Consider the following 72,089-nt stretch of genomic DNA (forward strand, 5'->3'; position numbering starts at 1 on the left):
ATCCCCGAAACATGCCAAATAGTCCATTTCCGGTATAGCCATCAGCACCTTCTTCGATTCAGCTTTTATCTCCTCAATCGACTCGAAACGCGTTCCCCGGAGTGGTCTCTTGAGTTTTGGGAATAGCCAGCAGTCACACGGAGCCAAATCAGGCGAATACGGTGGTTGCGAAACGATATGCGTGGAATTGTTTGCGAAATGGTCACGAAGAACGAGTGCAGTGTGAGACGGTGCATTATCGTGATGCAAAAACCAAGAGTTGTTGGCCCTTAATTCTGGTCTTTTTAGACGATTTGCTTCACGTAAACGATGCATAAGCTCAAATAATATTCCTTATTAACAGTTTGGCCAGGTGAAAGGAATTTATAGTGCACCACACCACGAAAATCGAAGAAACTGTCATCATGACCTTTATTGGCCTCGCCTTCAGCACGATATTCGCTTGATTGGTCGGTTGTTTCAGGGTCGTAAGCATAAATCCAAATCTCATCTCCCGTAATGATGCATTTGAGCTTGTTCTGATAGTCTAAAAGCATTGTTTCACACACATCAACGCAACGCCTTTTTTCCAAGAAATTGAGAGTTTTCGGTACCAAACGAGATTTGACTTTTCGTAGGCCCAAATGGTCTTTCAAAATGGTTTTCACAAATCCTTCTGATATTTCGATCATATCAGTAAGGTCTTTAACAGTCAACCGACGATTTTTGAGCACTAACTCCTTCACTTTATTGACGTGTTGGTCATCTGTTGACGTCGATGGTCGTCCGGAGCGCTCCATGTCATCAACACGTTCTCGACCCTCTTTGAAGTCTTTGTACCACTTATAAACATTTTTCTGCGACATGGTCGAATCACCAAATGCCTTCTGCAACATGCTAAACGTTTCCGCAGCCGAAATTTCATTCCGCAAACAAAATTTGATGGCACTTCTCTGCTCAATCAAATCAGACATTGTAAAAATCGAAAAATGCACTCTTAGTCGTTTGGTAAACACAAGCGTAAATATATTACTGATAATGACATTCACATGAAAGTTGGAGCAGATGTTACTAACAGTGCTGCTAACTCATGAAAAAAATAACTAGAGCAAGTTTGACAAATAAATTCACCTTACTTTTCGCCCACAGCAGTAGTACTGCTTGGTTGGATATAAATCTGGGTCGCTACGGCAGCGTAGATCCCACTCTTGGGAATGGGAATGGCTTGCTGTGGTAGTCATAGCATTCCTTGTTAGCGCATTTGTTACATTATATTCTAAAATTCGCCGCTTGTTTATCACTGTTATTGATAATATCGATTGGATATTCTTAGTATGCGGAAATATTGTAAAAGGCCGGTATTGAATTTTCATCTGTAAGTGTTTGATTTAATGTTTTTGATAAATTTTATACATACACATTTCATTTTCATACATATTAAAATTGCCAAAGAAAATGTATATATAAACTATTAAATTATTTAATATTAAGCGAAAAAATTTAAAATTGTTTTCTGACTTATTTGAAGAACTTGAAATCGTTGGAGTTGAATAGCTGGCGCAAAATTAATCATCCAATTTGGTTTTGAATAACTTTTTTATTCGTTAAAAAAAATTTTTTTGAGTAGCGGAAGTCTTTATTTTGACACTGTTGGTTTCTAGTTCACAAGTGTCAAATATGAGTGACGTACAAGGCCATTTGCAGAAATTATAAATCTTCCGCTAGGGTTATTAATTTTGCGCCACCTTGTAGAAGCATATATACTGGCTTATACAACTATAGCACAAGGACTTTTTGACAACTTGTTTGCCGCTATTTATCTATCTTTACTTTTTTATAAAAACATAGCTCCTTTTCTAACAAAAACTATATATGTAGACCCAAGTTTCGGCCGTTTGGGCGGCAAGAGGGTAATCATTGGGATCAATAACACGATGCTACAAACTAAAAAAAATCGAAAGAACTCTTCAAATGATATAGTGCACGTTTTGGGTCAAGACCAGTACAACACAAAACTGTGTTTAGAAAATTCAAAAAGCCCTAAATTTTTTTATTTATTGTTAAAAAACCGATTTATGGTGTTTTTGGTGAAGTAAAAATACATAACTAACCCATGTTTCAAACCGACTTTTTATTTCAATATAATCTTGAGAAGGGGAGTGTTTGTCCGTTATGAATGTTTATAATTCCAAGATTGAACGATTGACGTTCAAAAGAAATTTTCAATAACAAGCTTTGATTTGTCCAATTTTCCCACGTTTTTTTCAATGTGATGCAATTTTTTGGCCACTATTCTCCAACGGGCACCACAAATATATACATATTTTTAAACTCCAATTAAATATGCTCGAAATAAGCTATTTTTCATTTTCATACATTGAAAACTGTAAAAGTTACGATTAAAAAAAAAAAAAAGTTTTTTCCACATTAATTTGCCACCACTTCACCTGAAATTGGGCTATATGAAGCAATTTGTGAAACGTTTGGATAAAGACTCGGAGGAAGACTCCTACATATAAAATCAAGCAAAAAAATTATTTTTCTTAAAGTAACTCACATTTGAAAACGATTTCAAAATTTGAAAATTTTCAGGTGTATTTGTAGGGCCACAGATACGAAAACTGGTGGTTGATGAAACTTTTGTGCTGCAATTGAATGAAGTTGAAAAAAGAGCATGGATAAGTTTCATTTCTTTATGTCACAACTTTTTAGGAAAAGAAAGAAGTGCTAACTATGTTAACGTCGTGAATGAGTTTCTGGAAGCGTACGAAGAGATGGGATGCCGAATGTGAATTAAAGTTTATTTTTTGCATGCTCATTTAGATTTCTTCCCAGAAAAACTAGGCCAGTTCAGCGATGAACAGGGGGAAAGATTTCACCAAGAGATATTGGCAATGGAAAAGCATTTCGAAGGAATAAGCCAAATTAGAATGTTGTCAAATTACTGGTGGTCACTTGTAGGTGAAAAAAATAATACGTCTTACAAACGTAGAAGCTCAAGTAAACATTTTGAGATTGTAATTTAAATTTTTGAATTAAAAAAAGTAACTTTTAATAAAAACAATTAATTCAAAAATGCTTTATTTTTTAACAGTATTTTATGTTCAAATTAGCCACTCTTTTATTGCAAGGAAAAAACTCAGCTCAGGTTGCGTTAGATTCGTTCAGGTTAATGAAGTTTGGTTAGGTTGATTTTAGTTAAATTATATAATTTTTAGTGAAATTAATTGCTTTTTACATTCGGAATAGACACAGTTATAAGATTTTCTACTAATAAATAAACATTTCATTTCAATATTGTTGACAGCATCTCGTTAAACTCGCAAAATTGGAAAAATTGACTACAATTTAAGTTTTGTGTTGAAAAATCAGTGGTTATTTTTGCTTAGCGTGAAAAATAGAAGACATGCGTCAGAAGGACTAACATTTACCTCAACAAAACTGTTTCAAGATTGGAAATCGGTTAAAATGCAGACGAGCTATGAATTTTTAAGAGTCGGGAAACATCCAAACTAGCACTGAAGCACCGTTTTGATACCATTATGAGACCTCCAACAGGCAGATATCTACAGCCAGCCAGAGCTGTTGATATAATGGAGAAGATTGATGGGATTTAGTTTGGCGCACTGCCCCAGGCTGTCGAAGAAAGCCAATGATCTTAATCGTCTAGCTGCCAAACCCGGACATTTACAGAGAAAGTGCTCAACCGTCTCCTTCTCTGAAAGGGCCCCACAAAATTATGTTAATGTAAGAATTATTCTGCTCAATGCAACTATTTCCTTAAAACATAGCATTCACTATTCAGAATGAGTTTCCTTTTCTCAAAAACTCACTGATTAGAACATGATTTTCTTAGGTTTGAGTGAGTGTAACGCACATCTTCCAAAAGCATTGAAAATTAAAAAAAATAGTGAATATTGAAGTTAAAATTATCTTTTTTTTATTATTTTTTGCTGAAAATTTTTCTTGTGTAAAATTTGAAAAATACTGGACTTTTTAAATAAAAAGTACGATACATGCATACATCTATAAGTGTTTGATTAAGTTGATTAAGAAACGCATTGAAAACATTTTAACAACACTAATTTTATTAAGCTTGGCATCAATATGGTGCCATATGTCACAAAACATACGTTATTCGTCTACCACAACAAGCAACGCTTTGTTCTTAAAAATTCTTTATTACAAGTAATTATAAAATTATATCAGCTTTATAGTGATAAGTATGTAGTATTGAATTTCGGGGCGATGCAAATACATATATTTTTCTTAAATACGTAGTAATAAAAGTTTATATGTGTGAATAAATATATGTACGTGTATAAAGAAATTCGCGAGCATGAATTCTCAAATAACAGGTCTCAAAAAGCATATAACAGCAAAAACTGTTAAATTATTGAATTAATTTCCAATAAGCTCTAAAAAAGTTCTCTATTCTAAGCTTCACACACTGTTAGATAACAGCTGTATGCCTGTTAGCAGAGAATGTTAATGCATTAACTTTCTCTGGTATGGGACCTTATGCGTTTTCTTTCTCATTCGTTATTTAATAATTATGTATTAGCAGAGAATGTTAATTAGCAGAGAATGTTAATGCAATGCATTAACATTCTCTGGTATTAGTGACAACTGCTTACATATGCACATGTGTGTGCATGTATCAGTGAGTGTACTTGTTTACAAGCTACCGAGTGTTAGCAAATTTAGTGAAGTGTAAATAGTTTATGTACAAATTTAACATTTTAACTATTTGACTAAAGGAAGTAAAAAGTTGATAATACATTTCAGAAATATACATATGTACATAGATTCAAACACGTAAGACCTTTTGCCTAGTATGGAGCTTTTTTATAGTGAGGCTTGAATACTAAATGTGTCATGTATAAAAACAAAAATAGTTTGTATAGGTGAAAGACCTGTGAGTCTGCAAAGCCAATGTTATTTATACAGGTAAGTAGCAAGGGGTATTTTCGTATGAATAAGGCAATGTGTAACATCTGAACGACGGTATTTATAAAGCTATTGTATATATTTCAGGAAAATGTGAATTTAAAAACACTAAACTCGAGTTTTTTACGGCCTACTAAAGTTTTCATATCCCAGCCTAAGGAATTTTGAAAAAAGTGCAAAAAATTATTAAAATATATGGGTGGCCGGAATGAAAGGTTAAGACATATTCAATAGAACTTCGCGCGAAGTATTTTCATAGAACATTTTAACACATGTACCGTTTTGGCCTTACTTACAGAAACCCTTCAACAACTAAATTTGAGAGGTCGTTAGAGGTTTGAAAAGTTCTACAAAAATTATTCTTTGGAAAATATTACTAGTGGTCTTCTCAGCAAAACCTTCATATTACCAACAAAAAACTCCCTAGAGAAGGTAACACAACACTACTTTCAAAACTTGTAAAAGGAAGTGACAAACGTTTTCTTTATATCCCCAAATAAAATGAACTTAATCCTTACTCAGTATTTTTTGTTTTACTTGTTAGCTTGCTTTCTTGCTACACCTCTCAAGTAAAACATTTTAAATTTTTATTTTAATGTGTGCAATTGTGCAATTGTGCAAATTGATTTAGATAATTTCAGCAACTGGTGTATCAATAATCGTGTATCGCTCAACGTAAAGAAGTGCTTCCGAATTACCTTTTCCAAGCGTGCCACTGTTATTGACTCCTCTTATCACATGTCAAGAACACCCCTGTCACGTGTAAGTGAAACTAAAGACTTGGGTGTAATATTTGACTCGAAGCTTACTTTTACTAGTCATATACTATACATTTAATTATTGCCAAATCTTACGCCATGCTTGCTTTTGTTAGGCGCCATCGCTCCGATTTCTCCGACCTATACGCGGAAGCTTTACATATACGGCGTTTTGCGCTCCACACTAGAGTATGCATCCTTTATTTGGTCTCCGTATTATAAGTGCCATGGTGCTAGAATTGTACAAATCCAAAAAGTACTCTTACATTTCGAGTTGCGTAATTTACGCTTTATGGATCCATACGAAGTGCGATACTTGTTGATCAACTTAAAATCATTACAGTGTAGGAGAATGATCCTATCTTTATCTTCAATTTTTGACTTAATCCGGTGCTTCTTGAAAGGATTTTCTTGAATATTCTGGACAGAGCTCTGCGTAGGTCGGAGTTCTTTTATGTTGGTCTTTCAAAATCCTTTTATGCTCAGACTGCTCCTATTGCTGGCACCTTAATTCAGTTTAATAAAATCTCTAAATTTGTTGAGATAGATTTTTCGTTTTCAATAGACAACCTATTAAAATCTTTGAATATTTAGAAATAGTTTTATTTCTTTTTGAAGTGAAACTTCTTTAACGGCGGTCTGATATTTGAGCGAGAATGGAGAGTGAGTTTAAAAAAAATGTAACGTTTAGAGATTTCGTTACTCGAGAGAGAAAAAAGATACAACGTAGAGAGAAGCAGAAAGAGAGCTATACATTTTCTATACCTAAGACATAGGCTTCGTTGTAGGACAGACTATACAGATATATAACATAGAGAGAAAGAGAAGGAGAGCTATACATCATAATTTTACGCGACAGAGAAAAAAGGTGCTGGTCGTGTTGCAGCGCATAATATCAGTAAAACAGCGGTACCAATCGCACGACGCACATCAACAATCCCGCTTAACAACAACAAAACGATTAACATTTTCCATTAGTTTGTGCTTGTGCGACGACCATTCACAAGTCTCAGGGAAGCACGTATTCTGAAGTTGCTTACGAATATGATAAAAAACATTCGCAATCATTAGTTTACGTTGCTTTATCACGAGTCACTTGTATTGAAGGCTTGTGGATTATAACGAACGGAAATGATTTTAGATTCTACCATGGTCGACGAGCATCAGTCAGTATGTCTCATTTACAAGATGAATTCCGGAGACTATCGTTAAATAGGCTGGAAACTGTGGATAAATAAATAATCGATGTCATGACTCAGAGAAGAGGGCTATCTGTATATACTCTTAATTGTCAGAGCCTACGAGCACATTTCGCAGATTTAAGAGACTCTGTCATCCGCCAATCGAGTATAGTACTTTTGTCCGAAACTTGGTTAAACGATAACGAGGATATTAGTATACCAAATTTCAATTGCGTCATCAAATATGTATAAGCGACTAAATGTTAGAGCTGGCGGTGTGGCAATCTACCACAATCAAGATGATAGCGTAAAGGTCGTAAATTCATCAACAGTCACACCAGTTGGCGATGTTTGCATTGCAGAATGTCAAACGCTGAATGGAAACTGTTGTCATAGCCGCCATCTATATCTCACCGAACCAAAATCTTGATGACATAATATATTTCATTCACCGCTCACTACTGGTTTATAGCTACGCTGGTGCAAGTGCACTTGGAAGAGGCGAGAACACAATTCCATTGATTCTCGGGGGAGATTTCAACGTAAATTTCGGATCCAATGATTGTTTGCCGTTGATTCAATTTCTTCGGTTTGCAGATAAACAATAACCCTAAAGAATCAACTACAAAATCCGGAACTCCACTAGATGCAATTACTTATACAAGTGGCACAAAATTAGTCACCTTATCGGAATACCATAAGGTACATATTTCATATTTTATACATCTGGAAACTATATTTAGATCAGGCTGTGCTTCTGTATATGTCCTTAACACTTTCTTTCCCAAAACACATTTGGTGCTCAAGTAAAATCGAGGTCGACAAAGTATTGTGGTTCCTTGAGGAACATACAAATAATAGTCCCCTGCTTAGATGAATTGGATTATTCGTGCGATTTCTGTAAATATCTCGGCCACGGACACAATTAGTGACTCCATGTTTTGACATAAACGTGTCTATAGAAAGATTTCTCGTAACACTCCGATACTATCACCACTTGTAAGTCGACTTTTACATAATTTTTATATTTTTAAGAATTTAAGGGAAGAACTTTTCCGAGCCGTTTGATACCAAATGATGTTTCACACAAAAAGCTCCATGTTATAGCTGAATTTAAATAAGAGACCTAAATGGTGGGGCAACATCTTTTTAAGAGCCTACAATGTCTGGAGTGTGTTAATGATATTGATACTCGTAGAATCATTCAAAATTAATAAAAACATTTTTCTAATAGCGGTCGCCCCTCGGCAGGCAATGGCAAACCTCCGAGTGTATTTGTGCCATGAAAAAGCTCCTCATAAAAATATCTGCCGTTCTGAGTCAGCTTGAAACTGTAGGTCCCTCCATTTGTGGAACAACATCAAGACGCCCACCACAAATAGGAGGAGGAGCTCGGCCAAGCGCCTTACAGAAGTGTACGCGCCAATTATTTATTTTTATTTTATAATCATTCTCTAACCGGGTAAAGAAGCGATATGAAAAGGTCTAGTGGTGAAGCAGATCAAGACGAAGTATTTACTGTCATCAGATAAACGATTGCGCTTGCGTCATACCACTAATATCACTGCTCACAGAAAAACTCGTTTATTCGTGGACCAACATTAATACTTGTGATAATGTGGACCTTTAAATCCAAAGGGCAGATTCCCTGTCCAACAAGTGCAAAAGAGAGAGAAGCAATTACCGCTTTCGACAACAAACATTACACTTTATAAGTCTGACACAAATCTTAGTCGCAGAAATATGACAACTCGCGATCAGGTGACCCGTGGAGTGCTCGAGCGGGGGACTGATTATACTTCGGGAGTTGATGTCGAAAAATGTTGCATTACAAACCCAATAGTATTACTCGTTTGGCCAGGTCGTACAAATATAAAAATGTACGAATACAAATGATCGAGCCTTGATCGTGTACGCTGCAGGTATTTTTTTGTGGTTACAGAAGAAGAAGAAGATTACATCTCAAGCATAGTAGATTGCCAGGTTTGGTAACTTCGATAGTCACGCCACCGGGTACTTGAAAGCAAAATTCTTCACGCTCATTTCTCACGTACCTGTATTCACACACTCAGCCAGTCAGTATTTTTTCAAAGTAGCGAAAGTGGGCTTTGTTGACTTTTTTCGTATATTTCCAACACAGTCTCAGTATTTTCGTAAAAAAGCCGCTATCATGACCCCAGTTACGTCAGAAAATCAGCTCGTTCTTTCAAATTCACTGAGAGTCGGTTACTGGTCTGATCTTGGTCACTCCTCTATAAATCTTTCCACTCTGATTACGCCTAGCTTTGATAGACAAGTAGAGAAGATCCTGGTTTCACTTGCTATTTGATGTTTATAGAGAATTATAGAGAAAGAGAAGAGAGAGAAATATTTCGTGAATTTGTTATATGGAATAGGATTTTCCAGCAACTTCGAACTTACCCTAAGCTACTAAATATTCATTAAGCTTTTAAACTATGTACCCAATTAATTTCTCAATTCATGTTAACATTTTCATGAAAATTTTTCCAGTTTTTCTAATTTTTGTCTAAGTTTAAAATTTGGAATGCGGCAAGTATTGTTGGCTTTAACAGAAAGTTACGAACTAAATTTTGTAAAATGCTCTTGCCTCTGATGGAAATAAAGAGGGAGAGAGCTGGGAGAGTTCTCAATCATAGAGAGATGTCAATAGGAGTTTCGAAAACATATGAGCGCACGTCGAAAAGAATTAAGAGGTGGTGATATCTGGGAACCGCTATCCTGCTCTCACTGAATTTGACAGAATCAGCTGATTCGCTGACGAAATAGTATAACGTTTGTGCTCGTTTTATAATTTTTATATTCCTTTATTCATTTTTAATGCTACACATAAGGAAATTTCCCCTACAACGACGTTCTCCTTTATTGCTTATTTTTTGTTACGTCACAGCCAGAATTACCTGTCTTGTTTCCCTGATGATTCGGTGAGCGCTGCAAAATTAAAATTCACCGAATAATTGCCATTAACAACAAACACTTCACTACTCTTTTTATATTCAACTGCTGTTTTTCATATGAGTAAATAAATAAAACTGCGTTAACAAAGAGAAGAAAAGGTACTACAAAGAATTGAAATGTCAAAGCGATATCACAATTAAATAGTCTTTAGTGCGAACAGCCAATCGACACATTTAATCGATTCGTTTGCGGGTACTCGTAATCTAGGAAAGTGATGTAAAGTAATAAATACAATAGACGCTTTAAAAATTTGGAAAAGTTGCCAAACAGCTTTCATACCGAGAAGTGCTCATATAATAGGCACAGTGATATGGTCCTGGGCATTTAAAAAAAACGAAGAAGAGTTTCACTTGGCGAAGAAGTATTCAGTGAATAGTGAATTAAATTTTTAAATTTGTGGAAGTGTGGCAAAATGAGTGAAGAGATAAGTGCAGCGGAAATGGCAAAGGGTTAGACAATTTTTTGTTTTTATTTTATTTAATTTGTTTTGTGTATGTATCTTACTTCAGATCAAAAAGCTCGAAGTTTATTGAATATTTCAGAATTTATAATTTTGAAATATATATAGTTTTGATCAATGAATAAAAAATGTTAAAAAAATAATCAAAAATGTTAACTCACAAAAAATTGTAAATAGAAAAAAAAAAACCGTTATGCACTCAGTTATGCTCGCCACTGTATACATAATATATATGAATCTAAATATGTGGAAAGTGTATTTGATAATATGTTTTGGTTACTTATAATAAAAACTAAATATTTTATATTAGTTTTTTTTAAGACCAATTTATCGTCTCACAGCCTTTTTTCTAACAGTTTTACTTGGAGTTGCTCTCAATGCAATCTGGGAGACATAGAACTTTTTGAGGCACCAAGCCAAGGCTAGTTGTGCGAATAATTAAAATTATTTCGCAAAAGGTTTCTTAAAGTATAAATAATAAAGCAAAAATAAAATTAAAAATTTTCTACTGGCATATTTCTCAATACAGGTCGTCCTTAAATATATACTTTTTTTATAAAATTATTAAATTTTTTGTAATAAGCTCTAATTAGCTCAATTTCACCCATAGCCTGTGTTATATTGACTATGGTTTCAATCTATGGCTTCAATTTGTGCATATAGAAATGTTTTTTCCTCCATCAGTCCTCTCGGGAGCATAGAGCCTCAAGTCTTGCGTTGGTTTCGTTAATCTGTTTTGATTTCTGACAAGGTAGGTGATTAGCCTGCCGCTACCAGTCCTAAGTAGTGGGAATGCCAACCTGTCATCATTTCAATCATGCGATTTCGTTGGCCCAACCATGTCACCTCCGCGAGCGATAATACAATTCAACGAAATTAAAAAAAAAATTGTAATCCCTGGGGTCTCGTGGTATTTTTCCTAGCTTAGTTTTCAATAAGCCAAGTGATCCATTCTCTTTATATACAACATTTAAAAAAATTTAGATTTTTTTATTTTTCAATTTTTTCACTCGGTATAAGAAGTTGTGGAACAACATCAAGACGCACACCACAAATAGGAGGAGGAGCTCGACCAAATACCCAAAAAGGGTGTACGCGCCAATTATTTATTTGTTTTATATAAGAAGTTGGTTAGCTGTATATTTTTTCGAGTTTACTTTTACGGCCCTCGCCTCATTTGAAATGGTGTTTTGTGGGTGTTTCTTTAAAAGTGCAACGAAAGAAGATTTTTTATTTTTGTTTTCAGAATTTTGTCTTCTGATCTATTGCTAAAATCTAATTTTTTTGTTTTTGGCCATACGAGGTTGGTTCAAAAAGTTATCAGACACGGATTCCGGGACTCACAGGTGTCTGATATCAAAAAGACAAGAAGGTTCTTATTCAGTATGAATGTCATTGTAATTTTTTTTTTCGAATTCTACATCACTTAAATTTGATTTCATCAAAATCGGTTCAGAGGAACAGGCTGTGTCTATGTCCATTGTCCATGTGAAGATCATGTTTTAAACGCTGACAACTTTTTGAACGAACCACGTATGGCGAAAATTTTTTTTATTATTTTTTAACAATGAATCAAGAAATCAAATACTGAAAACAGAAACAAAAAATATTTTTTCGTTTCCGTCTTACACGCTTTTAAAGAAACACCTCTCCAAATGAGGCGAGGGCCTTAAAAGGACAATATTTGGGAATTACCTTATTTTACTTTTACATTACTTTATCCATAGAATTAGGAATATTGTTCCAAGTTTACTTATACGTTGTAATATAACCAAAACTATTTAGCGGATTTTCTAGTTGTATAACTCAAATTAAGCGTAAGGATAGAAACAACATTTCGAATTTATAAATATTTCAAATAATTTCGGATGATTTTGGATACAGTTTTGCCATAATATCTCAAAATTGTACTATATATAAAGTTAGAGCTACAAATTTTGAGGTTCTATAGGATGAAAAAATTACAAATACAAATATTTGGGGTAAAATACTTGCCTTCTCTTTCTCCATAGCCTATCAAAAAATACTAAGGACTTCATTCATTTTGTTGCATTGCGTAACCTTAACCGAAAATTGTTCATTTCAATAAAATTTGATAATTTACAACTGCTGCTAGAACTCGTAATTTGCCATGGTTATTTGGTTATCAGTTAATAATTAAAAAATAACAGGTTTGATATATTTTATTTTTTTCTATATGTATATATTTTAATGCTCCTAACAAAAAATTAAATCAGTAGCCATATTCTGTTCACTTAATAAACGCGTACTATTTACTAATTTTTTGATTATTTATCAAGATTTGACATTCAATAAGTGGAAGCAACCCCTCTTTTGCTGATAAACTATCAAAATTGTTAATGCTAAGTATTGACAAGTTAAAATTATATGTATGAAGAGCACGGCTGCATTTTCAACATTCGATGAAGGCAAAGATAACAGTGATACATTTCCTTTGATCGCATGGCAATACTTGAATAAATACTCAAACTTTGCACAGTCCGTTGGTTAAGGATTCGGTGACGCATTATACACAAAAGATCTGCTTACCTCTGTCGAGAGCGCACTGGCAGCATTAATTTTCCATGAATGGAGATCTCACTAAAACGCTTTGGTAACAATTACATTCTCCACGATTTTAGCCCCTATTCAATGCTAAAGTTCTTGGCTAAAGTTAATTATTTTTATGAAATGATACTTTTTTTCAATTTCAAACGTTTATTAACATCCATTTTCCGACCTTTCAAATCATGCCCATGTCTTTCAAACGTTTGGAAATGGTTTTTTGGGTCACTCACAACTGCTCTGCTATCATTTCTTGCATTTGACCATCATCTTCATCCAACAATGCTTGCAATTCGGCGTCGTCAAAGGCTTTCGGTGGCCGGCCACGGTTCTCGTTCTCCACGCTAAAATCACCGCTTCGGAATTTTTCAAATCACCTGAAGCTCTGTGCTCTACTTAGAGCATGTCCACCATAAGCTTCTATAAGCATTTGATGCGCTTGTGAAGCGTTTTTCTTCAATTGATAAAGAAAATCAACGATGTCCGCAAATCGTAGTTTGAAGGCACGAAATTCGACATTTTTAAGAGGACAAAAATGCATTGTTTTATGAAACGTAACAAACAATTAACTGAATATTGTTGACAGATGACAAACGAAAAAAAAAACAAGACATTTGGGAAGGTTTAAGAATACTCCTAGCGACATCTATGGACTAATACCTGAAAGTCTCATGTCATAAGTATATGGCTGGTACATATTATTAATATTCAACTATGTCTTGAGGGGTAAAAAAAGTGTAATCGACCACGAGCTGCCGCCATTGACAACAGTTTGGCGTATTCTTATATGCTTAAAAAACACATTTTCTTCCTAGCTGATTAGAACCGCCAGCTTGCTGTATCGGAAATCGTATGTCATCCGTTGTATGTGAAAAGAGCAATTCATTTCGCATTTGCACTTTTTGGTATTTCATGTGTCACAATTCGAAAAGAGATGTCACTACTCCCCGAAGAACGCAGCGGATTCGCACTTTTACCGAATTCGTATTAGTTCTAAAACGGTCGTTGGTTGGTTTAACTAGTCCTGGATTTTCCCTAAATGGAGATGATGAAAGGGTAAATGGCATGAATTCTGCGACGTTCAGATTTTCTAAGCATTTATGAATAACTTCTTTATAGAAAGTGAAAGTGGAAGAACTCCAATAATAACGAGAACAAAATTCGCAGTTGTACAACAAGATTTGTATCGACATTTCACTTTTTTTCTATGACAACAAAGCATCACTCAACAGAACCACACTTAATCAAACATAATTCTTATCTTATCCACTAACAATATTATATCAACAAACATTAACGTCACCACTTCGAAAATTTTGTCTTGCATTGTTGAGTATTTGAAAAAACAATTTTGTGCTAAAATAATTGTTGACATCTTGAAGTACTTTAGTAAAAAAATTATTAGGCTTTTCATGACATTATCAACAAGAATTGCATTGAATGATCTTCAAGTACGTATGAGTAAAGAAAACTTGAAGGTTTTGTTAATTATCTTCATATCTATTAGTACTTCTGCCGAAAATAGATTAGTGTACTACTGTGGGCAAAAAGTAAGGTGAATTTATTCTAGTTATTTTTTTCATGAGTTGGCAGCACTGTTAATAACATCTGGGCCAACTTTCATGAGAATGTCATTACCAGTAATATATTTACGTTTGTGTTTACCAAACGACCAAGAGTGCATTTTTCGATTTTTACAATGTCTGATTTGATTGAGCAGAGAAGTGCCATCAAATTTTGTTTTCGGAATGAAGTTTCGGCTGCGGAAACGTTTAGCATGTTGCAGAAGGCATTTGGTGACTCGACCATCTCGCAGAAAAATGTTTATAAGTGGTACAAAGACTTCAAAGAGGGTCGAGAACGTGTTGATGACTTGGAGCGCTCCGGACGACCATCGACGTCAACAGATGACCAACACGTAAACAAAGTGAAGGAGTTAGTGCTCAAAAATCGTCGGTTGACTGTTAAAGACCTTACTGATATGATCAGAATATCAGAAGGATCTGTGAAAACCATTTTAAAAGACCATTTGGGGCTACGAAAAGTCAAATCTCGTTTGTACCGAAAACTCTCAATTTTTTGGAAAAAAGTCGTCGCGTTGATGTGTGTGAAACAATGCTTTCAGACTATCAGAACAAGCTCAAATGCATCATTACGGGAGATGAGACTTGGATTTATGCTTACGACCCTGAAACAACCGGCCAATCAAGCGAATATCGTGCTAAAGGCGAGGTCAGACCGAAAAGAGCACGTCAAAGTCGTTCAAAAATAAAGGTCATGATGACAGTTTTTTCGATTTTCGTGGTGTGGTGCACTATGAATTCCTTCCACCTGGCCAAACTGTTAATAAGGAATATTATGGGTCGTTCACGTGAAGCAATTCGTCTAAAAAGACCAGAATTATGGGCCAACAACTCTTGGTTTTTGCATCACGATAATGCACCGTCTCACACTGCACTCGTTTTTCATGACCATTTCGCCAAAAATTACACGCATACCGTTCCGCAACCACCGTATTCGCCTAATTTGGCTCCGTGTGACCTCTGGCTATTCCCAAAACTCAAGAGACCACTCCGGGGAACGCGTTTCCAGTCGATTGAGGAGATAAAAGCTGAATCGAAGAAGGTGCTGATGGCTATACCGGAAATGGACTATTTGGCATGTTTCGGGGATTGGAAAAATCGTTGGCATAAGTGTATTTCATCGAGAGAGGACTATTTTGAAGGGGATGAAATTGATTTAAAGAATAAATAAAGATTTATAATTTTACAACCAAATTCACCTTACTTTTTGCCCACAGTGGAAATCTTTTTATGCAAAGTGGTATCACGAGTTTCCTGCGTTATCTTTTGGATTTTTTGATTTTTTTTGTTTACGTGGTATAATGGAAGGCTGTTGCGTCACATAAACACTCATGGGGTGTATGCGCCAATTATACAGGGTGGGCCAAATAACACCTACTAATGTTAAACTCAAATAGCCTTTGCAACAACCATATATTTTGGTTAATTGTTTGTATACATTGAATATATTTTATGGAATTATGTATGAAATATTGCATCAGACAAATGTCCACCATTTTTCTCGATACAAAGATTGGCTCTTTTTAAAGCGTTTTCCATTATACCACATATGGTTTCTAGGTGAAGGCTCAGTATTTCGTCTGAAATATTTTGTTTCAGCTGTCTAATAGTCTTTGATTTATTAAGATATACTTGTCTTTTAAATATCCCCATAAAAAGAAGTCGGGCGCAGTCAAATCTGGCGAACGAGGTGGCCAAGGGAAATCTGAATTTTTGGAAATCAGACATTCGCCAAAAATTTCACGCAGCAAGTCCATAGTTTGCCTAGTAGTATGCGCAGTTGCTACATCTTGTTGAAACCACAAATTAGGATACTGCTCCGCCATTGGCCCCAAAAAGTTTTCAATCAATGTTCTGTAAGAAGCTCCTGAAATCGAATCCGGCGTTTCATCCTCATTTTCGAAGAAATATGGACCGATAACTCTAGTGGCCATAACACCGCACCAAACAGTACATTTAGATGGGTGCAACTGATGTTGGTGTGTTGCCTTGTCTTTTCAGAGCCCCACAATTTGCAGTTTTGTTTGTTGACATAACCATTTAAATGGAAATGCGCTTCATCCGACATCAAAACATTATTTAAAAAATCAATTTGTGTGGCTAATTGTGTAAAACGAATAGCGTATTTTAGTCGTTGTTGGTGGTCTTGCGGTAGGGTTCCATAACAAATATCCAACAATTCAATTATAACCTACAAAACGAGAAAAATAAATATGTCAAAAAATAAAAAAAGTTATTTGTGCTTAACATTAGTAGGTCTTATTTGGCCCACCCTGTATATATACGAGTATAGGGCATCTAACTTGTAGGCATCTAATCTCTTCAAGATCCTAGTGTTTCCCCCGTAAATTTTATAGGCCATTACTGCTGTGGTAATTTCAATTAGGCTATCCATACGTAATTAATTCTTTGAAAGATGCTTCATGACAAGTAAAATGTTAAATGAAAGGTGGCAATGCTATTCATTCTAATTTTTTGGACTAGGTTTGATGTTTCATATGCACATTGGAAATTATCGAACACAAACCAAATGAATGAACGTCACACATAAGATAGATTCCATGCCGAGTTACCTAAGTATTTGGCCATTGTGGTAAATTTTTATGATTTTTTTTATTTGAGCATAAAGAAGAAGTTAATTGAAAAACTTTTGAAAAGAATTCAATAATTTTGAGATTTATTCATTGCTGGATAGTTTGGTAGAAAATTTTAGTAAATATGCTCGATTTATTTTAACATTTTCGCAAATCCTTTTTTATAATTTTTAATGATAAAATATACTAAATAATTTTTTTTCCATGTTTTCTGTTCCCTATTTGTGTGATTTCAAGAATGAAAAAAGCAACTCTTAAGCAACTTCAAGAATGAAAAAAATTTCATTTCATTTTTGTGAATTTTTTTTTTAAGAATGAAAAAAATTGCATTTCATTTTTCTGATTTTTTTTCAAGAATGAAAACAAATTTTAAAAACTTTGAAGAAAAAATACATTTTTTTCCCCATACATGTTTAAATTAAGCATATTACTATTTATAGTATTTAAAAAATTTAAACATTATAAAAATAATTTTTTCCAATTTTACTAAAATTTGTTATCAACTTTTTAGACAACCCAATATACATATTATAAAAGTACACGGTGGGCGACACCTCTCTCCGCCGGCAAGTGAACAGAGGCTCTCCGCAAGGCGGTGTTCTCTCGTCACTAATCTGGATTGCCGTACTTAACGGTCTGCTGGAGGAGCTGGAGAGGAGGGGTTGTAAGGTGATTGCCTACGCGGATGACGTGGCACTTATTGTCAGAGACAAGTTTCTAGATACTCTGATGGAACTGATGCAGGGTTATCTGAATCTAGTTATGAATTGGTCCGCAAATTGCGGCCTTTCCATAAATCCTCTGAAAACGGAGCTCGTCTTATTTACGAGGGACTCATTATTGACAGAGGTCTTACGTGGAAGTCAAATATTGAGGAGAGAATTAGGCAAGGCATGGCAAACATGTTCATGGATAGCTCGAAGTTGGACGGCTCAAACTTAAATTCAGGCTTCCGGACCTCTGTAGTGTTTTTCAAGCGGAGGTAAGTTAATATTTATTCCAATAGCCTAGTGGCAATGAGGGCATTGGGCTCGTGGCTTGTGCGTTCGAGAGTTCGAGTCTGGCTTCTTCCTCGATGGCATCCGAATACTTCGGCATCAGGCTCATTTGGGTTCCCGGTCACAGTGGCATCGAGGGAAACTGCTGGGCTGATGAGATGGCTAGACAGAGAACTTTGGAGACGGTTTCGTTGCGAAATGAGAGAATTGGGGTTCCCTCAAGAACCTGTGGTCTGCTACTAGAAAGATGGGCCTCGAGTCAACTCGGCGAGCGCTGGGCTAGTGCGCAAACGTGCAAGGTCGCGAGATCCTTCTGGCCACGGCTAGATCGGGGACGCTCGAGGGACGCTCGAGGGAACTCATAAGGCTAACAAAGCCCCAGCTCTCGAATTTGGTGGGTATCCTTACCGGGCACTGTCCGTTAGGTGTTCATGCGGTGAGACTTGGGATTGCCTCAAGTCCGTTCTGCACAAGCTGTCTTGAGAACGTGGTGGAATCATCTCAACACCTTCTTCTCAGCTGCCCTGCTCTCGTCTGACAAAGATTTAGATATCTGGGCTCTCAATTTTTCGCTACGCCTGCGGATATAGCGGGTCTAAATATCATAAATATGGTGAAGTTCATCAGTAGCTTGTTGCGGCTAACTACGAATGCAAATCAGCCACCGTCGGCGTCGTTGCCAAATGCATGGTCATCATCGTCTGTAATCCGAAGGCTCCTTCTTCCTTCCCTTCTCCTTTCTCCTCTCCCATGTATGGCATCACAACGGACTGATTTTCAATATTTGTCCAAGTGTGCTCTAAGCTAGGGAAGCCATTTAACCTAACCTTAGCTAACATGGTCGTGCGAAATTAATCACCTATCCGAAGATTTATAATTTTTCCAAATAGCGCCGTACGTCACTCATTTTTGACAATCAATAAAGTGCGTAAAGGTTAAAATAAAGACTTGAATCACTCAAAATCATTTTTATTTAGTAAAGGAGTTATTCAAAAAGAAAATCCAGGATTAATTTTGCGCCCCCTTGCACTAACAACAGCGTAACAACGGCTTGTAGAGCTTAATTTTGCGGGTGTGATATCAGATTTGTAGCTGCTATGTTTTAGCTATCAAACCAAGCGAAAACTAAGGAAAGAAGTTGAAGTAAAAATCACAATGAGAGAATAGAAGCTTTGCAAAGCGTGAACAAAAAATTACTGATTCGCTTTTGCAATTGTTTTTGCAAACAATTATATCGCACGTCATTTTAATTGATCCTTACAAGCCATAAAAAATGTTACTTTTTGTAATGCAAACAGAAACTGAAAGGCAGCAGTCAGTGTCAGTTGTTTTGCTTTTTTTTAATTCTGTCAGGTATTTCAACTTCTCAGCCCAAATTTTAAAAATTTTTTTAAGTATGCAGCTCTTTCTTTGTCCTGGGAAGAAAATGCGTTACAACGTCAGCGAGAATAATTTAAAATATTAGCGGAGTTTTGTAAATACTTGCAACTTGTACTTTTTAATGTTAAAATTCAATGGGCTATATATATTGAACACTGAACATTGTCATTTTTGAATGAAAAATAATATCGTTCAAATGACTGCCACGACTGGCTTTACAGTAGACCATTCGATCAACCCAATTTTTAAGCACATTTTCGATTGTTTGGGCTACAATTTCATGAATGGCAACTTCGATTTCGTGTTTAAAGCATCAATCGTCTCTGGATGGTTCGCATAGCATTTGTCCTTAACGGCACCCCACAAAAAATAGTCCAACGGGCTTAAATCACAGCTCCGAGGCGGCCAATTGATATCGGAATTCAAAAACGGTAGCCAAAAGTTCGAGTGTAACTTTGGCAGTGTGACAAGTTGCACCGCCCTGTTGAAACCAAATGCCGTCCATGTCATCCTCTTCAATTTTTTTCGCTGACTTTCGAAAAAAAATGGCCCGATGATTCCGCCAGACCAAAAACCGCACCAAACTGTGACTCGTTGTGGATGCATTTGCTTCTCTACAGTAACGTGTGGATTTTCTGAGCCCCAAACCCGACAATTTTGCTTATAGACGTAGCCACCGATGTGAAAATTAGAAAAGAAGAAGAAGACTCACCACTTTGGAAATAGTTTTTCAATATTTCCCAATTTTGTTCAAGTGTATAGCGTCCCATTTCGTAAATGTCAAACCTTTAAGTAAATTATAAACACATTTGACATGTCATTTGTGTTACCATTCTCAAAAAAATAGGTGGTTCAAAAAGCAAACGCTATACGGCCCACCCTGTAATTTCATGCCAACAATTATTCTAAACAATCTGATTAAAAAGTTTGAAACATGGGAGAAAATTTGCAGAATTTTTATAATTTTTGAAAAAAGTTTGCAAAAACGATTAATGTAATTTTAGTTGTATAATGAGTTCGACTTTTACACAAAATTAATAGAAACTAATGTCCTCGGCAGGCAATGGCAAACCTCCGAGTGTATTTTTGCCATGAAAAAGCTCCTCATAAAAATATCTGCCGTTCGGAGTCGGCTTGAAACTGTAGGTTCCTCCATTTGTGGAACAACACCAAGACGCACACCACAAATAGGAGGAGGAGCTCGACCAAACACCTAACAGAAGTGTACGCGCCAATTATTTATTTTTTTTTATTTTAATAGAAACTAAATAAACAAAAGTAAAAAGTCAAAACTAGTCAAAACGTCGTACACCAAATTTTATTATCCACGAAAGTGTATACCGTATGATCAAAAAGTACCAGGAATGTTAAATTTAAACGAACCGCGCACGTGGAATCGAAAAAAGCCTCATATAGGGAATTCTGCAGCGGTATTGAATCTCTGAGTGACACGGCGAAGTTGGTTAGGATCCTGAAAAGGGACCCAACGGCAAAGCTGGGGTCACTTAGGAAATCTGATGGCTTCTTCACGGAGCGGAAAAGTGAGACACTCAGCTTGCTGATGGAGTCTCACTTTCCTGGTAATCAGATAAGCATCAGCCGGCAACAGCCCTTATTGATAGAGGCAGTTGTCAGAGCTGCTACACCTTCTCGGCATGACTGGTTCGTTGCCAGATCTGTGGTGAATGTGGCCGCCATTCGATTTGCCATCAAATCTTTTGGCGACTACAAGTCGCCCGGACCAGATGGCATATTTCCTGCCATGCTGAAGGAGGGTGCAGAGTTCGTGACAGCAGCCCTGAAGAAAATCTTCTCGGCATGCCTGGCACTGGCTTACATACCACGCTCTTGGAGGATGGTGAGGGTCGCTTTCATCCCAAAGGTTGGAAAAGACGACTACACCAGCCCCAAAAGCTTTAGACCAATCAGCATGACCTCTTTCATGCTGAAAAGTCTCGAACGACTAGTGGAACTGCGCATACGTCAGAAGTCGCTGAAGGCTCACCCTCTGTCTCTATTTCAGCATGCCTATCAGAGTGGAAAATCCTGCGAGTCGGCACTGCAAAACCTTGTTGCTAGGATAGAGCTGGCCATCGACAGGAGGGACTACGCTATGGGTATCTTTTTAGACATAGAGGGGGCGTTTGATAATGCCACTTTTGATAGTATGTGTAACTCTGCTAGTAGACACGGCGTAGACCGGGTGCTAGTAAATTGGATTCGTTCGATGCTGGCCCAAAGAATCGTTTCGGTGCGAGCAGAGGAAGATCTGCTGGTGTCATCTGGGGTTAACAGAGGCTGCCCCCAAGGCGGTGTGCTGTCTCCGTTGCTCTGGTGCATGGTAATCGATCCTCTACTCACCACCTTAAACGATTCGGGAGTCTACGCACAAGCATATGCGGACGACGTTGCTTGTTTGGTAACAGGCTCTTCGCTTATGAACATCTGCAGGAAAGTGCAGAAAACTCTGGATCGGATTGACACTTGGTGCTGTGCGAACGGGCTGTCGGCAAATCCCGCCAAGACTGGTATTGTCCTCTTTACCAGAAGGAGGAAGCTTGACGGAATCGTTCTGCCAAAGCTAAAAGGAGTCACAATCCAGCTATCCAAGGAAATTAAATATCTAGGAGTAATCCTCGATAGTAAGCTCCTATGGAAATCACACGTTGAGACAAAGGCAGTCAAAGCGCTGACAGCTTTCTGGCAGTGCAAAGGTGTCTTTGGGAAAACGTGGGGTCTCTCTCCCAGCAAGGTCCTATGGATCTACACAGCTATGATAAGACCCATTATCACCTATGCATCAGTGGTCTGGATGAGTAGACTATCCCTAGTGGGAGTCAGGAGGACCTTATCGAGACTACAACGCACTGTTGCACCGGAGCTTTTCCGACTACTTCAGGTCCGGCATTAGATGCTCTGATTGGTTTACCACCACTTGATGCTCTCATCCGAGGAGAGGCCCTGAAGGCCATCTGCAGACTGAAACACAGTGGGAACTGGTACGGCCCTTGTCCGGCATTGGAACACAGAGAAGGTATGGACATCGATCCAACGATTCTCGCCATGCCCCTTGACTCAATGCCATCAAGAGTCGTACTTGAAAAGAGATACAGTGTAGTGCTTCCAGAGGCTCAGTTGTGGGGAGACTCAGAAAATGAGCCCGGCAAACACTGTTTTCGCATTTTTACGGATGGCTCCAGGACCGAGCATGGCTCCGGCTCTGGGGTCTACTTGGAATCCAGCGGGACAAAACTGCACTTTGCTCTTGGAATGCATGCATCTGTGTTTCAAGCGGAGGTGTATGCAGTTCAAGAAGCGATGAACTTTGTTGTGGAAAAACGATGGAGAGGCAGATCTATTTGTGTCTGCAGCGACAGCCAAGCTGCGCTTATGGCCTTAGACAGCCCTCAAACCACATCAGGGGTAGTGAAGTCCTGTAAATCCAGGCTGAACTATGTCGGCAGACATAACAGCCTGATACTAACATGGGTCCCGGGACACGTGGGTATCGCGAGACCTCTGACTCCTTAGCTAAGATGGGCTCTGAAGCCAACTTCTTTGGCCCAGAGCCCGCTTTGCCACTCCCCTCTGCGGCCATCACGGCCTCGATTAGCAAATGGGTAACTACCACCCACAAGCGAGCTTGGCAGGCTGAGAGAGGCTGCAGATGGACAAAACTGATGTTACCTGTCATGTCCGATCGACTGTCGCAAACCCTTCTGTCATTAGGCAGAGGGGAGTGCAGACGGCTGGTTGGACTAATGACGGGCCACTTTCTGTGGGCAAAGCACATGGAAAGGTTGGGCATCTCAGACAGTGTACTCTGCCCAGCTTGTGAAGAGGAGGATGAGACGGCGGATCACTTCCTGTGTGTCTGCCCCGCCTTCGGCCGAATCAGGTTTGAGGTCTTTGGCACTGATGTGTTAAGAAGCGACCATCTTGGCTCCTTGGCACCACAAGATCTACTCAGATTTCTTCGGAGATCGGGTAGATTTAAAGAAAATTAAAAGGGAATCCAAGTGTAGTACAATGGACTCAATTAATGTCTGAGTGCTGCACTTGCTAGTTGTCCCGAAAAAAAAAAAAAAAAAAAAAAAAAAAACAATAATATTTTATTTGCTCTTCCTTACTCACTCGACTGTTTTCGATTTACTTATGAACAATAATCTATTTAAAATATATTTGTAAAAAGTTATTAACTGTAGCTTTATTTTATTTTTTATCTTTCCATCATTTAGGCCCCCGCATTGGAATGCGCCATGTCCAAACCTTCCTGCTCTTCTTCGGCATTGTAACAGCTTATATGAGTCGCTTGAATATTTCTGTGGCACTGGTGGCGATGACAAATGCCGCAAGCACGAATCCCAATTTCCAGGTAATCAAACAGATATTATAAAAAAATTACACTTCCTCATTTTACTTATAAATATTTAAACCTTCTCAGGAATTCGACTGGACAGAGAAACAGAAATCGTACATCATGTCCAGCTTCTATTGGGGTTATGTGGTAACTCAATTTCCAGGCGGCTATCTGAGTCGTCGCTTTGGCAGCAAAATCGTGATGTTCATGTGCATATTCGGCTCGGCTATTTGTAGCGTACTTACGCCTTTTCTCGTGACATGGGGCGGCTGGCAGATGTTTTGCGCTATACGTACCGTACAGGGTCTCTTCCAAGCAACTCTCTTCCCGTCACTTCATCAACATATAGCCAAATGGTCACCGCCACATGAGCGCAATATGCTCGGCGCACTCACACACTCGGGCGCGGATTGCGGCACTGTAATGGCTATGCTTCTGAGTGGTTTGATAGCGGGTAGCTCAATTGGTTGGCCAGGCATTTCATATATTTCAGCAGGTATTTCTTTTGTTTGGTGTTTGCTGTGGCTGATATTGGCGGCAGATAATCCACCATCGTCTCGTTTCATAACAAAGATGGAATGCCAGTACATTGAGACGTCGCTGAAGCGTGACGAAGATTTCCATGAGAAGAAAATACCTATACCGTGGCTTGCAATGTTCACATCGGTGCCATTCCTTGCATTGCTCGTGGTACGTTGTGCCGACTCATGGGGGTTCAGCACGATTCAAAACCAAATTCCTTCTTATATGAATGGTGTGTTCAATATGGACATCAAAAGTAATGCTTTGTATTCTGCGATACCCTACATCGCTCGCTGGATTATGTCGTACGTATATCTCGTTTGCGGAAATATGGCTGTGGCGAAGGGTTGGCTGACGCTGACGGCGATGCGTAAAGTTTCCAATACAGGGGCGTTCTGGGTGCCAGCTTTTCTTTTGATCGGCATCGGTTTCCTAGACGATTCAAGTGAAGCATTGGCTATTGCGTTAATGACCATTAATGTGGGCTTCAATGGCGGCGCCACCACTGGTTGCTTGCTCACTATGATAGATATGTCACCAAATCATGCGGGCGTTGTAATGGGTATTATAAATCCGCTGGCGAATGTGATACCCATTATTACGCCACTAGTTGTGGGTGTGATAGTGACAGATACGGTGAGTAACTAGTGAGGGCTTTTATGTGTACTATGGAATTTTTAAAATTTTATAATTAAAAATTTACTATTAAACCACTTTCTATAACTATTTTTAGCACAATCGTTCCGAATGGCAAATTGTATTCATAATTGCAGCGGCCGTTTGCTTTTTCGGCAATTTAATATATATAATCTTCGGTACATCCGAAACGCAGCCATGGGATGCACCTGATTATCTGTTAAGGGGGAGGTAGGGTTTAGCGCTAAAAAAAAAACACTTTTTTTGTGATTTTTTTACAGAAATATGGCTTAAGATACTTTAATAAAATCAGTTACATGTTATTGTACATCTTTTCAATAAGTTTTTAAAAAATATTAATAATAAAATATTGACAAATAAGCCCATGACAGAGTTTTTTTGGAGATATGTTTTTCGAGAGGTGCTCTGCGGTGCCAATCGGCATTCGTCGTAGAATCACCTGAAACTAAAAAAATCGAATTTTTCAGTTAAAGTATGACGTAATGCTCCCCCCTACATTAATAAAATTTTTTTTTTTTCATTTTTGTAGTTTTGGGGGCAAAAAAACGTAAAACGAGCATTTTTGGCGAAAAATTTCGCCATATTTGTAAGTGAAAAACAACCTTAAAAAACAAAAAATAAAAAAAACAGTGTAGGGGGGAGGTATTTTTGATTTAGAAAACGTGTGCCAAATTTGAAAAGAATCGGTTGAATAGTTTCGGAGTTGTGATTGGCACCGACTTTTAAGAAGTCGTTTCGGGCAAAACGCGTTTGAAAAAATGACTCTGAGAAATTATCGATGCTAAGCATTCGAGGTAGAGTGCCTACAAAGGCTATAACTTTGAGAGTTCTGCTCCGATCCACTTAAAATTTTGACACAACATTCTTGAAATGATTTACTATAAGATGAGTGAAGAAAAAAAAATTCGATTTTGTGACCCTACCCCCCCCTTAAAGGACAATATTGAAGAACCAGTAAAGGTGGCGCCGAAGAGTACAATTAAGGAAATTTTTGGCTCCGATGAAAGTGAGCAGAAAGTCGCAGGTTGGGCGGTGGAGAATTTTGCAGCTGTGGAACCATATATTAATGAGAAGGAAAACAAAAGCGAAGCGACGAATGAAGGAGAAATGAATAGTGTACAAAATGAAAAGATTTAAATTAAGTCTAATTTTTACTTTATATTTGTATGTGTTTGTGTGATGTGAAAGAAAGTGCATAGTTACGCTGTGCTGAATATTAGACAACTTTCATTTTCACTTTCATAGCTTATAGGCTTATATAGCGAAACGATTAAGAAATTTCATATAAAAAAATTCGTTAATATTCGTAAGGATAATAAAGGCTTTATTTTAAGAAATCCTATTCAAGTTTTAAAGGAGTAAATATGTGAGTACTTCAGCTTAAGAGTGGTTAATCCAAATCTAAAAAGATTAGACCAAACCTTAAATATATATTAAGGATAAATGGTTTGCTAAATTCAAATTCTGATTGGCGAATATAATATGACGATATTTTTCTTGCGGGAAATGCTTACTTTGGTGTTTTTGGGGTGCTCGATTATGAATCTTATTTGAGATTTTAAAAATCCAAAATGGCGGGAAAAAATGTTCAATATAAGTGCCTTATATTACAAAAAAAAATGTTTTGATTCATTTCCGAATAACAGCAGAGATTGAATGAGAAGGCAACAGCAAATCGATATTTTGGAAGCTGCTACGACTAAAGAACTATTATATGGCTTAGGAATAGATTACACAGTGTAAGTAATTAAATAATTTGTATAACTCTACATAAGTCGATAGAAAGCTTTAAGTGAGTTTTTCTCAAAACTATGGGATTTGAACTGATTATCACTGTAACTTAAAAACCGTTTAGTATTCCGCCATATTATTAATTTAAAAAAAAAGCTTCCATCAGGCACAAGATTTTCTATTAAAAAAACTAATTTCTCTTGTTCGATTGATTTTAGATGAATCTCCAGGGACTTGTGATGATCACCGCAAGTGACTTCTGGAGAAACGGGCTCAGACTTGCGTTTTGAAAACTTATTGTTAGGTTTTATTTATAATCAGATTCAATAAATAAATAATTTATTAATAAAAAAAAAATAGTCAACTAAAAACCTATTCTCTCGGTTCTCATATCAGCTAATCATAAATTCATGAAGCTGTTAATACCATGTAAAAGGATATTTAAAAATATAACACAAAAATGTATAACAGTTATTCCTAATTTTTGGCGCTCGATTATGCCAACAAATTATGAATAACATAAAAATGGAGAGAGTAAAGTAACACTTGGCTGCTGGAGAGACGTTCATTTTATGCTGGAGGAATTTTAACTAGCAAACACCATATGATCTGAGAGCATTATGGAAAGGATAATGAGATGGCGCCCATCGCGGTACCGTTACTTTGCGCTCAGCGAATTTGACAATGAGTTACATCGTTTTAGCACCAGTATGGCCAGATTACCATTTTCGTAACTTGATTTAGCATTTTTTTTTGTTATCTAGTCTCGGAGTTTTAGTTCTTTCTTCATGACATTAAAATGTAATGTTATAATTTTGTAAAATATACATTTTTTAAAAATATTTCAATAACTCAATCAGTTTTATCAGTTTTATTTAGCTTTACTTTTTTTAACATCTGGTAGCATTGCCCGCGATTGCAAATCTCTCTCTCGCTACTGCAGTGTTGCCTAGCTAAGATATAAAACCGTACTAAAATGACCATTTTAAGAAAGTAAAACACCAAATTTTTATTGAATTACTTAAAGAACTTTGTATGCGTGACAAATTGTTTTTAAAATGTGCACTTTTTTAAATAAATGTGTTATGGTTATGTACAATTTAATTAATGAGTTCTTTCGTTAAGCGAAACTCTTTTGTTAAGGGAACTGTTTTGCTCTATTTGAGGTTATGTAACAAGATAAGGTGCTCTTTTTGTAAAAATGGCGTTATAGTTTTTTCAGTAGTATTTTGTTGCTTATTTTTACTATGAATACACCTCTTGATGCCCTATGTCCCACTAAGGATTGATGACCGGAAGAAACGATTTCATCTCTATGGTTTTAATACGCATTCAGTAAGTTCAGACGCTAAAATATTCTCAGAGTCACCTTTTTAACATTCTTTTGTTTAATAATACAGTTTTTTTTTACGTACAGTTTCGGTAGCTTTGATTTAAAAAAAAACGAAACAAATACCAAACTTAAAAAATTTCACATTTTGGGTATAAAAAAGCACTAAATTTATTGCGAAGAGCAAATGATTGGCAACACTGCATAACTCGGCAAACATGACGTCACGCATTCTCTGATGGGCGCAATCTTGTTTCTATCATTCTTGATTGGAGAACATATAACTGCACATTTTGTAACGTACAAATGCATTTTTGGTAGAATTTGGCATTGTTTGTGCACCTCTGTTATTGCCCTTGTTTGAAATTGTAGATTATAAGATGCGATAAAAAGTGAAATTTAACCAAAAAAACAACGAGAAATTTATAAATTATATTTTGGTAATTTGTTTGGACAACACAAAAATTTGTAAACAAACTCCAGCTGATATATTCTCTTCTACCGGTTTTTGCAAGTGATAGCAAATTTCACGTTCGTTAACTTTTTTGCTTTTTCTGCTCTTCAAGAGGGAATTCCCGCTTACGCTAATTTTGTTATTGAACAAAACTATAATTATAGTTCATGTAAAGAGGTATGTATGCACATATTTGTTTTATTTTTCGCTCTGTGCAGGTTATATCGAATTACGCTTTGACAAGCGTAAGCTTTTTGCTCTTTACCTTTGCTCCATCTACGGTAATGTAATGAACAGTGGCAGTTGAATATGTTAACACGACATTATTTGTTTCCAGAAAGCTATAGTCGTTTTCTGAATTATCAGAAACACGAACCTTATCAAACATTTCTTTTAATTCTATTGCGCTTAGAAGTGAGCTAAAAAGAAACATTTAAAAGCTAGAGGCTATTATTCACAATTGATAGGGAGTATATTTTGTTGTCAAGTTCTCTCTTCTTACGCATTTAATTTATAGTATTTGTCACTCGCTAGATATGCGTGAATTTGTAAGACGCCATACGAGCGCATTGCTTTTGTTCGGTATTTTACAGCTTATCATTCGGATCGATCGTATTAATTTGAAAGGGTACAGCAGGTAACACAACGAACTCTTTAAATCTTGCAAATCCGTTGGTATATTATGATTCATGCAACTAATTCACTAGTCGATTGACATTACGTAGCAAAATAATTTTCCTCTCTTATCCATTTATATTTGGCAAAATAATACGGCTGTCATTGTGATGCTTTTCGCCATGGCTTGTCGGCAGGCTTAAAGTTATACCTCAAGTAAAAACAATATTTATTTTTAATAGCAAAGTAGAGCAGACATTTTAAGGTCACAACCAAACTAGTTTCAAACGTTAGTACCCATGTGTGGTACGCAATGCCCAAGATAACTTTGCTCCATCTCATAACTGCACTTTTATTAAATAATGGGGTTTTTACTTTTTCATATTACTCAAGAACTCATTTAATTTATTTATAATATTATTTATCGATTTCAAATATCAGTTAACGAAGATGTTCGTGCAGTTTTACTACAGAGAAGCTGAAATCGCAATTGTCCTTCAATCGTAATTGTGCTTGGCCGTTCACTAACAGTATCCTCTCTACGCCTTTCACATATTTTTATTCGCAGCCTCGGAACCATTTATAACCACTTTGAGACATACCTGTAATACTTTTATCAGGCACATGGCTTCAAACTCTTTAACTCTCTATGGAATCTGTTTTCTACATTAGCCGACGATTTTAAAAATGCCCCAAATTTCTTGGTTGCTTTTTAATTCGAAGTTCCAAAGATCAAAGACCTGTGGAAATTTAGCGAGTGGTTTGACCAGCATTTTTATGTTTTCACGATAGTCGGTTCTACGTAACCGGAATGCCCTGGATTAATATCCAGCCAAGTACTGCCACTTCAGCAGCATTCTCCGTACATGTTAGGGGGATGTTTATGCTGCTACAACAACAACAAAACTAGCATTTTAAAGTTTTCGATAAAGTATTCTCGCATGATTTTCTATGCTGCCACCTCCTATAAACAACCTGCAAGTACATTTCGAAGCCCTAAATTTATTGGCCCAACTCTTGAGTTCCCGATAGCGCTGCTTGCTCGAGCTAGTATTTCCGACGCGTCTTCCTACTTGTTTTCTGCTACTTGGACAAAGCATGTATAAGGTTGTCAAAAAAGTCTTGCGGTATTTTTATTGAATTTTCAATTGTTCATAAAATTGGTTATAATATTGCGATTTAAGTCAAATATGCGCCGTTTTGTTCGATGACGAGTTCCCAACGAGATGCCAACTTCATAATGCCCCTCTTATAGAAGCTCGCTTCCCTATTGTCAAAAAACTCGGAGAGCCAATTTTCACAGGACTCTCTTGAGGACAACTTCCGACTACCAAGCTCGTTCGCCATGGACAGAAATAGGTGGTAATCACTTGGTGCGAGATCCGGACTATACGGTGGATGCAAAAGAACCTCCCATCCGAGCTCCCGGAGCTTCTGGCGCGTCACCAAATGTGTGTGTGGCTTAGCGTTGTCCTGATGGAAGACAATTCGGCCTCTGGTGATCAAAGATGGCCTCTTCTGCATGACTGCTGCATTCAAGCGGTCCAGTTGTTGGCAGTACAGGTCCGAATTGAGCGTTTGGCCATAGTGGAGCAGCTTATAGTGGATGATTCCCTGCCAATCCCACCAAACACACAGAAGAACCTTCCTGGCCGTCAATCCAGGCTTGGCCACCGTCTGGGCAGCCCCACCGCTTTTCGACCACGACCGCTTGCGCTTCACGTTGTCGTAAGTGACCCACTTTTCATCGCCAGTCACCATCCGCTGCAAAAACGGGTCGATTTTGTTGCGATTCAGAAGCGATGCGCATGCATCCATAAGGGCAAAAATGCTTGTCGTGTGGCACCCATACATCGAGCTTCTTTTTGAATCCAAGCTTCTTCAAATGGTTTATAACAGTTTGATGACTCATGCCCAGCTCTTGGCCGATGCTACTGCTGCTACTATGCCGGTCTCTTTCGATCAATTCAGCGATTTTATCGCAATTTTCAACGACAGGCCTTCCGGACCGTGACGCATCTTCGATCACCTCTGCACCAGAACGAAAACGTTGAAACCATCGTTGTGCGCTGGAAATGGAAACTGTATCGGGTCCATAAACTGCACAAATTTTATTGGCAGCATGAGATGCATTTTTGCCTTTATCGTAGTAGTACTGTAAAATATGCCGTATTTTCTCTTTAAAACTAAAAGCAAACAACAATTAATCAAATACGTGTTAGCACGTGAAAAGAGCTTTCCAAAAAGCTCTAGCGTGAACCGATGCGACGAATACAACTAGAACTACGCGCTTGCAAAGACAAGCTTGCGGAAATACCGCAAGACTTTTTTGCCAACCTTATATTTATCCCAACACATCGCAGGCCGAAAGATACTCGAACAATGGACTTCTTTTTATGAGTAAGAGTTGAGTATTGCTCTGGTAGGTCGGCCAGTTAACAAAATCATGGCAACCGCTTTTTGAAATCTGAGTACCTTAGAAATTTGAATTGTGATGTATCATCATAGATACTGGGTTCTGCATTTGGCCCTTGCTGAGTAAATTTTTTGTAGAGTATAGTTTTAAAATGCTATAGTAGAAATATGTGTATACACACATACATATATGCAAATGTTTTGTAGAAGTAGGAGCGATAATGGCATTTGTAAAGCCAACTGTGGGGGTTTTCTGATTTGCCCCTCCTTTTGCAGGGGAATAATTTATTTTTAGTCTACTGATACAAAAGTAAAACAACGCACTGCGACAGAACGAAAGAAAAAATTTGCTAAGCAACGAACAGCGAATGTCATATAACACTATGCAATAAAATTATTATTTTTTAATATCACTTGGAAATTATTAGAAGCTTTTGGTGGCTTGCGGGTAATTGAATTCGAATTCAAGTTGAATGAACTACACTATGCAACAATATTTTACTTTTTGAACATCATTGGGAATTAATCAGCCACGTTTCATAGCTTGTGAGTAATTAATTTGAATTCCAGTATGCGTGTTGTTGATAAAAACTACACTATGCAGCAAAATTTTATTTATTTTTATATCACTGGGAAGTGATTATCCGTTTTTGATTACTTGTGGGTAAAATAATTCGATTTAAAGATTAACGCACTGCTAAAGAAATTACACTACGTAACAAAATTTTTTTTTGGAAGTGGGAAGTGATAATCCGTTTTTGATAGCTTGTGCTTAATTTAATTTGAATTAAGATAAACGTGCGTTTGCACGAACTACAATATGGAACAAAATTTAATTTTTTGGAAATCACTGTGAAGTGATTATCCGTTTTTGATAACTTGTGGGTAAAATAGTTCGATTTTCAAGGCGCAGCTAAAAGAATTACACTACGCAAGAAAAATATATTTTTTGAAAATCACTGGGAAGTGATAATCCGTTTTTGATAGCTTGCGGGTAATTGAATTTGAATTCAAGCAAACGTGCTTATGCAAGAACTACACTATACAACAAAATTTTATTTTTTAGATATCACTGGGAAGAGATTAGCCACATTTAATAGCTGTGGGGAGCTAAATCCAAATTCAGTCCCGAAAATTCTCCTTTACGTCAAAGCTTTGGGAAAATTTAGTGCAAGCTATGGAAATAATGGATTTAAGAAATTATTACAAATGTAGTTAAGCTGTTACTATTTTATGAGACGATATTAATATTTTTAGTCTGAGCATTGGAGGCTCATTTTGTTCAAACGCAATATATTGTGTATAAAGTATGTAGCTTCTGCTCAAATATGAACGAGACGGTATCAATAAAACGGTCCGCGGATGACATATGGCAAAAATAATTTTTTTGTTTTTTGGTAGGACTGTTGTAAGCTTACATGGAAAATTTCAGCGTGATATGTCACATAGTTTGTTTTCTGTGCTACTGTAAACAAGTCAAGCTCGAGTGTGTTCTTCGAATTTAACGATGGAAATTCAAGTTGAACAAAGAATTTGTTTGAAATTTTGTTATTCCAGCAAAATTTCGGCTTCAGACGCCTTAAAAATGTTGCAGACAACCTATGGGGACTCTGCTCTATCGCGTGCACGTGTTTTCCAGTGGTACAAATCGTTCAAAGAGGGCCGTACATCAACCCAAAAAACCACGCCAAAGTCGCTCAAAAATTAAGGTTATGCTGACTGTTTTTTTTCGATTACGAAGGTGTGGTGCACTCGGAGTTCCTTCCGCAAGGCCGATCGGTTAACGCTGAATATTATTTAGACGTTTTAAAGCGTTTGGGCGAGAACATTCGTCTTAAAAGGAAGCAATTGTGGGACAACAAGTCATGGTTCTTGCATCACGATAATGCACCAGCTCACACATCACGTCTTGTTCGCGATTATTTGAACAAAAATAATGTTAATATCGTTCCGCAAGCACCGTATTCGCCTGATATGGCTCCATGTGACTTTTTCCTGTTTCCCAAGCTCAAGTTGCCGCTCCGTGGAAAACATTTTGAGACAATTGAAGTCATAAAAGAGTCGAAGAACACACACTAGCTTGACTTGTTCACACTAGCACAGAAAACAAACTATGTGACATATCACGCTGAAATTCGCCATGTAAGCTTATAACAGTCCTACCAAAAAAACAAAAAAATTATTTTTGCCATATGTCATCCGCGGACCGTTTTATTGATACCGTCTCGTTCATATTTGAGTAGAAGTTATATATATTAAATATTTTAATACCCAAATAAAATCTTCTGTTATTACTCAAGCGAAAACTACTTTTGTATGGAAATCAATGTGTGATATAATTTCTGTATAGAATTTTTAATAGAGTGAATATTTCGATTCGGCGTAGGAATGTTGTTTTCTATTCTTATCGCGTAGTCATTATGTATTTTATTATATCGATGTACATCTATTATTAAAGCAGCATCTTTCATCTAATTATTTCGTATTTCTTAATATAAAGTAAACAGTGATTCTTAATCTGGTTGTTTTTAGTAATTTTTGATGCCTGCTTTTTTTTTAAGACAGCATGCATCCTATCAGACATCTAGTCGGCCAAATTATGCAAAAGATGCGGTATAATTTCATTATACAACAAATCTTTGAACATCTTGTTCAACCCAGCAAGAGTTTTACGTTTCTACCTTCTCTACAGCTTTACGGTAAAAAAAAATAAATAATTGGCGCGTACACTTCTGTTAGGTGTTTGGCCGAGCTCCTCCTCCTATTTGTGGTGTGCGTCTTGATGTTGTTCCACAAATGGAGGGACCTACAGTTTCAAGCCGACTCCGAACGGCAGATATTTTTATGAAGAGCTTTTTCATGGCAGAAATACACTCGGAGGTTTGCCATTGCCTGCCGAGGGGCGACCGCTATTAGAAATGTGTTTTTATTAATTTTGCTTTCACCGAAATTCGAACCAACGACCTCTCTGTGAATTCCGAATGGTAATCACGCACCAACCTATTCGGCTACGGCGGCCGCCGTACAGCTTTATGGTGGGTCCATGATTATCCATAGGATTCAAATCGGTGCTATTTTCATTTCAGTCTGTCTTATAAAAGCCGATTTCTACTCAATAAAAACCTACCTGCAAAGGACAAAAATGAATATAAAATTTTATTTCTATTATTTGTGATTAAATTGAAGAACAGAAAAAATAAAAAAATAAAAAGTGAAAATTCAATTGTTTCTTCAATATTAAAAATTGTCACCACCGATGGAAAACCATTTCTGTTCCTGGACAGTGAAGGGTTTAGGAAAATAATGGATCCAATTTATGAATCACTTGGCATGAACCCAATAACGCTTAAGGCTTTATTAGTTATTAAGCTCCACTCGTAATTAATAATAAATATATATGTATATATGTACATAAAATATAGCAAAATAATTGGAAATAAATTTAAATTATTCTTAAAAAAAATTCATTTCTTTTTATCTACAAGGCAAATGAAGACCTTTTGCATTGACTTTTTCAGTAATTTGCTCAGTTACTGAGTCTGATTTCGCGAACGTTAATCGTATCTCTCCTTACACGATGTTTTTAACAGAACGTCACACGAATGGCTGAACTCAATGCGTTCAAGAGAAAACAAAAACAAAAGAAACGAAGTCACTTGCTCAGAGAGTGTGTATGCTTTTTTCGGTTGTATTCGCGAACAGAGCGTAAAGAATAAAACGGTTAAAAGTTATTTGCATGCTATGCTTGTAACATAACGAAAACAAAGGGAACATTTTGACGTGATAACGTCTTATAATTCGATTTAGCCGGCTGCACGCACGAAAAAATATGTATGGCGTTATCTTGTTCAATAGTCGTTATCTTGTTCAATAGTCGTTATCTTTCTTATTCGTCGCTATTTTGCTCAATGGTCGTTACCTTGCTTGAACTGCAAGCGAGAGCGCGGAGCGAACGACAAAGAGCACAATCGGCCCCCGCGTTCGGCAACGTTCGACATCTGGCGCTGTCCTACTTGGGGGAGCACACATATGTATGTATATGTGCATTTGTATATAAATTCACATACTTGTATTTGCATATGCCTTATTCCTGTGTGCATTGTAATGAACCATTTCTCTGTTGAGAATAGGACGATGAGAGGAAAAGTAGGAAATATGAAAGGGAGAGTTTGGGAGATGATGGTGCCTATTCGTGTTGTTGACTTATTAACGTCTGATGCGCAATCGGAATTGAACATACATATCTTTCATGAATTTGATAAATGTTTCGTCATTTTTCACGTTTATGTAAATGTGTTGACCTATTCCATTGCGATTCCATTTACCTCCTTCTCTATATCCCTACAAAATATCTATCAAAGAAATAAAATTAAAATTTTGTTTTGAAAATTGCAACCATTACATCAGTATTTTCTTACGACGTTGTCACGTTAAACTATCGACAGTAAACCGACTTTACAGACAACCTCTTTTTTTTCAAAAAATCGCTGTTTGCGTATTTGGTATTATCTCTATGTGTCAAACGGCACTAAGCGGAATAAGCAGGTAAAGGAAGGATGAAAAATGTATAGTCTATGGTCCTACCTCGTATTTATCGCAAACAAAGAACGTAGAACGTTCATTCAATTCCCGCAGCTTCTCATACGGGGAATATTGTACGTTATAATACGTCTTTTCTGACATTTGAGTTTTATGTGTATTTGTAAAGATAAAATAACTTAGCGCCCATTTTATATATTTTTTTTAAACTTGGTCCATTGAAGTTGTGGCTATTACAATTTTTGTTTTTTTTTGTTTATTTAGGAGGTACACAACGTTAGAATATTCAAAATAATTGTTTCGGCGATAAAACAAAGCGTATCAGGTTTTTTCTAGTATTTGTACAGTATGGCGTCATTCGCAAAAATTATAAATCTTCCGACTGGCTGATGCCACGTTCATTTCACATCGGGCCTAGTTCTGCATAAAGGAATATTTCAAATTTTAAATATTCATAATTAATTTCTTATACTTTCCAATTCATTAGTCAGTAGATATGATTGTCTGGAAAAGCCAAAACGCATACCAGAACTGTACTTTATGTGTACATAAATGAGAAAAATCAATAAGGAATCTTGAATATTTTTCAGCTACGCTGCGCACTGTTAACTTCATACTCTCCATTTTTACCCCTGTCGCGATAGCTTTGGTGAATTTACTCGATCATACGTTTTGTGAGAAATGTTCTCTATTTGACTGTTGTATCTATGCATGGTGAAACAATTTTAAAGGTGAGCTCTTTAGCAGACCGTTATTTGGTTCTCAGCGAATTCAACAGAATCAGGCTTCACTTGGTGTGTATTCAAGGCGAATTGAGTACTGAAGGTGGGGCCATTGAAAACAGTTACTTTACTCTGACGCCAGCTCCCTTCCCAATACAAAACAAACAAACAAAGTAGGAGAAATTACATGTTTGTGAAAATTCAGTGAATGACTTGGTAATATTGCGATTTGTGAGATTAAATTTAAACAAACTAATGCAAGCGAAGTGCCACGCGTGCATTTTTTTGCGTTCTCGTAGGGGAGACGCCGTGGATAGAAAGTATGTGTCTGCGTATAATTTCTTGTTTTTGGTTGTTTCCATCGCTTTCGCCTACTCTTCTTCTTCACAGACAAGTAATTCCCCTTCCATTTGTTTGTTTATTAATGGACTCTCACGATACGTCGAATTCGGAAGACGCAATCTCTTTCTCTATCATTCTTGGGGTGTGTTTACGAAAGCTGAGACTGTGTTGGTCATATGCGGAAACAATAAGCCAATGACACTTCGTTGTCGTCTAAACAACGACCGATTGGACGAGGTGCGTGCATGCATGTAAAATGATCGTGCAGAACTCGGCTGGCATATCCCCAAGTGACGTGGTAGCCAAAGTTCCCCTCACAATTTTCTTTTTAACCATAGCTAAATAGCCAAGGGTGATAGATTACTAGGCTTTGTCAATAAATATGGCGAAAAACTAAATTGTGAGAGGAACTCCGGCTGCCATGTCACGGTAGTGATTCGCCAGTCGAATTCTGCACTATCATTTCATATGCGTACATGCCGTTGTTCAGAAGGCAACGAAGTGACGTTATGTTAATTTTTTTCTTATGTCACTAACACCTTCTTAGTTTTTTCGTAAACAAACGGATTCAACTTAAGGGAGGGGTCTAGGGTTTGACTTTCAAAATATCGATTTTTTGGAAACAGCTTTTTCTTATAGTAAATCATTTCAAAAATATTGTCCCAAAATTTCAGCTCAATCGGAGCAAAACTTTTGGAGTTATAGACGTTTTTGTCCCCACTCCTCTGCGACAGCTGCGAGCGTTTGGAGCGGAGCGTTACGCGTTTTTCTCGAAACCACTTTTTCAAAGTCCGTGACTATTAGAACTTCAACAATATTTAACCGATCCTTTTCAAATTTGGTATACAACTTCTATATATAAAATACCTCCCCCCCACTGAGAGATTTTTCACTTTTTTGTTTTACATTAAGGGCGGTTTCCACTTATACAGCGAAAAAATCAGTGAAAATCGCACTTTTTGCTTCAAAAACGCGCTGGCAACGTAAAAATGAAAAAAAAAAAATCGGAGCCAGTGGGGGGGAGGTTTTGGTGATAATTTAACCAAATAATTCTGTTTTTTTTATTTCAGGTGATTCTACAACTAGATACGATAGTCACCGCAAATCACCTTTTGGAAAAGGCGTTTTCGGAAAAGTTACCTCACCGGCTTATTTCCCGATATTTTCTTACAAAAATTTAGTACAATATTGTTGAAATGATGCTTTATAATGTAAAAAAGTTTAAATACATTTTCACTATTCATATCTCTAAAGCAAAGTCTCAAAAATTCATTAAAAAAAATGCTCAAACCCTAGACCCCTCCCTTAACTCCTACTACGTCAACCCATCAGCGGGCTCTGCAAAATTCGCTGAGAGTCGGCTAAGGGTCTGATATTAGCCACACCATATACTCTTTTCACCATAGCTAAATAGCAAAATTTTAAAAATTACGTTATCCCCTTCATATTAAAAGCATATGCAATGCAAGAACCAAAAAATATTTTAAACGCGCTGTCTGTCGAAACATTAAAGCGTACTAAAGCGCCTCTCAAATTCAATAAAATGTAAAAATCAAGAAAACGCGCCACCCTAAAGTTAATGCAGAAGATCTTGAAAGCAGCCGAAATCAGTTTGCATGAAATTTTACGAGATGGAAAAATAGCAACTAACAACGATACTCCATCAACAATAGAAAATCTGATATAATATTTATGTATGTTGTATGCAATTCTTAAGAGCACTAGAGAATGCCATTTAATCCTCGTATTGCTACCAAAAACTTACCTTACATTTCTAAAAAAATATAAATAAATAATTTTTTTACTACCGTATTATTCCTTTTATACTCTACAGGTCTCCGGTTTGGCATTCGTCATATCCAAACTTTATTGCTCTTCCTCAACATAGTGGCTGTTTCTGTAAGTCGTCTGAACATCTCCGTCGCTGTGGTGGCGATGACAAATGCCGCCAGTACAAATCCCAATTTTTCGGTATGTATGATAGAATATTGGAGCTGTAGTTTTAATCACAACACATTTCACATCTAAACTTTTTTACAGGAATTCGATTGGTCAGAACAACAAAAATCATACATCATTTCCAGCTTCTATTGGGGTTATGTGGTAACGCAGTTTCCAGGTGGCTATCTGAGTCGTCGCTTTGGAGTAAAAATTGTGATGTTCGTGGGCGTTCTGGGTTCGGCGCTGCTTAGCTTACTCACACCTTTTCTTGTGATTCGCGGAGGCTGGCTTGTATTCTGCGCTATACGCATCATGCAGGGTCTTTGCCAAGCCGCGCTCTTTCCCGCTATTCATGAGCATATAGCCAAGTGGTCACCGCCACAAGAACGCAATATGCTCGGTGAATCACACATTTCTGTCCGCAAAGCCGCATATATGTACCCTATGATCAAAAAGTACCGGGAATGTTTCAATTAAACATAACAGAGTTAAATTTCAGGCAAATTTGTATTATCTCCTTCAAAATATGACCCGTCTGAAGCAACACACATGTGCTAACGTTTAACCCAGTCCTCCAAACACCCCCGGCAGGCCGACATGGCCTTCAGTTCCTTCGTCGTATTCTCTTTGATCTTTTTGATCGGTGCGATGGCGCGTTACTATCATGCAAAATCCAAAAATTGTTTGCTCACATTTCCGGCCGTTTGCAACATACAGCATCTCTCAAAGGCTTCAAAACGGATAAATAATATTCTTTATTGACTGTCTGGCCCGATGGAAGGTGCTCATGGTGGACTTTGCCTTGGCAATCGAAGAAAACAGTCAACATCACCTTCCCGGTTCTTTTTGCTCATACGCTATACATATCCCATCTTTTCACTGACGGACAAGAAGACGGTCGCAGTTGTTGTTTTTTATATGCATACATTTTGCGTTCGTTGAAGGTTTGTATATATTTATATATATAATATTTATATACATATGCGTGTATGCGCGTTTGGCTTTCTGGACGCATCCATGGATATTAGAACATTTTCTCATCAATATGTTTTCATATGATTGCCTTTATGGCTGTTTTACATATAAATCAATTCAAAAGAAGTATGAATAATGTTATATAGAAAATAAATTTCTAAATAACAGGTATTAGAAAAACCTGAATACACTATTTTAAATCAATTCTAATTAAACCAAATACAAAAAAATTAAATAAAAATATCGAATAAAGAAAAGTGTGTAGAGGACTTGAACCTGAGTCAAATATGGGACGATGTACTGCGTACACAACACGTCTTTCTCGATTGCGCTAAACTATAATTCCTAATGAACTTTTCTAAAACACTCATTTATTCGATTCGCAGTTTTATATGCACATATTCTGCGTTAGTTGAAAGTTTGTATGCGTAATTATATGCATATGTATGTGTGTATGCGCGTTTGGCTTTCTGGACGGATATTAGATTGATATTTTCTCATCAATATAATTTGGATTTGATGAAAGAGATTAAAGACATATGTACATATTTTCTGTTTTGATTGATTTATATAAAAATCAGGTCATATCCAGTATGAACAATTTATACCGAAAAGAAATTTCCATTTATGAAAAAAACAGTATTTTTAAGAAATTTTAATTAAAATAAACTCAAAAATTTTACAAACTTTCCTGGTTTGAATTGTAAAAAAAAAGTGCAAGGAAAAAATATGACTTCAGGTCTTAAACCTGAATTAAATAAGTGCCAAAAAACATAACGAATAATCCCGCCGAAGATATTCTGCACCACAAATTAACTGCCGCGCGGCCTTCTTAATCGCAAATTTATTCGCTTCGCTGTGGGCATGAAATAAGTCGATTCCCTTAGTAGTGTGGCGAAAAATCTTATGAAATTCCTTAGTAGTGTGGTAAACGCAAAAAAAATCTGAATTCCTGTCCTAGCGTGGTAAGTAAATATAGAAACCCTCCACTCGCGTCACTCGCGTGGTAAATATCTGCAATTCTCCACTAGTGAGAAAAATTGAATTTGAAATTACCTTAGTATGAATCTACAAATTAGTACTCGAAAAAAGCTCATTTAACATTTTTTCCTTCTCATTGCATTAACATTCTCTGCTAACAGGCATACAGCTGTTATCTAACAGTGTGTGAAGCTTAGAATAGAGAACTTTTTTAGAGCTTATAGGAAATTAATTCAATAATTTAACAGTTTTTGCTGTTATATGCTTTTTGAGATCTATTATTTGAGAATTCATGCTCGCGAATTTCCTTATACACAAACATATATTTATTCACACATATAAACTTTTATTACTACGTATTTAAGAAAAATGTATGTATTTGCATCGCCCCGAAATTCAATACTACATACTTATCACTATAAAGCTGATATAATTTTATAATTACTTGTAATAAAGAATTTTTAAGAACAAACCGTTGCTTGTTGTGGTAGATGTGTGCTCGAGGAAAAACGTATGTTTTGTGACATATGGCACCATATTGATGCCAAGCTTAATAAAATTAGTGGTGTTAAACAGTTCTCAATGCGTTTCTTAATCAACTTAATCAAACACTTACAGATATATGTACATATGTACCGTACTTTTTATTTAAAAAATCCAGGATTTTTAAAATTTTACACAAGAAAATTTGTCATAAAAAATAATAAAAAAAGATAGTTTTAACTTCAATATCCACTATTTTTTTAATTTTCAATGCTTTTGGAAGATGTGGGTTACACTTACTCAAACCTAAGAAAATCATGTTTTAATCAGTGAGTTTTTGAAAAAAGGAAATTCACTCTGAATAGTGAATGCTATTTTTTAAGGAAATAGTTGCATTGAGCAGAATAATTCTTACATTAACATAATTTTGTGGGGCCCTATCAGAGAAGGAGACGGTTGAGCACCTTCTCTGTAAATGTTCGGGTTTGGCAGGTAGACGATTAAGATCATTGGCTTTTTTCGACAGCCTGGGGCAGTGCGCCAAACTAAATCCCATCAATCTTCTCCATTATATCAACAGCTCTGGCTGGCTGTAGATATCTGTCTGTTGGAGGTCTCATAATGGTATCAAAACGGTGCTTCAGTGCTAGTTGAGGAGTGTCAGACTGGCACATCAGTCATTTCCCCCACCTACCTACGTAGTTATACAATTACACGGTGAATCAGAACTTTTGAAGTGACATGATGAGTACTGTAGATCTAGTCCAGAACGGCGCGGAACTGTATTCAAAAAATTTTTAATTTCAGTTCTTTTATTTATCGTTAAAAAACCGATTTTGGATGTTTCCCGACTCTTAAAAATTCATAGCTCGTCTGCATTTTAACCGATTTCCAATCTTGAAACAGTTTTGTTGAGGTAAATGTTAGTCTTCTGACGCATGTCTTCAATTTTTCACGCTAAGCAAAAATAACCACTGATTTTTCAACACAAAACTTAAATTGTAGTCAATTTTTCCAATTTTGCGAGTTTAACGAGATGTTGTCAACAATATTGAAATGAAATGTTTATTTATTAGTAGAAAATCTTATAACTGTGTCTATTCCGAATGTAAAAAGCAATTAATTTCACTAAAAATTATATAATTTAACTAAAATCAACCTAACCAAACTTCATTAACCTGAACGAATCTAACGCAACCTGAGCTGAGTTTTTTCCATGTAATAAAACAGTGGCTAATTTGAACATAAAATACTGTAAAAAATGAAGCATGAATTAAATGTTTTTATTAAAAGTTACGTTTTTAATTCAAAAATTTAAATTACAATCTCAAAACTGTTTACTTGATCTTCCACGTTTGTAAGACGTATCATTTGTTTCACGTACAAGTGACCACCAGTAATTTGACAACATTCTAATTTGGCTTATTCCTTCGAAATGCTTTTCCATTGCCAATATCTCTTGGTGAAATCTTTTCCCCTGTTCATCGCTGAACTGGCCTAGTTTTTCTGGGAAGAAATCTAAATGAGCATGCAAAAAATGAACTTTAATTGACATTCGGCATCCCATCTCTTCGTACGCTTCCAGAAACTCATTCACGACGTTAACATAGTTAGCACTTTTTTCTTTTTCTAAAAAGTTGCGACATAAAGAAATGAAACTTATCCATGCTCTTTTTTCAACTTCATTCAATTTCAGCACAAAAGTTTCAATAACTTAAAAAAAAATCGTAACTTTTACAGTTTTCAAATACGTCGAACCAACGATTGCTTGAGACTGTCCAAATTTCTGTGAGGTCTTCAACATGCCATGTTCTCCAATTTTGATCAACAATTGGAGTTCAATGGATTCAGATCTGGAATTCCATACGGTCGATCTTCTGCGGCTTTAAGCCAAGGAATATTAAATTTTAGCCACTGTTGAATGATTTTTGCCTTATGGATTTTCCAAAGCTCTCCATTGGAGAGAATATTGCTCAACTGTTGCACCACATCTTCTAAGATATCCTCCTGGTACACTTTTGCCCCGGTCTTAATCACCTTTTCGCAGAAATGAAGAGATGTAGTGCCTTTACAAGACACTCCAAACCAAACCATTACGGAGGCTGAATGGTGACTACGCTGAACCTTGTGAACAACATCTTTTGCGTCTTGAGAAGTTTTAGCATAGATTTTGTCGGTTACTAAAAACTTCTTCAAAAGTGACAACTTGCATCTGTGGAAATAATAATTTCATGGGCGTGGGCCGCGTGCCACCGAATAAGCTGCTGCGGCAATGCATAAGAAAAAAAGCAAAAGTAAAGGACCTTTTCTTGTGAATTTGTTCTCGTAGGCATTGTAAAATTTGTCGCAGAATTTATGGCAAGACTAAGTACGATATGATCAGAAAGTACCGGGAACGTTTAAATAAAACAAAACAGAGTTAAATTTCAGGCAAATTTATTTTATCTCCTTCAAAATATAACCCGTCAGAAGCAACACACATGCGATCTCCTCTATCACTGAAATCTCCTTCCACGAAGTGGTAACTTCAACTTGGGAAACAACAAGAAGTCGCACGGGGCCATATCAGGTGGATACGGTGCTTGCACGATTGTATTTGCTTGGTGTTTGGTCAAATAATCCAGCACAATTTGAGTCCGGTGCGATGGCGCGTTATCATCATGGAAAATTCAAGAATTGTTTGCCACATTTCCGGCCGTTTGCGACGTACAGCTTCTCTCAAACGCTTCAAAACGCATAAATAATATTCTTTCTTGACTGTTTGGCCCGAAGGGATGATGCCTCATGGGTTCCACGTGCGCGGTTCGTTTAAATTTAACATTCCTGGTACTTTTATCATAAGGTGTATACTTTCGTGGATAATAAAATTTGGTGTACGCCGTTTTGACTAGTTTTGACTTTTTTACTTTTGTTTATTTAGTTTCTATTAATTTTGTGTAAAAGTCGAACTCATAATACAACTAAAATTATATTAACCGTTTTTGCAAACTTTTTTCAAAAATTATAAAAATTCGGCAAATTTTCTCCCATGTTTCAAACTTTTTAATCAGATTGTTTAGAATAATTGTTGGTATGAAATTATATAGCCCATTGAATTTTAGCATTAAACAGTGCAAGTTGCAAGTAGCTACAAAACCCCGCTAATTTTTTAAATTATTCCCGCTGACGTTGTAATGCATTTTCTTCCTAGGACAAAAAAGAGCTGCACACTTAAAAACATTTTTAAAATTTGGGCTGAGAAGTTGAAATATAATACCTGACAGAATTTAAAAAAAGCATTGACAAATTTTATATGTATGTAGTTCAAAACGTTACGTTATATGGTTTTTGTTGTAGTATCGGGGTTCTTTTTAGCTACATGAGAACTATCGATATCGATAACTATGTTTTTACAGCAGAGAATGTCAAACTGTATTCACATTTCTGTTCAGAAAGTTTTAACAAGTCATCATGACTGACACTGACTGCTGCCTTGCAATTTCTGTTTGCATTACAAAAAGTAACATTTTTTATCGCTTGTAAAGATCGCGCAACATGAAGCAGAGTGACGTCAGATTTGAAACTTCAGTGATAATTTGTTTACGCTTCGCCACTGCTTTTCAGCGACTTCAATATCAAATATATCAATTAAAATGACGTGCGATATAATTGTTTGCAAAAACAATTGCAAAAGCGAATCAGTAATTTTTTGTTCACGCTTTGCAAAGCTTCTATTCTCTCATTGTGCTTTTTACTTCAACTTCTTTCCTTAGTTTTCGCTTGGTTTGATAGCTAAAACATAGCAGCTACAAATCTGATATCACACCCGCAAAATTAAGCTCTACAAGCCGTTGTTACGCTGTTGTTAGTACAAGGGGGCGCAAAATTAATCCTGGATTTTCTTTTTGAATAACTCCTTTACTAAATAAAAAGATGATTTTGAGTGATTCAAATCTTTATTTTAACCTTTACGCACTCCATTGATTGTCAAAAATGAGTGACGTACGGCGCTATTTGGAAAAATTATAAATCTTCGGATAGGTGATTAATTTTGCACGACCGTGTTAGCTTAGGTTAGGTTAAATGGCTTTCCTAGCTTAGAGCACACTTGGACAAATATTGAAAATCCGTCCGTTGTGATGCCATACATGGGAGAGGAGAAAGGAGAAGGGAAGGAAGAAGGAGCCTTCGGATTACAGACGATGATGACCATGCATTTTACGACGACGCTGACGGTGGCTGATTTGCATTCGTAGTTAGCCGCAACAAGCTACTGATGAACTTCACCATATTTATGATATTTAGACCCGCTATATCCGCAGGCGTAGCGAAAAAATGAGAGCCCAGATGTCTAAATCTTTGCCAGACGAGAGCAGGGCATCTGAGAAGAAGATGTTGAGATGATTCCACCACGTCCTCAAGACAGCTTCTGCAGAACGGACTTGAGGCAATCCCAAGTCTCACCGCATGAACACCTAACGGACAATGCTCGGTAAGGATACCCACCAAATTCGAGAGCTGGGGCTTTGTTAGCCTTATGAGTTCCCTCAAGCGTCCCCGATCTACCCGTGGCCAGAAGGATCTCGCGACCTTGCACGTTTGCGCATTAGCCCAGCGCTCACTGAGTTGACTCGTGGCCCATCTTTCCAGGAGCAGACTACAGGTTCTTAAGGGAACCCCAATTCTCTCATTTCGCGACGAAACCGTCTCCAAAGTTCTCTGTCTAGCCAGCTCATCAGCCCAGCAGTTTCCCTCGATGCCACTGTGACCGGGAACCCAAATGAACCTGATGCCGAAGTATTCGGATGCAATCGAGGGAAAAGCCAGACATTCCCCGACCTGCAAGTTAGATGCCCTTTATACATATAGAGTGGGCCAAATAACGCCTACTAATGTTAAGCACAAATAACTTCTTTTATTTTTTGACATATTTATTTTTCTCGTTTTGTAGGTTATAATTGAATTGTTGGATATTTATTATGGAACTCTACCGCAATACCACCAACAACGACTAAAATACGCTATTCGTTTTACACAATTAGCCACACAAATTGATTTTTTAAATAATGTTTTGATGTCGGATGAAGCGCATTTCCATTTAAATGGTTATGTCAACAAACAAAACTACAAACTGTGGGGCTCTGAAAATCCAAGGGCAACACACCAACATCAGTTGCATGTAGTAAATGTAGTGTTTGGTGTGGTGTTATGGCCACTAGAGTTATCGGTCCATATTTCTTCGAAAATGAGGATGAAACGCCGGTTCGATTTCAGGAGCTTCTTACAGAACTTTGATGGAAAACTTTTTGGGGCCAATGGAGGAGCAGTATCCTAATTTGTGGTTTCAACAAGATGGAGCAACTGCGCATACTGCTAGGCAAACTAAGGACTTGCTGCGTGAAATTTTTGGCGAACGCCTGATTTCCCTTGGCCACCTCGTTCGCCAGATTTGACTGCGCCCGACTTCTTTTTATGGGGATATTTAAAAGACAAAGTATATCTTAATAAACCAAAGACTATTAGACAGCTGAAACAAAATATTTCAGACGAAATACTGAGCCTTCACCCAGAAACATTATGTGGTGTAATGGAAAACGCGTTAAAAAGAGCCAATCTTTGTATCGAGAAAAATGGTGGACATTTGTCTGATGTAATACTTCATACATAATTCCATAAAATATATTCAATGTATACAAACAATTAACCAAAATAAATGATTGTTGCAAAAGCTATTTGTGTTTAACATTAGTAGGTCTTATTTGGCCCACCCTGTATAATTGGCGCATATACCCTTTCTAGGTGTTCGGCCGAGCTCCTCCTCCTATTTGTGGTGTGCGTTTTGCTGTTGTTCAGTTTCACGGCGACTCCGAACGGCAGATATTTTTATGAGGAGCTTTTTCATGGCAGAAATACACTCGGAGGTTTGCCATTGCCTGCCGAGGGGCGACCGCTATTAGAAACATGGTTTTATTAATTTTGGTATTTCACTGAGATTGGAACCTACATTCTCTCTGTGAATTCCGAATGGTAGTCACGCACCAATCATTCGCCTACGGCGGCTGCCGTAAAAACATGGATTAATGATACCATATAATTTTTGAATAAATATTTGGGCATAGAACGCTGGCCGTAAAACAAGTGCCGCATTGTGCTCGCAATGAACAACAAATGGAATCGTGAGAGGACTTTAGAAAGAAGAGGAGAGTTGAGTAGTAATTTGATCAAATTATTCTCTCTGCACTGTTTGATAGCATTTCCTTAGAAATTAAAATGTCATTCCGCAACCATCAAATTCTCCTTAATTAAAAAAAATGCCTTTTGTTGTATGCAGAAAATGCGCCACACCATCAGGGAAAAAATTATAAAAAATCAACGCGAATTTTAAGCCACTTCAAGCTAGCACTGCAATCCATTTTTTTAATGCTGATTGAAAAGTTTGAAATTTTGATGAACATTTTTCGATTTTTTATAAATCTTTTACAAAGTTTGAAACTTTTATTTATGTGATATTTATTTCAGATTGAAGTTTTATAAAAATTAATGAAAATTAAAAAACGGCACAAAAAATACGTCCAGACTGGTTAAAATTTAATGTACTTATTATTTTGAACATGAGTGTTTATGTGACGCGACAGCCTTCCATTATACCACGTAAACAAAAAAAAAATCAAAAAATCCAAAAGATAACGCAGGAAACTCCTGATACCACTTTGCATATAAAGATTTCCACTCATACACTAATCTAATTTCGGCATAAGTACTAATAGATAGGAAGATAATTAACAAAACCTTCAAGTTTTGTTTACTCAGACGTACTTGAAGTTCATTCAATATAATTCTTGTTGATAATGTCATGAAAAGCCTAATATTTTTTTTTCTAAAGTACTTCAAGATGTCAAAAATTTTTTTAGCACAAAATTGGTTTTTCAAATACTCGACAATGCAAGACAAAATTTTCGAAGTGGTGACGTTTATACTTGTTGATATAATAATAAAGTAAAACACGTCTTCTTCTGGCAAAGAACTTCATTTCACTCTCCTTTTACAAATACTCTTCTTAGCTTAAAGCGTAACTAATATTTTACATTTAATGAGAATGGGAGAAAGTAAAACTAGCAATGAATGTAGGAATGCATGTTGTGTGTATGTTGAGTGCGTTACTAAGCGTGTTGGTGTAGAGTGTGAGAAAGTATGTAAAGCAGTTGTTGGTTTACATAAGAGTTAGCATAAGTAATTAAATATAAGAGTAGCATTAAGTTAGAATTAAGAATAGGTATAATATAGGAATAGGTATATACGTATATAGGGTGATCATGTAACTAAGTATAGTAGGATGTAACATTATAATATAACTCCTCCACCCTTAAGTTATTTGCTTCCACGCAAATAAGTACCTAATAAATTTGCAAAAATAGAGTTATTTTGAAGTGCATATTTGTTTTTGTTTACGCACATAATTTCTGTCTTATTTTTCTTATTATTTTTTTTTTTTCTTATTTTGGTTTTTTTTTTGTTAGGTGAATAAATGCAAGATCAATTTGAACTATCATTGGTAAACCTGTATTTTCTTTTCCATTGACTTTTATAATATTTAGTTTTTCGGTTATTGGAAGGATCGACAACATAATTGCCTTGACGATCGTGACTTTCAAGTTTCTTATATTTCGGCTGAGCTTTCTTTATTTGCCTATTGACTACTATGTTTTCCAACTGCTCCCCTTCACAGTTTCTATCCACATTTAATTTATTAATTTTTTGTATTTTACGCTTTTCATATTCGTTACTCAAATTTTCTATTTCTTCTTTACTAAAATTTTTAATTATAAAATCAATTGGTCTTTTTTTCGTACTTGAGTGTGTAGTTCTATTACAGGTTTCAAAAACTTTTAATAATTTTTCTTCTGAGGTTAATGTTGTATTACTTTTATCTGCTTTTAATATTCGTAGATGCTCATTGAGTGTGCTATATAACCTCTCAATGTCTGAGTTTCCGGTTTTAAGATATGGTGTCGTTGTGTGCTTATCAATCTTCTGTTCTTTTAAAAACAATTTAACTGCGCTATGAAGTATGCATTCATGTATGTATTCATTTTGCCTAAAAATAAAATTCGCTCTTTTAAAGCTGCTAAAATTGATATCCAATTTCGATCATTCAATTTGTGAAATGTCGCATACTTAGAAAATTTATCTATTGTGGTTAAATAAAATGTATTTCTGCAGGGAAACCATATGTCAATATTAACTATATCGTTAAAGTGTAAATACACAGAGCAATTATTTATAAAAATCGTTATTAGTTTATATAGTTTAGGGTAAAAGTATTTATTTTTTAGTTCTGAATATACTTCCTGTATTCCCCTATGGTTATTTCGAATACGTTCTTTTTCTATTATTGTTAATATGCCATTTTTAACCGTAACTTCTATTAGTTTAACATTAGAACGATAAATAATAAAGTTTCTACTATGAAAAAAATTAGTATAAACGTTCTGAAATTTCAAAAAGGGTTCGTCATCATCACAAAAAATACACGTTATTCCTTTTTCAATTAAAAGATTTTGCGTAATGTTGCTTAAGCAAGTTTTGTCAGTAGCTTCAACAAAAGTTTGATGTTTGTTATTTCTTTTCTTTCTGTCCGTAACTTAAATAAATTTGATTTTTGTAATAGTTGATAGGGCTTACCGTAATTTTTATGTAATTTAAACTGTCTTCAAGTGCGCTGTGTATTGTAGTTCCAGTCGAACTAATTTCCATTTGTTCTTCATTCCATTCATTATTATAAGTATTTAGATGGTTATTAAAAACATTTGCATTTTCAAAATTATTACTATCTTCACTAACATATCTACTCAAAAAATCAGCAACAGTATTATATTTTCCCTTGATGTGAACTATATCAAAATCGTATTCATTTAACATTATTTTCCACCTTTGCAATTTCATATTTGGTTCTTTTATATTATGCAACCAAACTAAGGTTTTGTGATCAGTTTGAATCTGAAATTTACGACCATATAAATAAGTACGAAAATGCTTTATAGACCATACAACTGCTAAAGCCTCCTTTTCGATAGTTGAATATCGAATTTCGTGATCTGACAGTGTACGTGATGCAAAAGAACCGTTTTGACTTAATACCGAGCCTATTGCATATTGCGATGCATCAGTCGTAAGTACAAATTTTTTACTAAAATCAGGTGGTTGTAAAACTGGTTGACTTGTAATAAGTTTTTTCAACATTTCAAATGAACTTAAAAACTCTTTACTTTTAAAATCTAGTTTTGTTTTAAAAGTTTAACCATCGGATATGCTACTTTCGCATAATCTCGCATGAACTTCCGGTAATATCCCGCGATACCTAAAAATTGTTTAATTTCTTTAATGCTCTTTGGCGCTTGCATTGTACTTATTGCTTCAATTTTTGACGGGTCAGGCTTAATGCCATCACCTGTCACAATGTGTCCTAAAAATTTTGTAGTTAGATCTGCAAAACGACATTTGTCAAATTGGATTTTTAAATTTGCATCTCGCAAAGTGCTTAAAGTTTTTCTTATAGATTCAATATGCTCTTGAAAACTACCAGAAAATATTAGTATGTCGTCTAAGTAGACGACGCAGATTTTATTAATATATTCTCTTAAAATGTGATTAATTAATCTTTGAAACGTAGCTAGTGCCGTCTTAAGGCCAAACGGCAAACGATTAAACTCGTAATGGCCGCTTGCGGTCGAAAATGCTGTCTTAGCCCTATCGTCTGGATGCACCTCAATTTGGTGAAATCCCTTGGCAAGATCTAAGGTACTAAAATAACTACATTTTCCCAACTTGTCAAATATGTCTTCCATATTTGGAAGTGGGAACTTATCGTCAACTGTCTGCTCGTTTAGTTTACGATAGTCAATTACTATTCTCCATTTTTGTTCACCACTGTTATCACTTTTCTTGGGTACTACCCATAATGGAGAATTGTAAGGACTGTGACTTCTAACAACAAAACCTTATAATCTTGTGTAAATGAGTTTAAAATGGGTGTCATAGAGTCAATACGTTCTAGAAAATTAATTAAGGCATCTCTATTCCCATCATAAGGTGCTATACTATTAATATTAGTTGAAATACGCTTAAATTTACTATTTATATTAAGTTCTTCCATATTTGTAAGCTGAAATGTTAACTTATTTAATATACGTATATGTGTACTTAGCTAAGCTTAAGTCTCTTGCTTTTGGCTGATGCTGCTATGATGTGTATTTCTTCTTCTAACAGAGAGTTGATTGTTGTTATTTTCTGCTGCCTCAATAGTTGGCAAATTGCTGGTTAATATCCCAAAAAACCTGTGCGCTGCTTGATGTAATTGTTGTTGTTAACAACGGCCAATCGTTGATGATAGTTTTGTTGTGGCTTTTATTTTATGTTGGTAATATTATTTTCCAGTGATCTCTCCCTGCTTAGTTTTTTTTTTCTTATGTTTTTGCTTATTACAATTTTATTATAAGTCCGTTAGCACATTTCTATACATTTGCCGGCTCTTTTCAAGAAACTCAGCACAAGTTGATAAAAGGAATTCTCTTTCTTTCTTGTTTTTTTTTCTTTTTCTGCTTTCATTAAGCTCTTTGAAAAAAAAAAACGTTTCTCCTTCTTTTGTATGCTCTGTTCAAGTACCGCAAATTTAAAAACAGTTTTGCAATTTTTTTCTTCTCAAGGCGACCTTTTGAATTAATTACGTTTTAAAACGCCTTTCTTGATCGGTTTCAAGTAAGTCACAATCAAATTTGTGTTTGTAACAAATGTTCTTTTCGAACAATTTTTAGAGTTTTGCGTAAAATGTTCTTTACGAACCACTTTCACTTATTTAAAGGTTTGCTTAAAAAATGCTCATTTCGAAAAAAATTTTCACTTTTTTTTTCTTTTGTTTGGTTAACTTAACCTTAAATTTCAATTTAATTTTGCCGTGCATTAGGTTCTAAACGTGACTGCGCCAATAATGGAGTAAAACACGTCTTCTTCTGCCAAAGAACTTTATTTCACTCCCTTTTTACAAAGACTCTTCTTAGCTTAAAGCTTAACTAATATTTTACATTTAATGAAAATGGGAGAAAGTAAAACTAGCAATGAATGCATGTTGAGTGCGTGAGTAAGCGTGTGGGTGTAGAGTGTGAGAAAGTATGTAAAGCAGTTGTTGGTTTACATAAGAGTTAGCATAAGTAATTAAATATAAGAGTAAGATTAAGTTAGAATTAAGAGTAGGTATAATATAGGAATAGGTATATACGTAAATAGGGTGATCATGTAACTAAGTGTAGTAGGATGTAACATTATAATATAACTATATACTATTGTTAGTGGATAAGATTTATGTTGATTAAGTGTGGTTCTGTTGAGTGATGCTTTGTTGTCATAGAAAAAAAGTGAAATGTCGATACAAATCTTGTTGTACAACTGCGAGTTTTGTTCTCGTTATTATTGGAGTTCTTCCACTTTCACTTTCTATAAAGAAGTTATTCATAAATGCTTAGAAAATCTGAACGTCGCAGAATTCATGCCATTTACCCTTTCATCATCTCCATTTAGGGAAAATCCAGGACTAGTTAAACCAACCAACGACCGTTTTAGAACTAATACGAATTCGGTAAAAGTGCGAATCCGCTGCGTTCTTCGGGGAGTAGTGACATCTCTTTTCGAATTGTGACAAATGAAATACCAAAAAGTGCAAATGCGAAAAGAATTACTCTTCTCACATACAACGGATGACATACGATTTCCGATACAGCAAGCTGGCGGTTCTAATCAGCTAGGAAGAAAATGTGTTTTTTAAGCATATAAGAATACGCCAAACTGTTGTCAATGGCAGCAGCTCGTGGTCGATTACACTTTTTTACCCCTCAAGACATAGTTGAATATTAATAATATATAACAGGCATATACTTATGAAATGAGACTTTCAGGTATTAGTCCATAGATGTCGCTAGGAGTATTTTTAAACCTTCCCAAATGTCTTGTTTTTTTTCGTTTGTCATCTGTCAACAATATTCAGATCATTGTTTGTTACGTTTCATAAAACAATGCATTTTTGTCCCTCTTAAAAATGGGCATGATTTGAAAGGTCGGAAGATGGGTGCCGCATGAACTGACAATATGGCAATGCACGGCCACATAGAACAAGAGCGACCCGGGAATTGGTGGAGACGCACGATTGGGAACCGCTGGTGCATGCGGCTTACTCACCAGACTTGACGCCTTCCGATTATCATTTGTTTGCATCGATGGGCCACGCACTTTCCGAACAGCGCTCCAATTCTCACGAAGAAGCCAAAAATGGCTCGATAATTGATTTGCGGCCAAATACGGCCAATTTTTTTCGCGCGGTATCCACAAATTGCCGAGAGATGGAAAAAATGTGTCGCTAGCGATGGCTATTATTTTGAAGATTAAATTTGTAACCATTAGTTGTTAATAAACGTTTGAAATTGAAAAAAAGTATCATTTCATAAAAATAATTAGCTTTAGCCAAGAACTTTAGCATTGAATAGGGGCTAAAATCGTGGAGAATGTAAGAGAATGTAATTGTTACCAAAGCGTTTTAGTGAGATCTCCATTCATGGAAAATTAATGCTGCCAGTGCGCTCTCGACAAAGGTAAGCAGGTTTTTTGTGTATAATGCGTTACTGAATCCTTAACCAACGGACTGTGCAAAGTTTGAGTAGTTTTTCAAGTATTACCATGCGATCAAAGGAAATGTATCACTGTTATCTTTGCCTTCATCGAATGTTGAAAATGCAGCCGTGCTCTTCATACATATAATTTTAACTTGTCAATACTTAGCATTAGCAATTATGATAGTTTATCAGCAAAAGAGGGATGCTTCCACTTATTGAATGTCAAATCTTGATAAATAACCAAAAAATTAGTAAATAGTACACGTTTATTAAGTCTACAGAATATGTCTACTGATTTAATTTTTTGTTAGGAGCATTAAAATATATACATATAGAAAAAAATAAAATATATCAAACCTGTTATTTTTTAATTATTAACTGATAACCAAATAACCATGGCAAATTACGCGTTCTAGCAGCAGTTGTAAATTATCAAATTTTATTGAAATGAACAATTTTCGGTTAAGGTTACGCAATGCAACAAAATGAATGAAGTCCTTAGTATTTTTTGATAGGCTATGGAGAAAGAGAAGGCAAGTATTTTACCCCAAATATTTGTATTCGTAATTTTTTCATCCTATAGAACTTCAAAATTTGCAGCTCTAACTTTATATATAGTACAATTTTGAGATATTATGGCAAAAACTGTAGAATCATCCGAAATTTTTTGAAATATTTATAAATTCGAAATGTTGTTTCTATCCTTACGCTTAATTTGAGTTATACAACTAGAAAATCAGCTAAATAGTTTTGGTTATATTACAATGTATAAGTAAACTTGGAACAATATTCCTAATTCTATGGATAAAATAATGGTAAGACATAATTCCCAAATATTGACCTTTTACGACCCTCGCCTTATTTGGAGAGGTTTTTCTTTAAAAGCGTGCAAGACGGAAACGAAAAAATATTTTCTATTTTTTATTTCTGCCTTCAGTATTTTATTTCTTGATTCATTGTTAAAACATAATAAAAAAAATTTTCGCCATACATGGTTCGTTCAAAAAGTTGTCAGCCTTTAAAACATGGTCTTCACATGGACAATGGACATAGACACAGCCTGTTCCTCTGAACCGATTTTGATGAAATCAAATTTAAGTGATGTAGAATTCGAAAAAAAAATTATTTTATTATTTTTTTCAGATCTTTAAAGTCAAAAAGAGCACCAATTTGTTTTTAAAGATTGTAGTTCACTCGACAATGACATTCATACTGAATAAGAACCTTCTTGTCTTTTTGATATCAGACACCTGTGAGTCCCGGAACCCGTGTCTGATAACTTTCTGAAAACAAAAATAAAAAATCTTCTTTTGTTGCACTTTTAAAGAAACACCCACAAAACACCATTTCAAATGAGGCGAGGGCCTTAAAAGTAAACTCGAAAAAATATAGTTAACCAACTTCTTATATAAAAAAATAAATAATTGGCGCGTACACCCTTTTTGGGTATTTGGCCGAGCTCCTCCTCCTATTTGTGGTGTGCGTTTTGATGTTGTTCCACAACTTCTTATACCGAGGGAAAAAATTGAAAAATAAAAAATCTAAATTTTTTTAAATGCTGTATATAAAGAGAATGGATCATTTGGTTTATTGAAAACTAAGCTAGGAAAAATACCACGAGACCCCAGGAATTACAATTTTTTTTAATTTCGTTGAATTGTATTATCGCTCGTGGAGGTAACATGGTTGGGCCAACAAAATCGCATGATTGAAATGACGACAGGTGGGCATTCCCACTAGTTAGGACTGGTAGCGGCAGGCTAATCACCTACCTTGTCAGAAATCAAAACAGATTAACGAAACCAACGCAAGACTGAGTCTTCTTGAGGCCCTATGCTCCCAAGAGGACTGATGGAGGAAAAAACATTTCTATATGCACAAATTGAAGCCATAGATTGAAACCATAGTCAATATAACACAGGCTATGGGTGAAATTCAGCTAATGAAGCAATGTTATTAAGAAAAGTTGGACCCTTCTGACAAATCTCAACATGCAAATGCCCTACACACAACTACTTTTATTTCATTTCAACGCAGACTTGGGCTTATGAATGGCATGCATTTGCACTTACTCTTTGGAATTCTTTGGAATTAAATGCATTTAAAGTGAAATCTACTAAAATGATATTTTCCAAATGTACTGAGAATGATGAGTAAACCATTTTTTTATTTAAAAAATTTAATAATTTTATAAAAAAAATATATATTTAAGGACGACCTGTATTAAGAAATATGCCAGTAGAAAATTTTTAATTTTTATGTAATTTTATTTTTGCTTTATTATTTATACTTTAGGAAACACTTTGCGAAATATTTTTAATTATTCGCACAACTAGCCTTGGCTTGGTGCCTCAAAAAGTTCTATGTCTCCCAGATTACATTGAGAGCAACTCCTAGTAAAAGTGTTAGAAAAAAGGCTGTGAGACGATAAATTGGTCTTAAAAGAAACTAATATAAAATATTTAGTTTTTATTATAGGTAACCAAAACATATTATGGACCACACTTCACACATATTTAATCGCAAATATATTATGTTTTGAGTGGCGAGCATAACTGAGTGCAACACGGTTTTTTTTTACTATTTACAATTTTTTGTGAGTTAACATTTTTTATTATTTTTTTAACATTTTTTATTCATTGATCAAAACTATATATATTTCAAAATTATAAATTCCGAAATATTCAATAAATTTTAAGCTTTTTGATCTGAAGTAAGAAACAAAATTTCGAGTATGCAGTTTTATAGGCCTTTGAATTTTGATGAAGTGTATAATGAAGTGTTAGTCTTTACCGGCACAAGAATTTCACCTTTAATGGAATAAAATGCAACAAACCGGCAAACAAGAAAATAAATAAAAGTCGTACCGAATTTTTAGCCGCATAAAACTTGCAGTTGGTTTCCTAAAATTTCATGATACATAAATTTTCATTTGTATAAATTTTAAAAGTTTGATTTGCATGGTTTTGGTTCAAGAACGGAGAATGTGTTGAAAAAAAAAAACAACAAAAAAATGATCGCTTGAAAAACACCGTAAGTATTAAACACAGCTCATCATGCATTCAGTTACGGGCGCCAATATACGAGTACATTATTAGCATAGATACACAAAACAAATTAAATAAAATAAAAACAAAAAATCGTCTAACCCTTTGTCATTTCCGCTGCAATTTTCTCGTCACTCATTTTGCCACACTTCCACAAATTTAAAAATTTGATTCACTATTCACTGAATACTTCTTCGCCAAGTGAAACTCTTCTTCGTTTTTTTTAAATGCCCAGGACCATATCACTGTGCCTATTATATGAGCACTTCTCGGTATGAAAGCTGTTCGGCAACTTTTCCAAATTTTTAAAGCGTCTATTGTGTTTATTACTTTACATCTCTTTCCTAGATTACGAGTACCCGCGAACGAATCGATTAAATGTGTCGATTGGCTGTTCGCACTAAAGACTATTTAATTGTGATATCGCTTTGACATTTCAATTTTTTGTAGTACCTTTTCTTCTTTTTGTTAACGTAGTTTTATTTATTTACTCATATGAAAAACAGCAGTTGAATATAAAAAGAGTAGTGAAGTGTTTGTTGTTAATGGCAATTATTCGGTGAATTTTAATTTTGCAGCGCTCACCAAATCATCAGGGAAACAAGGCAGATAATTCTGGCTGCGACGTAACAAAATATAAGCAATAAAGGAGAACGTCGTTGTAGGGGAAATTTCCTTATGTGTAGCATTAAAAATTAAAAAAGCAATATAACAATAAAACTAATACAAACGTTATACTATTTCATCAGCGAATCAGCTGATTCTGTCAAATTCAGTGAGAGCAGGATAGCGGTTCGCAGATATCACCACCTCTTTATTCTGTTCACCATGCTTGTATGCGTTAACATGTTTTCGAAACTCCAGTTGACATCTCTCTATGATTGAGACCTCTCCCGGCTTCTCCCTCTTTATTTCCATCAGAGGCAAGAGCATTTTACAAAATTTAGTTCGTAACTTTCTGTTAAAGCCAACAATACTTGCCGCATTCCAAATTTCAAACTTAGACAAAAATTAGAAAAATTGGAAACAATTTAATGAAAATGTCAACATTTTGACGTGATAACGTCTTATAATTCTATGTAACCGGCTGCACGCACCAAAAAATGTGTCGTTATCTTGCTCATGCGTCGTTACCTTGCTCGAACAGCATGTTATGTTATGTTATGTTATGTTATGTTATGTTATGTTATGTTATGTTATGTTATGTTATGTTATGTTATGTTATGTTATGTTATGTTATGTTATGTTACGTTATGTTATGTTATGTTATGTTATGTTATGTTATGTTATGCTATGTTATGTTATGTTATGTTATGTTATGTTATGTTATGTTATGTTATGTTATGTTGTTATGTTATGTTATGTTATGTTATGTTATGTTATGTTATGTTATGTTATGTTATGTTATGTTATGTTATGTCATGTTATGTTATGTTATGTTATGTTATGTTACGTTATGTTATGTTATGTTATGTTATGTTATGTTATGTTATGTTATGTTATGTTATGTTATGTTATGGTATTTTATGTTATGTTATTGTATGTTATGTTATGTTATGTTAAAGTATATTATGTTATGTTAATGTTACCTCATTCTCTATATCCATACAAAATATCTATCAAACAAATAAAATTAAAATTTTCTTTTGAAAAATGCAACCATTCAATCAGTATTTTCTTATGACGTTATCACGTTAAACTATCGTCAGTAAACCGACTTTACAGACAACCTCTTCTTTAATAAAAAAATAGAAAGAGAAATTAATTGGGCACATAGTTTAAAAGCTTAATGAATATTTAGTAGCTTAGGGTAAGTTCGAAGTTGCTGGAAAATCCTATTTCATATAACAAATCCACGAAATATTTCTCTCTCTTCTCTTTCTCTATAATTTTTCTCCTTCTTCCTACAGACTTGACATATAGTCAACCTCCTAAGCAATTTTTTTTTTTTTCATTTTATAAAACCTGCATATCCGTTTCCTCTTTCTTGTGTCAATTGACTCCTACTATCAAATAGCAACTGAAACCAGGATCTTCTCTACTTTGTCTATCAAAGTTAGACGTAATCTTAGCGGAAAGATTTATAGAGGAGTGACCAAGATCAGATCGGTAACCGACTCTCAGTGAATTTGAAAAAACGAGCTGATTTTCTGACGTAACCGGGGTCATGATAGCGGTTTGTTTACGAAAATACTGAAATTGTGTTGGTATTACCATTACGAAAAATCAACAAAGCCCCTTTTTGCTACTTTGAAAAAATACTGATTGGCCGAGTGTGTGAATACGTGAGAAATAAGCGTGAAGAATTCTGCTGTCGAGTACCCGGTGGCGTGGCTGTCGAAGTTACCAAAACTTGTTATCTGCTATGCTTGAGATGTAATCTTCTTCTTCTTCTACAACCACCAAAAAATACCTGCAGCGTACACGATCAAGGCTCGATCATTTGCATTCGTACATTTTTATATTTGTACGACCTGGCCAAACGAGTAATACTATTGGGTTTGTAATGCAACATTTTTCGACATCAACTCCCGAAGTATAATCAGTCCCCCGCTCGAGCACTCCACGGGTCACCTCATCGCGAATTGTCATATTTCTGCGACTAAGATTTGTGTCAGACTTATAAAGTGTGATGTTTGTTGTCGAAAGCGGTAATTGCTTCTCTCTCTGTTGCACTTGTTGGACAGGGAATCTGTCCTTTGGATTTAAAGGTCCACATTATCACAAGTATTAATGTTGGTCCACGAATAAACGAGTTTTTCTGTGAGCAGTGATATTAGTGGTATGACGCAAGCGCAATCGTTTATCTGATGACAGTAAATACTTCGTCTTGATCTGCTTCACTACTAGACCTTTTCATATCGCTTCTTTACCCGGTTAGAGAATGATTATAAAATAAAAATAAATAATTGGCGCGTACACTTCTGTAAGGCGCTTGGCCGAGCTCCTCCTCCTATTTGTGGTGGGCGTCTTGATGTTGTTCCACAAATGGAGGGACCTACAGTTTCAAGCTGACTCCGAACGGCAGATATTTTTATGAGGAGCTTTTTCATGGCACAAATACACTCGGAGGTTTGCCATTGCCTGCCGAGGGGCGACCGCTATTAGAAAAATGTTTTTATTAATTTTGAATGATTCTACGAGTATCAATATCATTAACACACTTCAGCCATTGTAGGCTCTTAAAAAGATGTTGCCTCACCATTTAGGTCTCCTTATTGAAATTCAGCTATAACATGGAGCTCTTTTGTCTGAAACATCATTTGGTATCAAACGGCTCGGAAAAGTTCTTCCCTTAAATTCTTAAAAATATAAAAATTATGTAAAAGTCGACTTACAAGTGGTGATAGTATCGGAGTGTTACGAGAAATTTTCTATAGACAGGTTTATGTCAAAACATGGAGTCACTAATTGTGTCCGTGGCCGAGATATTTACAGAAATCAGAAAGTGAAATCCACTTCACATGGGTGTAGCATTAAAAATATTGTGGAAGTTTTATACCATATAAAATTTCTAAACAAGAACAATCCAAAAAACTGAACTTAGTTATAAAGGAATTGCATTTTAGTTATTGTGTGGTATTTATTTATTTATGGGCTAATCGGACATATTTTAAGGTTGGTTGGTTTAAGGGTGACCCCGCATCGGAGTGCCACATAGACCGCAAGTTGGGTCCGTTGTGTTGCCCTAGAGCTCATTATTTTAAATTATTTCCCCACCTAACCGAGATTTTTATTGTGGATTTTGGTCAAAGATATTAATTCGTTTCGAGAATTTGATGAGAGATTTGATTTTCAGGTTCGAGAGTACTGAAAGATTGTCAATTGTTGGAGAGCCAAGAAGAGCGAGGCGACTTCTGGCTAGACCGGGACAACTGCACAGCAAATGTCTGCTCGATACTTCCTCATTTTCATCCTCGCAGTATCTGCACAGGTCATTTTGAGGAACCCCGAGCCGACGTGCGTGAGTGCCCAACAGGCAGTGGCCGGTGATAAGAGATATTATATGCCTTAGTTCGTGTTTCGACAGACTTATAAGGGTTTTTGTCTGTTTCAGATTGTAGGATGGCCAGATTTGTCTGGTCGTAACGCAAGTAGTTTCCACTCGCCACCTCCGATCAGCAATGCTGTGAAATTCTCGATCGATGAGCATTTTACATGTTGAGAGCGGAATGTGGATTGTGGGTAAGTTACTAACATATGATTGCGCAGCTCCAGCTCTTGCGAGCTCATCAGCTTTGCAGTTACCTTCGAATCCACTGTGACCCGGTATCCAGATAACTTGGACAGAATTCTGAACACTTATCTCGTTAAGAGATAAGAGACAGGATCGAACCACATCTGAGTGGGTATAAGAGGAGCTGAGTGCTCGAACGGCCGCTTGACTGTCGGTGAAAAAGCGGATATCCTCTAGTGATATTCTATTTTCTAAGAGAGTTTTCGCAGCATACCAGATAGCGCATACTTCCGCTTGGAATACGCTACAGTAGTCGGGTAATCTAAATGATAGATTGATGTGAGGGGAATTGGAAAAGATTCCAAATCCCACTTTGCCGTCTTGTTTTGAACCATCTGTATATATAGTCAGAAGGCCATTGATTTCGGTTAGATTTGTCTTCCATTCTTCCCTAGTTGGGAGTGAACAGGAGAATAGCAAGGGTGGTGATGGAAGACTTACATGATAGTCTATGTCGGAAGAGATAACAGTGTTCCTGTTCAGTATGGCCGAATGGCCAAGATACTTATTCCATTTCGATATAGCATTCATGCGTGTCGCTGCTTTCGCTGCAATCACTTTGCCAGCCAGATCGATAGGGAACAAGTGAAGCAACGTATTTAGAGCCTTAGTAGGTGTTGTACTTAAGCATCCTGTTATCAGGAGGCAGGCTGTTCTTTGAACTCGATCAATTGTGGCTACTCTACACCGTTTTTCGAGTGCTGTCCACCATACAACCACACCGTAGAAGAGTATCGGTTTGATGATCGAGGTATATATCCAATAAATGATCCGAGGTGAAAAACCCCAGGTTTTGCCTATAGCCTTCTTACAAGTATAAAGAGCTATGAAAGCTTTTTCACATCTGTTTTCGATGTTCAATTTCCAACTCAACTTCCTATCTAGAATAACTCCTAGATATTTAGCTGAATCAGATAGGAGTAATGATTCCCCTTTTAAGGTTATTGTTTGCAGTGGAGGAGATTGTTGTTTCCTATTGAAGAGAACAAGATCTGTTTTTGCTGGATTCGCATTTAGTCCGCATTCGGTGCACCATTTTGACAGAATATTGATTGAGCGTTGCATGAGCTCAGTGAGGGCAATCAGGTGTTTGCCTGACACGCAGAGAGCAATATCATCTGCATAGGCTACAACCTTGCAGCCTGCTTTTTCGAGATTTCGAAGCAAACTGTTTACAACGAGATTCCAGAGAAGGGGTGAAAGTACTCCGCCTTGAGGAGTGCCTTTGACGGCGTACATTCTCATGCGGCTTAACCCAAGCTCTGAAGTGATTATTCTATTTTGGAGCATTTGTTCGATCATCTTTCGGATGGAGTAATTAATACCCAATTTGACAATTTCAGACAAAATAGCGTTGGGTTCAATATTGTTAAAAGCACCTTCTATATCTATGTCTTCCAGTTTGATGGAGAGATGAAACTGTCAGGGTGGCTCTTATCCACCACCGCCATGACCAGACTATCTCTGGCAACTTTGCAGAACTTGCGTAGTTTGACCTCGGAGGAAGCTTTATGCTTCTTGGGGTCGTTGGAGCTAGAAGGATCCTCTGAAGACCGCTGCCGCTTAGCTGCACTCGGTTTCTCTTTGGACGCCTCATACTTCCGAAGGAATTCCCGGGCCCAACCGAGAGTTGACTTTTGTTGGTCGGACAGCTCCTCCTCAGGGGTTTTGCCGAACTTTTCCATAAGGAAAGTGGCGCGTCTTCGATCTCTGTATCGACGGAGATGAGGAGGGATGGGTTTTTTGGAGACTTCTGTCCGACTTGTTTTCCCAGTTTCTGGCAAAACAGATTTGGTGATCAGTGGGTTCTCCGCAGCCGAGTCGGTTTTGGAGGAAGTAGAAGCCACCTGGGAGTGCGGTGGTGTCTCCTTGACGGTCTTGCTCTTAGTGAGCATTTTAGCCACCGAAGGGGTGGTTTTTGACCCCGCCATAAGTTTGGTGGAGCCAACAGGTCTTCCGCGTCGGGAAGGAATTTTTTGTTGTGTTGTTTGTTTTGTATTAGTTTTGTTCATTTTTTGCGGAGCGGTCACTCAGCTGACGAGTCAGCAGTCGTAACCAGAGATATTAGTAGGGAAATAATGGGGTTCACCACGCCAGAGCCCTATGCCGTGGTAAGTCGAATTTAAACTGGGGTGTGACAGGTGCCCCAGAGTCCGCATACTAGCGACTTAGCTCACCCTAAGCCATGCATCCCTCGGCGTGTGCTGTTCCACCTTGGATTGGTAGCCTTTGATATAAGGAAGTGGTTTAAGGTTAATAAGCAAGAAATAATAAATAAGAGCATACAATTATTGGCGTATGCCGATGATATCGACATCATCGGCCTTAACAACCGCGCTGTTAGTTCTGCCTTCTCCAAATTGGATAAAGAGGCAAAGCGTATATGTCTGGTAGTGAACGAGAACAAAACGAAGAACCTCCTGTCTTCAAACAAACTGTCGGCGCACTCGCGTATCGGCACCCACGTCACTGTTGACAGTTATGATTTCGAGGTTGTAAAAGACTTCGTTTATTTAGGAACCAACATTAACACCGATAATAATATCAGCCTTGAAATCCAACGTAGAATCTCTCTTGCCAACAAGTGCTACTTTGTACTAAGTAGGCAATTGAGTAGTAAAGTCCTCTCTCGACGAACAAAACTAACACCCTACAAGGCTATCATCATGCCCGTCCTAACGTATGGTGCAGAAGCTTGGACAATGACAGCATGCGGTGAACCGACGCTTGGAGTGTTTGAGAGAAAGATTTTTGGACCTTTGCACGTTGGCAATGGCGAATATCGCAAGGTATGGAACGATGAGCTGTATGAGCTTTACGACGACATAGACATAGCGCAGCGAATAAAGATCCAGCGGCTACGCTGGCTGGGTCATGTGGTCCGAATGGGTAGAAACTCTCCGGCTCTGAAAGTATTTGATACGGTACCAGCTGGTGGTAGCAGAGGAAGAGGAAGGCGGAGAAGGAAAGGAGGAAGGAAATATCAGGTGGGGAAGGACTTGGCTTTACCTGGTGTGCCCAATTGGCACCGTTTAGCACGAGAAAGAAACGACTGGCGCGCTTTGTTAAACTCGGCCAAAATCGCATAAGCGGTTATAGCGCCAATTAAGAAGAAGAAGAGGCAATAAAAAATCATGTGTATGAGTGTGAATAAGAGGGAGAGAGAGAGAGAAAGAGCGAGAGAGGAAGAGAAGGAGACAGGGATAATTCCAAAAGAAATACAACAGTATAAAATTTGTGTAACCAAAATTCGATTTTATTAACTATATATGCATTATGCTATCATCTGTTGGTGGTTCAATTGGTAATACTGATATAATTGGTTTGTGATAGCTGAAATATGAAATATTATATATGTACGTGATCCAATATTTTCTAGATAACGTGTGAAAATTGCATCTAGTGGAGTTCCGGATTTTGTAGTTGATTCTTTAGGGTTATTGTTTATCTGCAAACCGAATGTTTCTCGAAGAAATTGAATCAACGGCAAAGAATCATTGGATCCGAAATTTACGTTGAAATCTCCCCCGAAAATCAATGGAATTTTGTTCTCGCCTCTTCCAAGTGCATTTGCACCTGCGTGGCTATAGTGTGTAGTGAGCGGTGAATGAAATATATTATGTCATCAAGATTTTGGTTCGGTGAGATATAGATGGCGGCTATGACAACAGTTCTTCCATTCAGCGTTTGACATTCTGCAATGCAAACATCGCCAACTGGTGTGACTGTTGATGAATTCACGATATTTACGCTATCATCTTGATTGTGGTAGATTGCCACACCGCCAGCTCTAACATTTAGTCGCTTATATTTGATGACACAATTGAAATTTGGTATACTAATATCCTCGTCATCGTTTAACCAAGTTTCGGACAAAAGTACTATACTCGATTTGCGGATGAGAGAGTCTCTTAAATCTGCGAAATGTGCTCGTAGGCTCTGACAATTAAGAGTATATACAGATAGCCCTCTTCTGTGAGTCATGACATCGATTATTTGTTTATCCACAGTTTCCAGTCTATTTAACGATAGTCTCCGGAATTCATCTTGTAAATGAGACATACTGACTGATGCTCGTCGACCATGGTAGAATCTAAAATCATTTCCGTTCGTTATAATCCACAAGCCTTCAATACAAGTGACTCGTGATAAAGCAACGTAAACTAATGATTGCGAATGTTTTTTTATCATATTCGTAAACAACTTCAGAATACGTGCTTCCCTGAGACTTGTGAATGGTCGTCGCACAAGCACAAACTAATGGAAAATGTGATCGTTCAGCGTTAATCATTTTGTTGTTGTTAAGCAGGATTGTTGATGTGCGTCGTGCGATTGGTACCGCTGTTTTACTGATATTATACGCTGCAACACGACCAGCAACTTTTTCTCTGTCGCGTAAAATTATGATGTATAGCTCTCCTTCTCTTTCTCTCTATGTTATATATCTGTATAGTCTGTCCTACAACGAAGCCTATGTCTTAGGTATAGAAAATGTATAGCTCTCTTTCTGCTTCTCTCTACGTTGTATCTTTTTTTCTCTCTCGAGTAACGAAATCTCTAAACGTTACATTTTTTTCAATTCACTCTCCATTCTCGGTCAAATATCAGACCGCCATTAAAAAAGTTTCACTTCAAAAGGAAATTAAACTATTTCTAAATATTCAAATATTTTAATAGGTTGTCTATTGAAAATGAAAAATCTATCTCAACAAATTTAGAGATTTTATTAAACTGAATTAAGGTTCTAGTAATAGGAGCATTCTGAGCATAAAGGGATTTTGAAAGACCAACATAAAAGAACTCCGACCTACGCAGAGCTCTCTCCGGAATATTAAAGAAAATCCTTTCAAGAAGCACCGGACAATCAACAGCACCACGGATTAAGTGAAAAATTTAAGATAAATATAGGATCATTCTCCTACACTGTAATAATTTTAAGTTGATCAACAAGTATCGCACTTCATATGGATCCATAAAGCGTAAATTACGCAACTCGAAATGTAAGAATACTTTTTGGATTCGTACAATTTTAGCACCATGGCACTTATAATACGGAGACCAAATAAAGGATGCATACTCTAGTGTGGAGCGCAAAACGCCGTATATGTAAAGCTTCAGATGACACCTAACAAAAGCAAGCATGGCGTAAGATTTGGCAATAATTAAATTTATATGACTAGTAAAAGTAAGCTTCGAGTCAAATATTACACCCAAGTCTTTAGTTTCACTTACACGTGACAGGGGTGTTCTTGACATGTGATAAGAGGAGTCAATAACAGTGGCACGCTTGGAAAAGGTAATTCGGAAGCACTTCTTTATGTTGAGCGATACACGATTATTGATACACCAGTTGCTGAAATTATCTAAATCAATTTGCACAATTGCACAATTGCACACATTAAAATAAAAATTTAAAATGTTTTACTTGAGAGGTGTAGCAAGAAAGCAGGTTAACAAGTAGAACAAAAAATACTGAGTAAGGATTAAGTTCATTTTATTTGGGGATATAAAGAAAACGTTTGTCACTTCCTTTTACAAGTTTTGAAAGTAGTGTTGTGTTACCTTCTCTTGGGAGTTTTTTGTTGGTTATATGAAGGTTTTGCTGAGAAGACCACTAGTAATATTTTCCAAAGAATAATTTTTGTAGAACTTTTCAAACCTCTAACGACCTCTCAAATTTAGTTGTTGAAGGGTTTCTGTAAGTAAGACCAAAACGGTACATGTGTTAAAATGTTCTATGAAAATACTTCGCGCGAAATTCTATTAAATATGTCTTAACCTTTCATTTCGGCCAGACATATATTTTAACCATTTTTCGCACTTTTTTCAAAATTCCATGGGCTGGGATATGAAAACTTTAGTAGGCCGTAAAAAATTCGCGTTTAGTGTTTTTAAATTCAAACTTTCCTGAAATATATACAATAGCTTAATAAATACCGTCGTTCAGATGTTACACATTGCCTCATTCATACGAAAATACCCCTTGCTATTTACGTGTATAAAAAACATTTGGCTTTGCAGACTCACAGGTCTTTCACCTATACAAACTATTTTTGTTTTTATACATGACACATTTAGTATTCAAGCCTCACTATAAAAAAAGCTCCATACTAGGCAAAAGGTTTTACGTGTTTGAATCTATGTATGTACATATGTATATTTCTGAAATTTATAATCAACTTTTTACTTCCTTTAGTCAAATAGTTAAAATGTTAAATTTATACATAAACATGTCAGTAAATTTGCTAACAGTCGGTAGCTTTTAGACAAGTACACTCACCGATACATACGCACACATGTGCATATGTAAGCAGTTCATAACTGTCACTAGTACATACATATGTAATTATTTAATAACGAATGAGAAAAAGAGCGCATAAGATCCCATACGCTGAATAAGCTGTTACCGATTAGCTAACAGCAGAGAATGTTAATGCAATGAGAAGGTGCAAATGTTACTGTGAGCTTTTTTTAGTACAATTGAGATTTGAAAGATTTGTAGTAAGGAAATTTAGCACACCGAGTTTATAGACACCTCACAGACTTTTGCCCACACAAAAATTAGAAACACCACACATCTTTCACCTCAACACATTTCACACCTCGACATTAAACCAATTAAATTTTTACTATTTTCGTATTTTTGAAATAATAAGCGAATACGTAAAATTTATTACATAATTTTTTTTTTCAATTACATTAAAAAAAAACGAATTAAAAAAAAAGAAAAAAATTAATAAAAAAGAGTTTGCGCCGGGAATTGAAATCGAGTCTAACATGTGGCGAGGGAAAATAGGCGGTGCGTTTATTTCTTCGACTGCTTACTTTTTTACCATTGTGTTACTTTTGAAATGATAAGCGGATACATAAAATTTATTACAAATTTTTTTACGATTACAATAAAAAAAAATTTAAAAACGAAAAAAAAAATGTGCGCCGAGAATTGATGGCGAGTCACGTGGGGAGGATAAATACGCAGAGCGTTTATTTCTGCGCCTGCGTTGTGAACAAAAGGTTTGTGATGTCTACGTAGATATGTATGCGCGCGACGCGAATACGTTTCAATAATATTTGACTTCCACGTAAGACCTCTGTCAATAATGAGTCTCAGGTACTTCACCTTGTCAGAGAGCACCAATGGAACGCCCGCTATTGAGGGGAAAAACACTCTAAGTATTTTGTATTTCCTCGTAAATAAGACGAGCTCCATTTTCAGAGGATTTATGGAAAGGCCGCAATTAGATTCAGATAACCCTGCATCAGTTCCATCAGAGTATCTAGAAACTTGTCTCTGACAATAAGTGCCACGTCATCCGCGTAGGCAATCACCTTACAACCCCTCCTCTCCAGCTCCTCCAGCAGACCGTTAAGTACGGCAATCCAGATTAGTGACGAGAGAACACCGCCTTGCGGAGAGCCTCTGTTCACTTGCCGGCGGAGAGAGGTGTCGCCCACCGTGTACTTTTATAATATGTATATTGGGTTGTCTAAAAAGTCGATAACAAATTTGAGTAAAATTGGAAAAAATTATTTTTATAATGTTTAAATTTTTTAAATACTATAAAGAGTAATATGCTTAATTTAAACATGTATGGGGGAAAAAATGTATTTTTTCTTCAAAGTTTTTGAAATTTGTTTTCATTCTTAAAAAAAAATCAGAAAAATGAAATGCAATTTTTTTCATTCTTAAAAAAAAAATTCACAAAAAAGAAATGAAATTTTTTTCATTCTTGAAGTTGCTTAAGAGTAGCTTTTTTCATTCTTGAAATCACACAAATAGGGAACAGAAAACATGGAAAAAAAATTATTTAGTATATTTTATCATTAAAAATTATAAAAAAGGATTTGCGAAAATGTTAAAATAAATCGAGCATATTTACTAAAATTTTCTACCAAACTATCCAGCAATGAATAAATCTCAAAATTATTGAATTCTTTTCAAAAGTTTTTCAATTCACTTTTTCTTTATGCTCAAATAAAAAAAATCATAAAAATTAACCACAATGGCCAAATACTTAGGTAACTCGGCATGGAATCTATCTTATGTGTGACGTTCATTCATTTGGTCTGTGTTCGATAATTTCCAATGTGCATATGAAACATCAAACGTAGTCCAAAAAATTAGAATGAATAGCATTGCCACCTTTCATTTAACATTTTACTTGTCATGAAGCATCTTTCAAAGAATTAAGTACGTATGGATAGCCTAATTAAAATTACCACAGCAGTAATGGCCTATAAAATTTCCGGGGAAACACTAGGATCTTGAAGTGATTAGATGCCTGCAAGTTAGATGCCCTATATATACACAGGGTGGGCCAAATAAGACCTACTAATGTTAAGCACAAATAACTTTTTTTTATTTTTTGATGTATTGATTTTTCTCGTTTTGTAGGTTATAATTGAATTGTTGGATATTTATTATGGAACTCTACCGCAAGACCACCAACAACAACTAAACTACGCTATTCGTTTTACACAATTAGCCACACAAATTGATTTTTTAAATAATGTTTTGATGTCGGATGAAGCGCATTTCCATTTAAATGGTTATGTCAACAAACAAAACTGCAAATTGTGGGGCTCTGAAAATCCAAGGGCAACACACCAACATCAGTTGCACCCATCTAAATGTAGTGTTTGGTGCGGTGTTATGGCCACTAGGGTTATCGGTCCATATTTCTTCGAAAATAAGGATGCAACGCCGGTTCGATTTCAGGAGCTTCTTACAGAACGTTGATTGAAAACTTTTTGGGGTCAATGGCGGAGCAGTATCCTAATTTGTGGTTTCAACAAGATGTAGCAACTGCGCATACTGATAGGCAAACTATGGACTTGCTGCGTGAAATTTTTGGCGAACATCTGATTTCCAAAAATTCAGATTTCCCTTGGCCACCTCGTTCGCCAGATTTGACTGCGCCCGACTTCTTTTTATGGGGATATTTAAAAGACAAAGTATATCTTAATAAACCAAAGACTATTAGACAGCTGAAACAAAATATTTCAGACGAAATACTGACCCTTCACCTAGAAACATTATGTGGTGTAATGGAAAACGCGTTAAAAAGAGCCAATCTTTGTATCGAGAAAAATGGTGGACATTTGTCTGATGTAATACTTCATACATAATTCCATAAAATATATTCAATGTATACAAACAATTAACCAAAATAAATGATTGTTGCAAAAGCTATTTGTGTTTAACATTAGTAGGTCTTATTTGGCCCACCCTGTATAATTGGCGCATATACCCTTTCTAGGTGTTCGGCCGAGCTCCTCCTCCTATTTGTGGTGTGCGTTTTGCTGTTGTTCAGTTTCACGGCGACTCCGAACGGCAGATATTTTTATGAGGAGCTTTTTCATGGCAGAAATACACTCGGAGGTTTGCCATTGCCTGCCGAGGGGCGACCGCTATTAGAAACATGGTTTTCTTAATTTTGGTGTTTCACTGAGATTGGAACCTACATTCTCTCTGTGAATTCCGAATGGTAGTCACGCACCAACCATTCGCCTACGGCGGCTGCCGTAAAATGGATTAATGATACCATATAATTTTTCTATAAATATTTGGGCATAGAACGCTGGCCGTAAAACAAGTGCCGCATTGTGCTCGCAATGAACAACAAATGGAATCGTGAGAGGACTTTAGAAAGAAGAGGAGAGTTGAGTAGTAATTTGATCAAATTATTCTCTCTGCACTGTTTGATAGCATTTCCTTAGAAATTAACATGTCATTCCACAACCATCAAATTCTCCTTAATTAAAAAAAATGCCTTTTGTTGTATGCAGAAAATGCGCCACACCATCAGGGAAAAAATTATAAAAAATCAACGAGAATTTTAAGCCACTTCAAGCTAGCACTGCAATCCATTTTTTTAATGCTGATTGAAAAGTTTGAAATTTTGATGAACATTTTTCGATTTTTTATAAATCTTTTACAAAGTTTGAAACTTTTATTTATGTGATATTTATTTCAGATTGAAGTTTTATAAAAATTAATGAAAATTAAAAAACGGCACAAAAAATACGTCCAGACTGGTTAAAATTTAATGTACTTACTATTTTGAACATGAGTGTTTATGTGACGCGACAGCCTTGCATTATACCACGTAAACAAAAAAAAATCAAAAAATCCAAAAGATAACGCAGGAAACTCCTGATACCACTTTGCATATAAAGATTTCCACTCATACACTAATCTAATTTCGGCATAAGTACTAATAGATAGGAAGATAATTAACAAAACCTTCAAGTTTTGTTTACTCAGACGTACTTGAAGTTCATTCAATATAATTCTTGTTGATAATGTCATGAAAAGCCTAATAATTTTTTTTCTAAAGTACTTCAAGATGTCAAAAATTTTTTTAGCACAAAATTGGTTTTTCAAATACTCAACAATGCAAGACAAAATTTTCGAAGTGGTGACTTGAATGCTTGTTGTTTTTTTTTTGTTAAGTGAATAAATGCAAGATCAATTTGAACTATCATTGGTAAACCTGTAATAACTTTCTCTGGTATCAGTGAGTGTACTTGTTTAAAAGCTATCGACTGTAAGCAAATTAAGTGAAGTGTAAATAGTTTATGTACAAATTTAACATTTTAACTATTTGACTAAAGGAAGTAAAAAGTTGATTATAAATTTGAGAAATATACATATGTACATAGATTCAAACACGTAA

At 36.2% G+C, this 72,089-nt stretch overlaps 1 protein-coding gene across 1 annotated transcript; it reads left to right on the plus strand.

Annotated features, from left to right (window-relative positions):
- Positions 1–10,256: 10,256 nt before the first annotated feature.
- Positions 10,257–46,432, plus strand: LOC129244139 (putative inorganic phosphate cotransporter). The gene is made up of 8 exons (XM_054881753.1): positions 10,257–10,293; positions 23,663–23,799; positions 23,869–24,942; positions 25,040–25,165; positions 25,900–26,077; positions 38,946–39,082; positions 39,152–39,452; positions 46,422–46,432. The coding sequence occupies exons 1-8, from the start codon at positions 10,257–10,259 to the stop codon at positions 46,430–46,432; spliced, it is 2,001 nt and encodes a 666-aa protein (XP_054737728.1).
- Positions 46,433–72,089: the final 25,657 nt, after the last annotated feature.

The sequence above is a fragment of the Anastrepha obliqua genome, chromosome 4 (genome assembly GCF_027943255.1).
Source record: "Anastrepha obliqua isolate idAnaObli1 chromosome 4, idAnaObli1_1.0, whole genome shotgun sequence".
Lineage (NCBI taxonomy): Eukaryota > Metazoa > Arthropoda > Insecta > Diptera > Tephritidae > Anastrepha > Anastrepha obliqua.

Excerpts from the sequence above, each read along its gene's own strand:
- LOC129244139 (XM_054881753.1), top strand. The coding sequence starts at position 10,257 with ATGAGTGAAGAGATAAGTGCAGCGGAAATGGCAAAGG. Across the intron at positions 23,800-23,868 it reads GCACGAATCCCAATTTCCAG|GAATTCGACTGGACAGAGAA; the intron begins GTAATCAAACAG and ends AAACCTTCTCAG. Across the intron at positions 24,943-25,039 it reads GTGTGATAGTGACAGATACG|CACAATCGTTCCGAATGGCA; the intron begins GTGAGTAACTAG and ends AACTATTTTTAG.